At 40.7% G+C, this 71,282-nt stretch overlaps 4 protein-coding genes across 7 annotated transcripts in view; 3 read left to right on the top strand and 1 right to left on the bottom strand.

Moving 5' to 3' along the window:
* The window catches only part of ankmy2a (ankyrin repeat and MYND domain containing 2a), a 6,052-nt gene extending 3,146 nt beyond the window's left edge, over positions 1–2,906 (top strand). Inside the window, exons 6-10 of the mRNA XM_030749907.1 lie at positions 162–376; positions 751–886; positions 1,092–1,220; positions 1,408–1,537; positions 2,004–2,906. Coding sequence (XP_030605767.1) covers positions 162–376; positions 751–886; positions 1,092–1,220; positions 1,408–1,537; positions 2,004–2,137 — 744 coding nt within the window. The 3' untranslated portion in view covers positions 2,138–2,906. The remainder of the gene's footprint in view (positions 1–161; positions 377–750; positions 887–1,091; positions 1,221–1,407; positions 1,538–2,003) is intronic.
* An 823-nt stretch (positions 2,907–3,729) lies between these two features.
* lrrc72 (leucine rich repeat containing 72) lies at positions 3,730–5,656 on the bottom strand. Of its 4 annotated transcripts, none has more exons than XM_030750807.1 (7): positions 5,532–5,656; positions 5,361–5,434; positions 5,193–5,232; positions 5,037–5,118; positions 4,316–4,429; positions 4,097–4,112; positions 3,730–4,018 (listed from the first exon to the last, which is right to left on the bottom strand). In XM_030750807.1, the coding sequence occupies exons 1-7, from the start codon at positions 5,544–5,546 to the stop codon at positions 3,826–3,828; spliced, it is 534 nt and encodes a 177-aa protein (XP_030606667.1). In that variant the 5' UTR covers positions 5,547–5,656; the 3' UTR covers positions 3,730–3,825. The 4 variants fall into 4 exon arrangements, with proteins under 4 accessions (XP_030606667.1, XP_030606665.1, XP_030606668.1 ...); XM_030750805.1 differs by having other exon boundaries at positions 3,739–4,018; positions 5,193–5,262; positions 5,532–5,622; XM_030750806.1 differs by having other exon boundaries at positions 3,740–4,018; positions 4,097–4,186; positions 5,193–5,262; positions 5,532–5,605.
* Positions 5,657–13,452: 7,796 nt separating this feature from the next.
* sostdc1a (sclerostin domain containing 1a) lies at positions 13,453–16,067 on the top strand. The gene is made up of 2 exons (XM_030750473.1): positions 13,453–13,718; positions 15,074–16,067. The coding sequence occupies exons 1-2, from the start codon at positions 13,514–13,516 to the stop codon at positions 15,517–15,519; spliced, it is 651 nt and encodes a 216-aa protein (XP_030606333.1). The 5' UTR covers positions 13,453–13,513; the 3' UTR covers positions 15,520–16,067.
* A 921-nt stretch (positions 16,068–16,988) lies between these two features.
* crppa (CDP-L-ribitol pyrophosphorylase A) lies at positions 16,989–71,036 on the top strand. Its single transcript, XM_030750328.1, has 10 exons — positions 16,989–17,367; positions 19,944–20,214; positions 25,379–25,528; positions 31,030–31,134; positions 33,883–33,928; positions 37,974–38,071; positions 43,980–44,057; positions 44,164–44,256; positions 51,976–52,101; positions 70,224–71,036. The coding sequence occupies exons 1-10, from the start codon at positions 17,117–17,119 to the stop codon at positions 70,326–70,328; spliced, it is 1,323 nt and encodes a 440-aa protein (XP_030606188.1). The 5' UTR covers positions 16,989–17,116; the 3' UTR covers positions 70,329–71,036.
* Positions 71,037–71,282: the final 246 nt, after the last annotated feature.

Raw genomic sequence — 71,282 nt, 5'->3', positions numbered from 1 at the left:
TCACATACATTTTTGTTTACATTTTTTTAAGAAGTTTATATTTAAAAATTACAAAAACTCTGAAATAGGTTTGCCTTCAGTGTTTCTGCATTTACTTCTAAAGGAAAGGAAAAAATTTGTTCATTGTTGTGCCGGCACCATTTGTTTGTTTTTGCTCTCAGATGGTGATGCTGGTGAAGGAGAATCCTTTACTGGCGGAGGTGGAGGCTCTCGACAAATGTCGCCGTGTGATGGAGCTCATCTGCGAGAAGTGCATCAAGCAGCAGGACATGAACGAGGTGTTGGCCATGAAGATGCACTACATCAGCTGTGTGCTTGGAAAGTGCGCCTCCTTCCTCAAAGACCGTGAGGACAAGCTGGAGGGTCTCCTTAAGAGGTGTGAGCTTGAAAAATGATTTTTGTTATTATTAATTCATCATCAGGATAATCTAAAGGTGTGTGTGTGTGTGTGTGTGTGTGTGTGTGTGTGTGTGTGTGTGTGTGTGTGTGTGTTCTTTAATTCAGCTTTTAAATGCTTCTAAGCAGCTTTTCATTGCAGAGCATGTGTTTTTGTCAGTGCTGTCACTGACAGGGATGGTGACGGGTTGTTGACTATTGTACCCATTTTTTTTTTTTCCCCCAACCAATCCTGAGTGGAGCTCTGTCTGCTTCAACAGAAGTTTAGATTTTAGGATTAAAATTCCGAAACGCAGTGAATTAACTCTGAAATTAGCAGTTATAATTACCTGATCTTTAATCCTTGCTTTATAGTTTGCTGAAGGGTCGGGACACCGACGGTTTCCCCGTGTATCAAGAGAAGTTCATCAGAGAGTGCATCCGCAAGTTCCCGTACTGTGATGCTACTCTGCTGCAGCAGCTGGTCCGGAGCATCGCTCCTGTGGAGATTGTGAGTTTGCAAAACCAACTCACTGGAAATCTAAACAGGCTAAATTTAGCAGTGTGATAAGTGCATTTATTTTATTCTTTAAAAAAATTTACATCGTTTATCTTAAACTCAGAATTTTGATTTAAACAAGTCTCATCCAAAATAAATGTGTTCTTGTAATTAGCTGTTTTGTTTGGTGGCTGATTTGTGCGTCTCCTAATTGCAGGGTAATGACCCCACAGCTCTGTCGGTGCTGACTCAGGCCATCACCGGTCAGGTCGGCTTCATGGACGCAGAGTTCTGCACGACTTGTGGAGAGAAGGGAGCTGAGAAGCGCTGCTCCATCTGTAAAATGGTGAGTGTCAAAGCTACAGCAGTTTCTTTTGGTTTGCTGGAACAGTTAAGCCTGTTATTGTTCCTTTGTTTTAAATTGGGATCAAATTATTTTTATGAGCTTTTCTGAGACTCTTAATCTCACTTTAACTGACTGCTAGGATTTGTCCCCTTTTGATATATAAATAGTGCATATTTTTTCTCACCAGGCGATCTACTGTGACCAAGCTTGCCAAAAAATGCACTGGTTCACCCACAAGAAAATCTGTAAGAAGCTCCAAGAGCAGAGAGAAAAGCAAGAAGCAGAAACGGCCAAACTGAGGATGCAGCAGAGCAAAGGTGCGTTATCCATCAGAGAGACAAAATATGCCATAAAAATAGTGAAACAAACATTCGTCCCACACAAGCTGTGTTTTAATGGTGTTGTACTAAAGTAGCATCATTTTCTAAGACATAAAAATACCAAAGAGCTGATTATGACCTCCTTTGAATTTTCTTCCATACTTTCTATGAACTGAATGTTACTATAAACATAAAGGGATTATCCTTATTAGACATCCCAGCCACACTGACTGTGAACACAGAAGCCCCACCCACCTGCTGTCATATCTTATGGGTGTGAGGGGTAGCCAATCAGAACCAAGTTGGCTGTAATGGACGATGAACTGCAGCAAGGCCCAGTATAAAATAAGAGATTGTTTTGAACTGATAGTGATCCAGAGTTGATCAGGAATAAAACACAGAGGTGGACGTGAGTATCATAGGTTCACTTTAATTTTTTTTGTATCCTGTGTTTGTTTTTCAGAGGAGAGTAAAGCTGTGCAGGAGGCCACAGACTCCATACAGGAGCTCTCAGTGGAGACCGACAGTGAGGCTGCCCCCTCAAACTCTGAAGCAGAAACATCAGATCCTGTGACCATCCAAGCTGCTGACAACTGAGGAACCTCTGACAGATGAAGGCAATGACGTCTTCTCCATGGTCCATCCGTACACCACAGGCAGACTGAAAGCCAGAAAAGGACTCAAAGGACTCATATTTATTAACAGCCTGAGACTGTCACCATAACAGCATCCGAGGAATGTTTGTGCCGCAGTCTTTGTGTCCTTTTTCTAAGTTAACTTTTCCGATGGAATTGTTACATGTGAATGTGAACATTACATAGGCTGAAGTGTTTGTGTTAGGCATCACTGGGAGGGATTGATAATGGTTCACATCCATGATGGAAAGCAATTCTGCCTTAAACTGTAGCAAACTGTGTGGGAAGGAAGTAGCCAATCAGAGCCGTTGTTTGTTTGCAGTTTGATTTATTATCAGGATGTTTGTTTTTTTTTGTACTGATAACCTCATGAGAGTAGATGACATCGTTGCACTGTGTTGACCAAAAATGTATATTTTAAAATATGAATGACAATAACTGAGTTATTTTTAGTGAATCATGAAATATTATGTATAATTCTCAGGATTTTCCAAAATCTGATTACATTGAAAAGGTTTTCTCCAGCATCCGTTGTTGATCGAGAACATCATGTCAGGAAAACAAGCGTCAGTTTGTGTTGAAAGCTCTCACCCCTGTGGTTTTGATGTTCTTTCATTTGCTGTACAGCTTGAAGTGAAAACCTCGTGTCCAGGAAGGCTGTTTGTTCTGAGAGACGGTGACTTCCAATCTGTCTGACAGCTTGATCTCAAATAAATTAAAGACCAACTCCACTGAAACATGGTGTCGATTTTTAGATTTGAACTTTAATTAATCCTTAAACCTTAATTAATCCTTCCCATAGTCTAATGAAGAAATGTGGAAATCACTTTGGGGCGTGGATCATGGGGTAGAGGGTTCTGCTAATCAGATTCTGGTTCCTCCTGTATCCATGCCAAAGTGTACTTGGGCAAGACACTGAACCCCAAATTCCTCCTAATGCATCCATCTGTATGAGAGGGCTTGATGGGTCAAAGACAGGATCATAAATTATAATAATGAAGGGCCGTAAATGGAAGAATGAGCTTAAAGTGCAGAATGCTTTGAGTGCCGGGCAGGAGTTGGAAAGTGTATTACTTGTTTTTGCCAGATGAAAGTAAAATTATGGCATTTATTGAGTATTCTGAGCGATTCAAAGCCGGCTGACCAATCCCTAATCTGTGGTTTGTTAGCTTTGACTTTGCAGCTAATTAGGACCAAGCATTTAAAAACATCATGCATTTACTGCATCACCAACGACATACATGGAAATCTTTCATGACAGTGTGACTCACACTGTTTGTGCTGCTGTAACTTTATTATATGGCTTCCTTCGGTGGTATTTAACATCTGGAAGAGATTGCGTGTAAGCATGCAATCTAAAGCATGCAAATATCGTCACCAAAGAATCTGTAGCTTGGAGCATGTCGGGAAAATAACTGGTTAAAATGTGGTGCGTCCAGTTTATTTTAAATCAAATCTAACCGTATCCTGTTTGTTGTGCGTAAACTTGCTCCGTAGTGCACACTTCAGATACAAAGTTACCAGTTTGCATCTATCGTCTAGTTTTGCATTTCACTCAGTTTATTCATTTGCTCTTCATCTCGGAGGTCATTTGTGGCTCATCTTACAGGCTGTTCTTATCAATATTTGCAGCAAATTTCTGCCCCATTTTCAACTCACCAAAGAAATACTGAGAGAGTGGGAAAATCTTTGTATTGTGTAACTGCAAGTGTTCAATGCTGATTCCTGAGACACCATCATTGTGGGAATGACTGGCGTCTTCCGAAAGCCACAGACTGGAGGACGCGATGACGATCCTGTCTGTAAATCTGGAAGGTCTTCCTCCTCTCTGCTGGCTTCACTTCTGACAACACAACAGAGACTGTGCCAGTGTTTGTGATCACAAACTGCGGGTCTGATATGTCCCTCTGAATGTCCTCACCTTTTCTGTCTAAGGTCTGGAGTGAAGGCAAGCAATGGATCACATGGTTGCGATAACCGAGTTCATGAGAGATGGGATTGAGGAAAAAAGCTGCATTTTAAAATACACAACACCGTCACACCTCCAAATCTGCAAGTGGATCTTTTTCACATGAATACAGACTTTCTCAGGGCCCGGTTAGTGCTCTGTGATGGGTGTGGTTGGTGGTTCGGCACTCACTAGCATTTTGGAGCTGCTGCATCCTCCTGAGTTCATACATCGTGTCCTCCAACCCTCTGATGCAGTTGTTGTGGAGAAACAGGATTTGCAGACAGGTCAAATGACTTAGAGCACCTGTGAAAGGAGAGAGGGTTTAAAAAATAAAAGTCCTCACTGCATGTGTCTTCTTTTCTAAAGGTTTTTCCTCAGGCCCCATAATTCATTTTCATCTACCTGCACAAATTATATCTGGATGCTACAAAATTACTTTTAATAATTAAAAAGAACTTTATAGTTTATATATTAATTGCACCACATTTCAGAGTTAAACACTGTTTTTACCACATTACATTTATCTGACATGTGGACTAAAGTCAAATGAACTAACCTAAAACTAAAAGACAATAAATTGTTACAGTAAATGATTAAACTAGTCGTTCCCAAACTTATTTGTACAAAAACACATAACTGTGTTATAGAAAAGGTAAAACATATTATTTCAAAATAAAAGCACAAATGTGTTCATCACAGAAGGACTTTGAAGTCTTTTTACTTGTAATTATGTATTTTTATATTGCTAATGATGTTCTTTCTTAAAAGAAACACTGGAGTACTGAAGTAAATTCTGAAAAGCGTATTATTAAAAAAAAAGACCAAATTTGCATTTTGAGCACTTTGTGCCACAGGACAGTAAAATTCACAGTGTTCTTCACATTTAGAGGAGAAAGAGGGGTTCATTAACCTGAGACAGACTTGATGTTGTTATTGTGAAGGTAAAGTTCAGTCAAGCAGCAGTTGAGAGAATGGCAGCTGAGCTCTCTGATCTGTGAGAATCAGGAAGAAATGAGTCATGTAATCCATCCTGCATGTCAAAGAAAAACACTTTAAAGTGGATTACCTTGTTGTTGTTCAGCCTCAGCTTCCTCAGCAAGCGAAATCTTGATAAGTCAGGAACACTGGTGAGTTTTCTAATTAACACAATACAAACTGTCTAATTACTCTGGAAACATCTGCTGTATAAGCTAAAGACAAACATATATTTTAGAATAGCAAAAGGTTTTCTTACTTTGTGGCAAGCCTGAGTTCACAAACATCACAGTCCCTTCTTATTCCTCTCTTCTGGACAGAGTCTTCAATGACCTGTGTTGTGTTTAGCAAGAGAAAAAAAATAGTTAAAAGTTATGTTCCTGTGTGTGTGAAACAGCTGTCAGTGGTGTTTGACATGAAGCGGTTTCACCTTAGTCGCCTCCATTGTCTGTTATTTTTCCAGACCAAGTCACACTTGTTGCCGGGAAACTCCTGTTGTGCTTGAAATCACAACAAACTCACAAAAGCTGTTCTCTTCTATTTTCCTTTTTTTTTTAAAAAAAAAGCATTATTTTTCTGTTTCTCATATGCAGGTTGTGGTATTTTTAGTCACTTTTTGTTCATTTTTGTGCAGGTTACAGAGTTTATATTTGTATCATCTGCAGGAGAGGCAGAGAGCCAGCAGAGGGCAGTGCTTCACCAGACCTGAGTGGCTAATTTAGCAGCGTTTAATTCTGTGTGCGCTGAAGTTTGTCTAATTTTTCTAACAGCCTGTTTCAGTTCAGCCAGTTTGTCACAATTAGCTTCACAATAGAGAGAAAAGGAGAATCCTTGTTCAATATAACTTATTTTTGCAAGAACTTGTGGTTTATGAAGCCACTGGAACATACATGGGACAGCAGCTTCAGCAGCAGCTGAAGAGTCCAAATGTGGAAACTCATGTTAAAAGTACTTTTTTCATTTACCTCCTCTGGAATGTGCTTATTTGCATTTATTAATATGTTGATGATCCCTGATTGATACCATGTACACGTCTTGCATAAATTACATGTATCAGGGATGGCTGTTTCATCCCAGGTACTCGTGCTGATACTCTGGTCTTCAGTGTCTGTCACTAACAAGCGTCTTTCATGCTCTCAGACAGTGAAGTTGTTGGACACGCAACAGCGCTCTACATGTCAGTTGTGAAACTGACCATGGTAAAATTTTCCAAGCTGCTTGTCATCTCTCTTTATGGCATGCCGGTTAAAATTTAAGCGTTTACATGACATTGTTCTCTGTTGGATTGGATTGAATTATTCTTTTTTCTGTCAAATGTCCAAACCAGTGACTTGGCCAGTGTCATAGGACTGATAAGAATAGTGAAAGTCAAATTGTTGTATCCTATTATGTCAGTATTAAAAAAAGGATGTTTACATGCAAGAGCTTATTGTCTAGTGTCCACTGTGGAGCATGTTAAATCTGAAATGAAGTATCTACTTTTTCATTTGTATTTTCAAATTGAGGGAAATTGTTTTGCTTGAATAAATTTAAAATAAGGTTACATCGTTAATAATAATTTTAATTTTCAACAATAAATAAACATTTAAATATTGTTCACAGTATATCAGGGTACAACTAAATTAAATGTCAAATAAGAATTCCCTTTTCATTTTGAGATGGTGCATTTCACCTTAATTTTTAGCACCCTCCTTTACATGGATGACATCAAGCTGTATGCTAAGAGTGGACGAGATATAGATTCACTCGATCCACACCACCAGGATCTACAGCAATGACATCAGAACGTCAGTTGGACCGGAGAAGTGTAGTCAGATGGTAACAAAGAGAGGGAAGGTAGTCAGAGCTGAGGGGATTGCACTACCAGAAGGCAACATTGCAGACACTGAGGACAGCTACAAGTACTGTGGCATCCAACGGGCAAGTGGGAACCATGAAGAGGCCGCTAGGAAAGCTGCAACCACCAAGTACCTGCAGAGAGTAAGACAAGTCCTGAGGAGTCAGCTGAATGGGAAGAACAAGATCCGGGCTATCAAACACCTATGCCCTTCCAGTTGTCAGATACCCTGCTGGGGTAATAAGCTGGCCAAAGGAGGAGACAGAAGCCACTGACATCAAGACAAGAAAGCTCCTTACCATGCTGGACAAAGCTGGGCTGAAAGACAGCACAGAGGCACTAATCATGGCAGCACAAGAGCAAGCTCTGAGCACAAGATCGATAGAGGCTGGGGTCTACCACACCAGGCAAGACCCCAGGTGTAGGCTGTGCAAAGATGCCCCTGAGACAATCCAGCACATAACAGCAGGGTTCAACATGCTAGCAGGCAGGGCATACATGGAACACCATAACCAAGTAGCTGGGGTTTCAATCACATTTCATGATCTCCTTTAACAAATGGAACAAACTGAGGAATGTTGGTCATGTGATGTGCAAAGCTTTTGCATAAAAAATGAGTGAGAAGCCTAATACCACCCCACCCCACCCATGTTTGTCTTCGTTTGTCTTGTCTACATCCAGCAGCTGATTAACTTAGTTTACCACAAATGCCAGAAATGGGAAAATAGTTTGCCCAGCCCTGTTAAATAGTAACAAGTTGGCTAAAGCTCACAAATAACAGCACAACACTTTTTATCTTTTCTTTTCAGTACAAAATTCAGTGGGTAAAAAGCAAATTTGCCATGCCAGATGTCTTATGTGCTAAACTGTTTATTGGCTTCTACTGTGACGTCATGAAATATTGTTCCAAGCATCTTGGAGCATCTGTCAGTGTTCCTCTATAGATTTAGGCTGTCTCATTCTCTAATGTTGCTTCGTGTGATCTCTGATTACGATGTTGAAATCAGGTCTCTGTGGGGACTTTGTCCATATGAATGAAATGGCTGTCATTTCTCTTTCTCTTGATGCTGCAGAGTGAATGTAGGGCGATCTGATGCCTCCTTGTCTGAAGAAACATCTGAAATGCCTTAAAACTTTTGCACAGCACTGTGCATACAGTACTGTATCTGTAACATGATTAAAAATAAGCAAGCCTATTACAATACTAACAATACTAGTGTAAACACCAGACAAGAGGGTGCAGGATAAACTCGGGGACTAACAGTAGTGACTGAGACACAACCCATCATGCTTTGTTCGTCTTCTGCTGGGAACTTTTCCAAACTGTGTTGCCACATTGACCCTTCTTTCTTGGCTTCGTTCCAGGTGTTGTGCATACCTTTTGTCCCCCTCCGGTCGCCCTCGCCACACCTCCCATTACTGCATACGGGCGCTTCCTGGTCATGAGCACACTCCTGCTTTGCTGCTTGTCAATACGTTGTTAACCCGGCCACCTTTCATTTCACATGAGGGTTGGGGGGGCTGTGGGTGGGGGGGGGGGGGGGGGGGGGCAAGTTCCTGATGCTGAGTTAGAGTGTGGACAGAGAGGGAGTCGCTCTCACCTTTTTTCTTTTATATAATGAGGACACAAAAGCCGGGGCCTATCATATTTACCCTTCAGCATTCACACACTCCCATAAGAAGCTCAGAGGGGCGTCAAAGTGTAAATAGTGTTCTGACCACGTTGTCCTTTATTTTCTCTCTGAGGTAGAGTGAATGAGCCCCCGGTTTTCCTGTTTGAGGAAAAACAAAAGAGACAGGAAACAATAACAGAAGCTGAGTGTCAAGCTTAATGACAGACAGCAGGCGCTAGCTGAAGGGATCGAAGGTATTCAGGTGGTTTGCCACTTCTGAACACGACTTCCAATATAATATCAACTGCAAAGTCATATTAATGTGTGCAGAGAATCATATGCAATCAGTTCTGGGAGAAACCCTCATACTCAAAAGCACTCAGTGAAGTTGAAGTCTGAGCAGGCCGGTCAAGGTTTTCCCACCAAACTAAGAAAAACTATTTTTTATGAGCCCAGTTTCATTTTTCTTAATACTGCCTTTTTTCTTTCTTGTCTCCCTTCTTTGAATCCTTTTTATTGTTTCTTTCTTTCCGTCATTATTTTGTCTGTTTATCTTTCTTGTTCCATTTTTCTTTATTTTACACGCTTGTCTTGTTGTTTGTTCCTGCTACTCTTCTTTATCTTTGTTCTTTCTCCTTGATATTATTTTTTTTCATTTGTTTCCTTCAGTTTTTATCGGTCTTCTCAGCCTTTCCCTCTTCATTAAAACACCACATTGTTAAAATTTAACAATGTGGTGTGTCTGAGTATTTCTTCTCTCTCACTCATGAAGAAACCTGCTACCAGCTTATTCCTCCCAGGTTTCGGCGTGTTTGTTTATCGAACAGGAATGACACTCAACAACGGAATAAGGAGTCCATTTATTACATTTAATGAAGCCATTTCAAACAGTTTTACAGATTAATCTGGGTCAGGACTGCATGCCATGCCAGTGGGTATGACACGAAGTGCCGGCACAGTCTTTTTCAGCTTACAGTTTCATATAGTCACAGCTTATCAGTCTTGGTTACATCATTATACAAAACAAAATGTGGAAAACAGAGAATTTCAACAGCTGGGCGACCTCGAAGTCTCCATTTCTATCGTTGTGTAGTCTCCATCAGTGTGGTCCGTTGCCCAGTGAGAACACAAAGTTCCTGATGACACTAAACATTATAAGCTTCTGTATTTTTAATCAGCTATGTTTATCTTCCAGTCTAAGACAAATTTCTCAGGGAAATAAATATACATAAGGTAAGGGGACACATATACCATGAACTTCATGAAAATGAATTTCCTTCACTCAGCAGAAGAATGAAATCCTCGGGCTGTCTGTCGGGAAAAGAGATGCCGGCCCTAAAAAAGTTTTTGCGTTATAATAAAAGCAAACAGGTAAGAGATCTTACATATCAGCTTTCATTCACATGAACAACAATTAGTGTCTGTGCATGACACCTCTTTTCATATCTGTAAGACAAGCCCGGATTGCATGTTCCCCACAAAAAATAATTATCTCTCTTGTTTTGTACAGCGAACACACAAAGACTCCAGTTAGTCTGGGCACTCGAATCATTAGACGTGTAACTGACAGGAACTGAGAGGTCGGCAGAGGGAGGATACAGCAAATTACCCCCACACGGCATCAGCTTTCATCGCTGGATTCAAGGCAAGTCCCGACGTGGAGGATTTCTAATGTGACAAACTGAGCAGCAGGTACAACAAGAGTTGCAGACATTTGTGATCGCTGTTGTAAATGTCACTGCTGAAGATGAGCAGTTTAATCTGCACCTGTAATTATCACATTTAGTGTTACTGTTGTTCTTTTTTTTTATTATTATTTCTGTGATTGGTTTGAAAAACAGAAAGACATGACGTAAGTCAGAGAGTTTAGATTTTTATTAGCTTTTATTTCTGAGAACATGCTACAAAATTGTTCATAGCTCAGTTATTTTTAAGTGTCTATTATTATAACTGACTGGTTATTGCTTATTTCCAACTCCATATTTTCTTGCACCTAATTGGACTTAATTAACTTAATGTTCTTGGACTGTGTGAAACAGGCCATTTTAGCTGATCTCTCTTTAAGCCCACCCTCCCTTTAAGCCTACATTGGCTGCCCCTCACAAACAGAAGGCTTGAACAGCTGGTGGGTGGGGCTTCTGTGTGCCTGAAGTGACCATATTAGTTACATCCACTCTCTTCGACATGATAGAGTAGAAAAAGCTATGCAAAACTGAGCATTTAGAGCAGTCTGAATCCTGAGCTTTTGGCTCAGAGGGATTCATTGCACATACTCTAACCTCATTATTTGAAGCATTAGCCATGTTTATTAATGTGAGTATCTGCCACCGTAACAGCACATGCATAACAGAAAATAAGGAAACACTTTAAGGACGCTTCCTTATTCTGGACAGAGCCCTTATTTTTTAATGCTGTGCAGTCTGGATTTGTCTTAAGTTTTAAAATCCACTGTAATTTAGAAAATCATACTCACACTTCTTTTTTGCTGCTTTGCAACCATAGGAATGTGAGTTGGTTGGATAACCATCCTTTCTGACTCTGATAATGAAGAAAACTTAGAAAATGGCCTTCATATATTATTCATTATGACTTAAAACCAGTGACTGAGCTCATAAAGTCATCAGTAGTCTTCCCGTACTGTACATCTCGCTGTACAGTAACTGGAAGTCTTTTTGTGACTAGAGGAGCCGCCCCCTGCTGACCATTAGAGATACTGCAGGTTTACCTTTATAAAAAAAGGTGGCTTCTGTCACCTTTTATATGTCTACGGTCAAAACACAGAATCACCAGCTTTCGCCTAAAGTGAAATCCTGAAAGCCTTAGCAGACGTCATTTTCAGTGGGAAATCCACCACTTTTGGCAGAGCTTGGGAAAGCTAATGTCAGCTGCCAGGATCACAGTAATGGCACCTTACTGGGAGAACAACTCCGAGGTCAGATATGCCACTGCTTTCAGAAGCCTCTGAACAGCTCTTTTTTTTTTACTGAGGTGGGCTGCTTTCAGTGAGAGGAAGAGGGCAAAGCACACTGAGCTAGAGTGGGGTGGCAAGCAAGGTGCAAGTCCACTGAAACAGGATGCAGAGGGTTCACAGGCTGTCCACAGAAACCAGCAGGGAAGGGGCCTTCAAACTGGCCACTGAGGCGGCAGATGGTTTAAGGAAGCTGTGGGGAGCTGTGGATCTTCCTAAACTCAACATGATTTGAACCAACTAACGACCCCAGACCTCCACTTACAGTATGAGCTGTTTAATTTAATGCTTTCTTTCTCCTTCTTCTTCAACTGACATAAAAATCCAAAGAGCTCAAGGTATAAGGCTTTAACCCAACAGCTTCGGGCACTTTGTCCACTCAGTGAACACAAGCAAGTATTACCAGCACATTATTTATATGTGTTTTACAGTTTATGTAATAATGCCGAAACTAACGCAGGTTTTGACCTCTCTGTTATGACCTGTGCAGGTCTGTTGTGATGATATTTCTTGCAAGGACATTTTTGCTGAGAAATTATTATCCAGTAAATTATATTTAATATTGTACAGAAACTATATCTGTAATCTTGTGTGGATATTTAGCAAATATGTGACTTTGTTCAATGATAAAATATTATTTAGAGCAAAATGTTTTCCTCTCCTTTGTGCTGAAAATGACCCCGTGGGCTCTTAGATTTAAAGCAATGAAATGGTGCCATACAGGAAAAGGACACAATCATACAAACCACACAACAAACAACACTGTGCTTTGCTTTTTATGATATCAACAGCAGGAGTCACTAAAAGCCAACCTGATTATTACAGGAACCCGGGAACAGCCAGTGTTGAAGAACAAAACCTCACCGCAGATATTACTTCAAATCACTGGCACCACATTAGAGCCGACACACGGAGTCTCCTCAGCAAAGCAATAAGGAATCTGATTTAAGAGAGTTTTGGAAGACAGAACCATTCCCGATTTCTAATAGAGAGGATTACTCAGCTGCCTTTTCTCAAGAACGGAAAAAAGGTTTTATTTTTTCTTTTAGTAAAGCTTATTTAAAATGTATAACTAAACTATTGCATTAAGTCAACCTGAATTCAGAGAAAAAGCTTAAATTGACTTCCAATCTAATCAGGATTTCTTGGCTGTTGAGAGCACCCTACTGTAGCAGATTAAATTAAAATATAACCTCTATGACGTTTTATTTTGGTATGCTTCTCCAGGCAGTATATGCAAACTTCTAATCTTATTTCCATTCAGATGCTTCTGGTATGAAAAAGGAGATGATGATGAATTATTCTAAAATACATCGTGATTACATTTCTTTAAAGGGAATGTAGCAAATATAGTTTTACCCTCACTGTGTTTTTAGTGGCTTTTTTTCTGATATAGCCACGTCAGGAATTAGTTTTCATCTTGATGAAAAGATCGGGGGTGGAAACACCACAGAAACATTTTATTCCCGTTTATTAGTGTTTTGTTAATTTAGCCCAAACTGCATCAGAATGCTTTAAGTGAACCAACAAAATCTGCTAATGTCCCAATTACTCTCACACACATAATCCACCCTGCTCGTTATCCTCACCGCATCTGATGATTATACTTTTAACAGTTTTATTTACTTTTTATTTTACCTCTTATATTTTTTATTTTATTGCATCCTAGTTACTGTTTGTCTTCTGTACAATACAGTTGCCGCTGCTACACCGAATTTCCCCATCGTGGGACTAATAAAAGGATTTCTTATCTTATCTTCTTATCTTAACTTTCCAAAATAAAAGCACTAGGCGGGGTTATTTTACCAACGTAAACTCTTGGCGACCAATCAGAACCTCTCAATGAAACGCACCTGAGAAGCTGCCAAAGCCAGAGGCGGGCGGGCTGTATAAAACCACTGCTCTCACATGTTATCACCCAACATCAGCTCGCTTGTAAGAGGTGACTATCTCTTGTTTCAAACGGTACACTCTCTCCGTGCCCAAACTCAGCCATGCACCTCAGTGCGCACGAGTCTTGCCATTCCCTCTTCTTGTTCTGCATCCTCCTGAGGAGTTGCCAAGCCTTCAAGAACGATGCAACGGAGCTCTTGTTCTCACATGTGAGCGCCTCGGTACCGGAGGTCCAAAGTAACGTCTCCCTGAATCGCCCTCGGACCGGCGGAAGAGGAGCGGGCAGCGCGGCGCACGACAGAAGCGGTGAGTGAGGGGACGCATCCTGCTTCAGAGGACCAGAGGATGCTCTGCTTCTACTTATTGAGTTTGCAATGACGTTTTAATATGTTTTAAGCTTATTTTAGGAAAATGTTCTGCTTTGTGGAAGAATGTGTTGGTTTTTTTTTTTTATTGCTTTCTCTATTTTTCTGTTTTTAGAGGTTTTTGCATGATATTTCATATCCCAACAATCCAAATATTTGACTTTCGCCAACTGTGCACTATTTTTGCAGTTTCTGCATCTTAAGGGGCGTGAAAAGCCTCCCCCACGGGCCACTATTTCCAATTTCCACTCTGCCCTTTTAATTTACCTCCTCATTCTTTTTTATGGAAAAGTGTTTGCAGCTAAATCTAAAAATTATCTGTCTATAACACTGAGGTTTAAGAACCTAATGCCTTCACATCCCAAAGAGCCAAATGTAGGGTCTTTTAATCAGGCACTTTATCCCATCATCACGCTGTTCCCCTTTACACATTCCTGAAAGGGATTACTTTACAACAAATCATCATCACTAGTTTGCAGACAGCAGGCGTGACTGCAAGCTTATCGTAGTGTCTAGACGGGACAGACATGGAGCAAATTTAGGGGTTTATAAAAAGGAAAAATGTCATGATGCAGTGCCTTTGAGCACCCCACCACCACCACAGTGATCTATGGCAGTGCTTAGTGTAACACATACCTGCCTGGCTGTGGTCCAGACAGGGATGGGAAGTTCTGTCAGGCTGAGCAGCCGACTGGATGGAGGTGTTCTCCCATACCACTGAGGCTCAGCTCTCCAAGGAGAGGATTACTGAACAGGCGAACGGGGGTGGGGTGGCAAAAGGGAGGGAGAGGTTCAACTGGAGCCTCTCTCCTTGCTTCATTCATCAAACACTGTCACTGAGAGGGGAGGGCATTGTGTACGGAGCCGTTTCAATGGACTCAAGCTTGGGTTACAGTGACAGAGGGGAGAGCAGAGGGACACTGTTTGTAGCCTGCAGGGAGAATAATGCTGCTGTACAGAAGCAATCCTCCTATCAAAGACCTGCTTCCCAGATTTAAAAAAAGAGTTTTTTGTTTTTTTCCCCCTGTTTCACAGTGCTGTAATTAGAAGTAGAAATGTCAGGGTGCTCCGCTTGTATCATGTGTCTTGCCAGAGGCTGCAAAAGGTCTCATGACCTATAGAATGGGAGTAATCTTCGTGCTTTTCCTTTTCATACATAAAAGTCAGTTTCAAAGCAGTTTGTGGAGAAATCTGCAAAGTAACCGATAATGAAATCAATTTGTTGGAGCCCTGTTTCTTTCTAGTTGCCTACATTGTTTTCTTCCTATTCTCACACCTCCTTGTATCTGCCCACAGAGCGAAGTCAGATCGGATGCCGAGAACTGAGGTCCACTAAGTACATCTCTGATGGCCACTGCACCAGCATCAACCCCATCAAGGAGCTAGTGTGTGCAGGCGAGTGTCTCCCAGCTCAGATGCTTGAAAACTGGATTGGTGGAACCCACGGCAGAAGGTTCTGGAGTCGCCGGAGCAGCAACCAGGACTGGCGGTGCGTCAATGACAAGGCCCGCACCCAGCGCATCCAGCTGCAGTGCCAAGATGGCAGCACAAGAACTTACAAGATTACAGTGGTCACCTCCTGCAAGTGCAAGAGGTACTCGAGGCAGCACAATGAATCCGGAAACAAGTTTGATGAGTCGGGTCCGACGGCACCACGGCTCCTGCACAAACACAAGTCCAAGACCAAGAGAAGGTTGGGGAAGAACCGGCAGAGCGAAAACTGGCACGAGACTGAACCCTGAAATACACTGGACATGCAGACTGACTCTAAACTTGGAGGAGTTTTGTCTCAGTGATGTTAGGACACGACATCCAGAGACTGCAGTTGTGGATTATATGTGTGTGATTGGGACTTGATTTATGTGAAGCTGGTTCCTCACCATCATGAAGAACTCCAAGCAGCACACAGAGGACTTTTCTTGATATCTTATTCCATGTGGCTAAAGCTAATATGACAGGACTTGTCTGCATAATGTTCTGCAGCTACAAGCCACAGACACATTGTCCTAACTCTAGCCCTGTGCATGTGTTCATATAGTCATTTTATATGCAGATGAAGATCTGTATCTAATGAGGCGCCAACACCAGTAAACACTACCCAACATCTCAAAAGAATTTTGTGTAAATACATGTACATATATTAAATTTGTACTTTTGAAGTGTGTCCATTTGTATAAAATTTTACCATGTAAGATTTATGATGTAATATATTTTCTTTGGCAGCGTACTTGATAAATGTAGCTTAAGTGCAGTCGGCATGTGGGTGAACTCTCCTGAAAAGCTTTGTCATCAATCAGTCATGTAATAACACTGTATGAAATAAATATCACTTTTTATCATATGTGTCGTTTCTAGTGGAAATTTTCAGTTTAATGTGTTTCATCATCAAGAGGCCTGTCATTAAAACTTAAATCAGCTTAAAATGCTCCTATAAATGTATATTTCCAGAGAAAGTTGTGGAGAAATTCCCTTTTTCCTGAAAGAGTTTGAAGAAATATGCAGTCTTCAACTGTTAAAATCTATTCTATTCTAAACAATGACACTCTGCACCATGAAGGCAGCACTGGCACAGCATAATTTTTGCTTTAAACACATTTCCACCTCCACCTGCAGTGTAAGGGTTCCTGAAACCTCGCGAGAATTAGGACGTCGAGTCCTGATGAATTACCCCGACAAGCGGCAGCTGGCGATTATTTTTCAAAGTTTTGGGGACTTTAGTAAAACCGGAAATTAAATGATAAATTATAGGTTTAATGTAAATTATAAGTAAACAAAAATAGACGAAACATAAGAAGATTCTGCTTTTCTGGATTTAATTAAAGAAGGTGTTAACATTTATCATTTAAGAGACTAATTTTGATAATTTTCAAGAAAAACAATCTACCTGAACAAACGAATGAATAAAATTTTTCTTTTATGTACATTACAGATGGAAGTATAAATTCTCATTTTTTACATCCTACCTTTTCCTTATTTTCATGGACTATAAAGGAAAAAATGTTTTTTTTTTATTACTTTTATCACAAACTTCACAAACTAAAGTTCACAAACCGTTGCACTTAACCCTCTGGTGTAAATTGTAGCTAAGTGAATGATTATTCTTCAATCAAAATGAATACTCCACAGGTTACTACGGCCTTTTCATTTGCAGCGCTTTTATTTTTATTTTGAAGCGTTCACCGGAAGTGTGCGCAGTTAATAATCTTTCCGCTTCACAGCGGTGTTCCCCCGTTTTCCATCCAGGTTCCCGCTATCTTCCCCGCCCTACCCTTTAGGAGGGAATGAATAGCTTCGGGAAATACCTGTGCTGACACCCCTCACACCCCTATCCATGAACTGATGGAGGTCAGTAATATCAACACGCAGGGTGATAACTGCGAAGCGCACAGGCCCGCTCATCCCGGGATTTTCACAATGCGCGAGGCCGGGAAAAGCGACCACTGCTCGGCGGAACGCTGCGTGGATTTTCCTGTATCGGTGGTTCTTCCTGCCGGAGGCACCGGAGAGAGAATGGGACTACAGACACCAAAACAGTTCTGCTCGTTTCTGGGCAGACCGCTCATAAGCTACACTATTCAGGCTTTCGAGAGGTAGGAAACGACTACAGTAGGAGAGGGGACGAGTCTCAATCCCAGTTAGTTGGGCGGAGAGACTGCGGCAGAAGGAAGGATGCCACAACCACTTCCACCATGGGCGGATTAGTTGCTCAAGTAGCCCCGGGGAACATTTAGTTGTTGGGCCCCACTAACTCATATTAGACATTGATTTTTTCATCAGTCACACAGAAATAATAATTAAAATTAATACATGAAATGGGGGGGGGGGGGGGGGAATCCCAGCTTTCCAATTTGAAAGAAAATTAATTTTTTTGGCTTTTTATCTGACAAAACTCTGGCAGTTTGTAGCTCGGGGTTCGGTTATTATGATGGGCATATTTTCTTATGTTGTGACATTTTATGCACAAAATTGTTTCGAGAGCTCCAGTAGATTTTTCTTTGTATGCAGACTGATTAACTGATCTGTGCTGCTACTCAGATATTCACTGAATTTAGTAAGATATAAGCAGATGTAACCCTTGAAATCACCTAACATGAGCACCACAGCCTCTCTGCAACAGTCTAGTGTAGTGCATTGCTTTAAACTTCACCACGATACTGCAAACTAGTTCAGCCTGCACCAAACTGTACCCATCTGCCTACTATTTTCATGCAACTTTTGAATAATACAAAATAAGCATATTTAAATTTGTTTTGCAGTTCACACAAACATAATTCAGCAACTCTTCATCTATAGATCCAACATCTGATTTAAAAAAAAAAACTGAAGTAAATAAGTCATGTAAGCTTTAAATTTCCAGTTTATCAAATTGCACTTTCTGAACAGTCCTTAAAGAACCTTTGAAAATAAGTTCTCATCTTCCTCTCCTCTCCTGTCTTGTCATTCTTGGATGTTTCTCCCCTTTTCAGTGTTGCATATTAGCATTTTTTCCCCTCTCTCAGGGGAAGCAGCCTTTAGCAAGCAGACTCATTTTATGAAACACTGCACAGAAACGGTTTGTGTGTTTGCTGATATCCGGATCATTCCGACCCACTTCAACGATTTGCACAGTTGGTACCCCCTACACTTATGAAAATAGAAAAACAAGGAAAAGTTACTGCATCAGAGAGGTTGAATTAATAACTTGTTTTCTGTTATGCTCCTTCAGCTTTTCTGGAGTGGTAATTCTGCCTTTCTTGTGCAGCCTACAACAGTCCGTCAACTCTCATGCAATCTCATGTACATTTGTTTCCTTTCACAAGTTTTGTCCAGTTTGGCGCCTCATTCTGATATACCAGGGAACATTTCTTTTGGCAGTTGAAGTGACTTATTAACTTTTGTAGGAATAAAGTCTGCTCAATTGCTTTTTACTAAATTTTGAATGCAGGGTTTCTATTTCTTCCACCTTAGGGTATTCACAGTACTGGAGTATTGCTCTGTAGCAGGCAAACATATTTTCTACAGATTTCTGGCTCCATGACTGAAGTGATGAAAAGATGGGGCCACTTTGTGTTGTGATCATTGCTTGACCTCCATTACAACAATACAAAGACAGCTGGTGTTTGAAATCTGATAGGTCTCCTTTTCAGCTTGTTGTCAGTTTATGTGCCTGTCAGGAAGTTAATGCAAGAGTAAGAAGCAGGAAAGACTGTGTGGTCTGCTGTCAGTAGGGAAAGGTCAGAGGTCAACAGTGTGCAAAAGTGGGTCATGTAGACCAAAAAATCCTAAACTATTTGTTTATATTTTGCATGTTGGCATCCGTTACATTTTTTAATTAATTAATTTTAATTATTTCCCAACACTGCATTCTTGCATTCCTAACAGTCCTTTAATAGTTTAATAGTTTAGTAGTTTAATAGTTTATCGATAATTTGTCAATAAAATATTGCAACAGTTTGGGAAATATGCACATTGCTTCTTGGTCCAAGTCAGATTATAAGATCGATGCTAACGTCTCTCATACAGCACATTTGAAGCTTATCAGCTTGGCTTCGCATTAAGATCCAAAGCTGTTTTATTTTTCAAGCTGAAAAATTAAATTACAGTTAAAAAGAAAAGTGCTGATTGGCAGAATTTTTGCACAAGTGGACAGAGACATGCTACAAGGGCCCCCCTGCTTCACTTCTTATGCTGAGCCCCAGTAAATCCTTCACTGGTGCAGATGGACTTCAGAGGTTTAGATGCATGAGAACACAAAGGCAGGATTTTAGGATGTCTTTTTGTATGATCAAAAAATGCATCTGAATGTTGACAGCTCATGACAGTGTGAGGTGTCCTGGGTTTACCTTTATATTTAAGTCACATGTGTACATTTAATGTAAGCTTCTTGCAAGAGACAGAAGTATATTTTGAAGTAAATGTCCATATTTTACTACATAATAAACTAAAGCTAAAACAAAACAAAAACATGCATATTTTAGCTTGTTAATTGTCATATGAATATATTTAGGTTAAGTGGTTAGAAAATGTCATCCGGTGTTTTGGGAACTTTTCAAATCTTTCCTGACTTTTTCCGGATTACACAACCAAAAAAAAACTAAATATTTGAATACTTGCAGTCCCAATTCTCCATCTGAAGGCTCAGCTTACAAAGCAGACATTTCTGAGCTGATGTTTCTTTTCCTTGCAGTGTGTCATGGATCCAAAGCATTGTGGTTGCTGTTGCCAAAGAAAACATGGACCTGATGATGGACATCACCCAGCGGTTTAAGCACAGAAAGGTTCTTGTGGTGCCAGGCGGCTCGACGCGTCACAGGTCGATATGCAACGGAGTCCTGGCTCTGGGCGAGGAGAGGTCGGCAGCGGGCAAACCAAAGGTTGTCATCATACACGATGCCGTTCGGCCTTTTGTGGAGGAGGACTTTCTGTGTAAGATAGCAATGGCTGCCAAGGAACAAGGGGTCAGTACGATCAGAATTATTAATATTAAAAAGATTAATCATGTATTGCAACTTAACCTGAAGTCCACCCAATACTTGCTGCTTTTTGTGTGTGTGTTGATTTGAACAGTTTTTTCCTCTCTTAGTTTGTCTAATTTGGGAAAGTCTGAATTTAAGGACCAAACACCTCTGAAGTAATCTATTACATGGACGTGCAATAATCCTCTTTTTTTACATTTCTTTTTGCTCCTGCCTCACAATGTTCTTGCTTCTTAATGGATAAGTGAAAGATAAATGATGTGGTGTGGGCAGCAAAGCAAGAAAAATAAGCCTAAACCTGAAGGTGACATTTCTAGGAGTGAGAGAGAATGATTAGCTCAGGCCTCCTCAAGTTATATGGAGAGCCCTACACAGGTGCACCCCAGTCAGCTTAACGACTCTGTCCACCATTAGACCTCTGCAGGAGACAAACCTGGAGGAAAGGGAGGGGCCTTGATTCTCTCTCTAAAAAAAATTATATTTAGGGAAACAAGCCAGGGAGCACACAGCTCTGCAGAAAACAAGACAAAGGAAGACTGTGACAATACACAGATGAGAGGTAACGATGGAAAAGGAAACGAGTGGGGAACTAAACACAGCTGAAAACATTCTAGACAATCTAGACAACAAACAGGGGGAACTTAAACTACACAAGATACAGGAGAACAAACTGCTAGCAAAATAAAACAGGAAATAAGACACCTAAACAGGGAAACCAGATGAATTTGACACATAGCGGACAGAGGAAGGCAGGGGAACAGTGAAATCCAAGAAACAGCACAGAGACAAGACTAGAGGAACAGAATGGAAGTACAGTCGTCCCTCGCTATATCGCGGTTCACTTATTGCAGCTTCACTGTATCTCGTTTTTTTTTTTTTTTTTTTTTTTTTTTTTTTTTTAATATCTAATTCTGTATCACAGAGTTTTCACTATATTACTTGATTTTGTGGTTATTTCATCAGCAGATGAATCCTGTACTGTAATTCAATTTTATTTATATAGCACCAAATCACAAACAAACAGTCGCCTCAAGGCGCTTTGTATTGCAGATAAAGACCCTACAATAATACAGAGAAAACCCAACAGTCAAAACGACCCCCTATGAGCAGCACTTGGTGACAGTGGGAAGGAAAAACTCAGTTTTGGTTCAGGGTCACCTGATCCAGCCCTAACTATAAGCTTGATCATAAAGGAAAGTTTTAAGCCTAATCTTAAAAATAGAGAGGGTGTCTGTCTCCTGAATCCAAGCTGGAAGCTGGTTCCACAGAAGAGGGGCCTGAAAGCTGAAGGCTCTGCCTCCCATTCTACTCTTAAGTATCCTAGGAACCACAAGTAAGCCAGCAGTCTGAGAGCAAAGTGCTCTGTTGGGGTGATATGGGACTATAAGGTCTTTGAGATAAGATGGGGCCTGATTATTCAAGACCTTGTATGTGAGGAGAAGGATTTTAAATTCTATTCTAGATTTAACAGGGAGCCAATGAAGAGAAGCCAATATGGGAGAAATCTGCTCTCTCTTTCTAGTCCCTGTCAGTACTCTAGCTGCAGCATTTTGGATCAGCTGAAGACTTTTCAGGGAGCTTTTAGGACAGCCTGATAATAATGAATTACAATAGTCCAGCCTAGAAGTAATAAATGCATGAATGAGCTTTTCAGCATCACTCTGAGAAAGGATGTTTCTAATTTTAGAAATATTGCGCAAATGCAAAAAAGCGGTCCTACATATTTGTTTAATATGTGCATTGAAGGACATATCCTGGTCAAAAATGACTCCAAGATTTCTCACAGTGTTACTGGAGGCCAAAGTAATTCCATCCAGAGTAAGTATCTGGTTAGACACCATGTTTCTAAGATTTGTGGGGCCGAGTACAAGAATTTCAGTTTGATCTGAATTTAGAAGCAGGAAATTAGAGGTCATCCAGGCCTTAATGTCTTTAAGACATTCCTGCAGTTTAATTAATTGATGTGTGTCATCTGGCTTCATTGATAGGTAAAGCTGAGTATCATCTGCATAACAATGAAAATTGATGCAGTGCTTTCTAATAATACTGCCTAAGAGAAGCATGTATAATGTAAATAGAATTGGTCCTAGCACAGAACCCTGTAACAGAAGCCTCCACCAATAGAGAGTTTCAATTAAGGATTGTGGGTAAAGTAGTTCTTTTTTGCAGGCTCACAAATAAAATGCGTTTTTGTTTAAATATGGTTGAAATCACAGGAGAACATACATTGTTTCACAGTGTTGTAGCTCATAGTAATTCTGCTTTGGAAGGGTTGGACATTATGGCTCTTAATCAAAATCTCTGGGATTTTTGCCCCTGGAACCTCACTGCTGAGCTCTATAGCAGCTTAGAAAAGCTTTTGTATCTTGTATTATTATTAATATGCTATTTACCCATTCCTTCATACTGCTAAGCTTTGTGGAGTTGTTACTTATTGTTTAAAGATGCTGGTCTGGTGAAAGCTGCAATAGTTAATGGTTTTAGGTAAAGAGTAAACTGGAAATGCATCAGGAAAAGAGGGCTTTTAAAAAAAATGAATTATCCAGATTTGAACAAGCAATCACACCTGTGACAAAACAGTTTATTAATCACCCTTCTTCATTCATATTAATTTCATGCCTCTTATAGTACATGCCCTATAAAGAGAGAAAAACGCAGCCGATTTCAGAGTTTCTGAATATTTTTGTTAAAACTCAAAAAAAAAAAAAAAGAAGAAGAAAAGAAGATTTCTTACTGCAAGTATTCACTTTGCAGGTGCATAGTTGTCACATCATGAAAAAACCTGGTCGCTCACGAAGGCAGGAAGCGTCTGTTTTCATCCGAGGAGCTGTTGAGAGAAAGATTGTAATCCTCCTACAAATGGAGGAAACAACCGCAAAAGCCGGTCATTCCTCATGCTTGGAAAGCGTAGCGTACCTAAATTAAATTGCAACTACAGTTCATACTTCATTTCTCGTGCTTTTAGCTGAAAACCAGAGAAGGCCAATTAAAGCACAGAGCCTAAACACATCAGACGTCCTCCATAAGTGCAGCTGGGGTCAAATCTTGCACCTGGTGGGAAAACGGGTTACTACAACCTGTTTTTATTTTTCTGCGAGGAGCGTAAGAACGTTTATACACACTAAAATACAACAAGCTCAAGTTTTCCAATCAGATGCAAACCAAAGAACAACTAACAGCCTTTTTGATTGCTCCTTTCACTTACCCCTTTGTGACAAAATGAATCCATCGTCCAATAAATTGTTAATGAGACCGACAGCTCTGTTGCTCCTGATGGTGGAGTTTATGTCACTGGTAACACGGAGAAAACATTCCTGCCATGGCCTCTGTGATGAAGAAACCCACATATTAGCTTCATCATTCATGGTTGAGGATCACAAACCGAGAGAGGTCACACTCCCTGACTCAGGGCCAATATTTATGGGGTGTTTCTGTATGCGTGTTATGTGATGCACTTTCACAGCGGGCGGTCTGGTCTTCATTATCCCGCCTTTATCCACGCTCATGACAGAAAGCCTGTCTCCGCTAAAAAGCAACAGATTGATTTTGATTCTAACAGCATGTTTAACATGCAGGAACACATGTTTGCATTCTTTCGTTTGTCCCCCCCCCCCCCGCACGCTCGCCGACCGCGTACTCCTGGAGCCTGTCTTCGGTTTGCCGCAGAGAGATGAAAATATTATTTCAGAAATTTTTATTGTTTTAAATTTCCAAGGGAGGAAGTGCCTTGTGTGTAGTGCGTGTTCTGGCTGTTGTAGTTAAGATGGATTTATTGTTACTGTGAAATCCCGGCTGCCAGCTCGGACGATCGAGGAAATGTCCTGTCCTTGAAATTTCCACTTTTGGCCAAAAAATAATCAGATTTATCTGATGAGAAATATCTTAAGTGAAGGCCAGTTTACTGCTTGCATAGTGTTAATTCATGATCCATGCACATGTTGTATAATATTGTTTTAAAGGTTGTTGAATTGAAAGCCAAAAATGATGTTTATTTTACATCTTTTGTCACACTTTAAAAGGGCAAAAGTTATAATAAAGTGGTGATGATAAGGGGGGAAATTACATTATGTAGTTGTAGTGCTGTCAGCAGTTTCTCCTGCTCACTGTACCCTGCTTTGCTTTGACATAAAATAACTATATGTGACAAACTGAATATGATTTTGCTCTATAAGGTTTTCTCTCTCTGTACTGGAGAGCTACGTAGTCGTGCAGCATTCGGTCAAACTGATTTGAGGCACCGTCAGCTCATTTCTCGCTGCCTTGTGGGAATATTTTTCAGTTCCCTCGTGATTTTCTAATGACTATAAACACATTCCAACTCTGATCATCACTTCATAAATATGTAAAATACATGTGAATGAAAGCATTCACCAGAGTTGGCTTAAATGTTTGGATTTAGTTGTGCCCGACTTAGGTGAGGATTTTTCTGTCTAGACGTTTTAACTCCTCTGTGTATTTTTGAATCAATATGTAGATGGATATGTATCAGTTTGCTCCTCAGCGTGTTTTCTTGTGAAAGGTGTATTTTTACTCTAGCCTCCATTCAAAAATTATTAAAATGTTTTTAGCAGAATGTATGCAGAAATATGGTATGCAGGTATGCAGTTTTAAAAAAAATGTATATATATTTTTAAACTGCTTTAAAAGATCAGGGCCAGGAAATGCAGTACATACACAAAGACATGCACATGATGGATTTCCTTTTCGGTTTAGCTTGTTATATGGACAGCATGCACAGTCTCTAATTGTGGGATGCAAGCAGGCGCGACAATGATCAGATTCATGTTTCATGTAAATGTATAAACCGAGTCCAGCACTAAAGGGAAGAAATAGTTGGGAGTTTTTTGCTGTCATATTTTGCCTGACGAACTGTCAAACTTTGCTCAGGTCTTGAGGACATGAAGTTGTATGCCTTCGCTTGTTAATCACACTGTGAGCTAATTGTATTATTACATCCCAAAGCTCAAAATAACAGCGCTTTTAATGCCATAAAATTATTTCTTGTTCCTTTTGAAAGATACTTTGAGGCTGACTTCATTGTTTACAGAGCTTGTCTTGTTCTCTTCTTTCTCTTTGAAATTCAGTCTTTGTGAGTTATTGAGAACAAATATGGTAACCTAAATTCTTTGTTTTTTTTTCCGAGCAGGCAGCGGGAGCCATCCGACCTCTGGTTTCCACAGTGATCGCCACCACATCCGAGGGCTACCTAGATCATTCTCTGGAGCGAGCCAAGTACAGAGCCAGCGAGATGCCTCAGGGATTTACATATGATGTCATCTCTCAGGCCTATCAGAGGGTAGGATCTGCATCCGGATGCACCTTTAACAAACACATGGGCATCTCTCTGTTCATGTCGTTTTGGGTCTTTCTGGTTTGACAGCAGTTACATGCATCATTTAAAAATAAAACAGTCTGTAGCTCTGTGCCTTTTTCACCATATTTGGCTCTTCTCTGTGAAGGCTGGCTCCTGCCCCCACTTTAAAGGTGGCTGAAGGTACGCATGTTGGTTTAAAGTTTATGATATTTAAGCACATTTGTTGGATGAAATCATGAATGGAAACAAAATTAAATAAGAATGACAAAAATAAAAAGTTAGTGAAAACTGAAGCTTATTTATTAAATGTATTCGGGTTTTTTTTGCAGTTGGAATAATTTTGCTTTAGATGAATTTTAAACATCAGTACCACAGTTTAAAAAACTATCAGAGAAACTAGAGTCGTCACATCTTTACAGCTCCAGCTTTACTCTGACCTTTCCTCAACCCTCATTGATCCCCACTGGGGTTGAATAGATTTTTCCTCACCAGTCACCAGCTTCTTAGTTCATCTGCTGCCTAAAAGAAGCCGTTTACCTTCCTTCCTCCACCTTTTAAGAAACTTTATTCTGATTTGCAGCTCCTTGTAAACAAAGTATGGTGAGCCTTCTGTGATCACAGTTTGGTGCCTGAAATGTCTACATTAAGGATTTCTGCTCTCACTGGGGCTTATAGAACAGTCTGGATATACATCTGCACATACAAAAACGTCTTCTCTTAGGACTGCAGGATTTATCTGCAGCACATGCAATTAAAAGTGTGATTTAACAGCTACATTTGTAAAAACCACACACAGGCATGTGAACTTTCTCTAAAATGACAGATTGAGTTTTATGCACTAAAACTTACATGGCTTGGATGACAAAGGGCTTTATGATTCCCATACATCATAACCTATCTTTGTAGTCCTTCATTGTTCCACTGATGTGCCAGAACCTGCAGGGTTTCACTCTGAAGGGCTTGTGGCATGGGTGCTATCACTTTCTCTTAGCCGCGTCTGCATCTGGGAAAGAAACGACACTTTAATGTACTCTGCCACACTGCAGGAGATTAGTCTGTGGAACAAAAGTGAACAAAGGCTCAGTTGGAAAAATGGTAAAGTAGGACTGAAATTACATGGAACATTTAGGTGGATTCAGATTAATAGTCTCAGCAGTATAGGGCGTTTTAATATGTGTACCTGAAAAATGGAAAGAATTATACGCTGACGTAAGCTGTAAATGCGTTAATTCTTCTCTGAAAGCGGAGGTTTATTGCTAAAATGCACCAGGCCAACAAAATGTGAAACCCGAGTTGATGAAGTTGACCTTATTTATTTTTCAGACGCTTCGAATTTGCTATTTCAACTTTTACTTCATTAGATGGTTCTTCCGATGGCCACCTTTTTTTTTTTTTTTCTTCTTCTTCAAGGACACGGCGAACTTTGAGCTAAGACGTTAAGTATGCCTTAAATTGGAGCGCCATTTGTCTGCAGTTATTTTTACTCCTGGCACATATGGATCTTCAGATTGCTCTGAGAGCCCTGTTGGCTTTGGCTTACTCAGAAAATGAGCTCACTTTTCTGCAGCATTTTCAAGGCACACTGGAGAAGGAGGAGGTCGATTAAGAGTGCGTCCTCCTCGCCTCCTTTTCAAGCTTTCAAAAGAAGGGAAAGTGTAAGGTATCTGTCAGGTTAGGACTCTAGGACATGCACATGAAAAATCTCTTAGAGCAGCTCATTTGTAGCTTGACATCCATTGAAAGTAGAAGAACTCAGGGCTGAAAAGACAAAAGGGAGGACACTTAATCCAGTCCCCAGTGAGGGCCTTTGTACCAGGAGAAAATGCTAAAGGTTAAATTACCTCAAAACCAAGAGCATATTTCTGCTTTAATTTCTCTCTTCAGTTCTATGGTCCCTGATATAAAAGACTCCCTTCTCTTTTATAGTTTGATAAAATATTACCTAGGTATAATCTCAGGTAGCCTGAATTTGTATTTGTAGTGGAGAAGAGTTCATCGCCTCAGTCCAAACTTCTATGCGATCTTCACAAACTGAGCTGTGCCAGGAAAGCACAAATAAAATATTTGTTGTTAAAATTAACTCTACAGACTAATCTTAATGAGTTTAGGGAGAAAAACTGACACACGGTAATGAGGACATAAATACTGGAACATTAGTCTAAGTGCTCTAATCAGCATAGTTTCCAGCAACAGACAGCAACAGTAAGCTCATATAAACCCACTGCACTCTACCTGCTCAGACCCAAACAGCAAGCGCACAGTTACTGTGAAGACTTTAGCAGCTAAAATGGGGAGGTGTTTTTCTTGGAGTTGATTGTGTTATTTAATGCTGCTTAATGTTGCTTCATATCTGCTGGATGCAATTCTTTGCTAAAACCTTAGTCTTTTTTTCTTTTTTGCTTAATGAAAGCTAAAGTAAAACTAAGTGAAACAGTATTTTGTATTTAATAAAGCTAATTAAAATTAAATATATGTGAAGACATGCCATTTTAGTCTTGGTTAATTTGGTCAGATTTTGCCAACAAAACCATCCTGGGGAAACTTTAGTGCCCGTCTTTATCGAGGCTGGCATCTTAACATGAGTCATGAGTCAGTTGTTTTTTAATGTAATCCCTGTTTTCAACCATTTAAACCATTTATGCCCCTGACAAACACATTATATGGATTAAAGTGGGCCACACCTCTTAATCTCTGAATTCAGGTGTTTTCAGTCCCGTTGCCACAGGTGGATAAAATCAAGCACCTAGCCATGCAGTCTGCCTTTTACAAACATGTTTGAAAGAATGGGTCATTCTGAGGAGCTCACTGAATTTGTGCGGTGCTGTAATAGGATGCCAGTATTGCGACAAATGTCTTCCCTCCTAGATATTCCTAGATACTTATGACCACAGCAACTCAGCCACAAAGTGGCAGACCACGTAAAGTTAGAGTGTGGGGTCAGTGAGTGCTGAAGCGCACAGTCTATTAAGGTCTCCAACACTCTGCCGACTCAGTGACTGCGGAGCTCCAGACCTCCTCCTGGTAGTAACATCAGCACAAAATTGAGCACCGGGAACTTTATGGCATGGGTTTCCATTGCCAAGCAGCTCTTGTAAGTGTAATGTATAGATTGCCCAGTACTTTTGTCCATGTTGCTTAACCTAAACTAAAACTCACACTGAAACATAAAACAAAAACTTTCAAAACTATAAAAACTAAACTGAAACTGGCAAAATCATCCTGGAAACAAACGAATTTTAATTGAAAGAAAAAAGGTAAAAATTAAAAAATCCAAAGCTTACAGATACATTGTATCAATTTAAGATCCATCAGTTTTTTCAAACTCATTGTACTGTAATGCAAAATAAGATGTCAAAATATGAATGAGGTATATAATTACATCATTCTTTTAATAATTTATGCTACACTTTTTACTGCATCAAAGGAGCAGATGACCAGACCGAAACATCAGATAATCAGTTTTTTAACAGCTGAGCATGTTTAATGTGACAGAAACCTGCAAATAATTCAGACCCCGCTAACTTTTTAACCTGGGAAAAAATAGCCAAAAAAAAGCTCCTATAAAACCACCGTACATCTTCAACACCAAATAAAATGCATCACATCTTGCGGGCTGATGTGGGAAAACGTCTTATGAACCTGATGAATCCAGTGTTGCACATTTTAAATCTTATTTCAGAAAGATAAGAGTGCTACAATTCCAACAGTGCATCAGCCAAAGAAAACAGCGTCCTGTGAAGAATGTGGTGACGGCAGCTTCGTGTTATGAAACCTTTTCTGTGTAAACATCGTCACAGTATGGAGAGCGAACTGAAGGAGTTGTGGTGTATCAGCAGAAAGTTCGACCTGTAATGCACGAAGCCAACTTATCTGAGGAGCGCTTGGATGAAGGAAGCACCTTATTGAGCACGTCATACCAGCAGGACATGATAGATTTGATGGGACCTGAATTTATTTTGAAATAAAAATGGAAGGTCATTCTTCAATACAGTTGCACTAAGTTAAATCTTTCCAGCCATACCCCATGCAAATGCCAGTGCAGCAGGTATCTGTAATACTGTTTTATGTTTAGCGTAGAAATGATAGAGGTCATCATTTAGTTAGCTAGTCTAAGAATTTGGTGCACACTGAGCTTTCTGAACAACTGCATGCCAAATATCAATGAAATTTGGGTTGGATACACACTTTCTCCAGGGGGTTGTTCATTATGATTTTGGTAATTGCTGTCATCAAGTTTAAGTTCCCTGCAGACCATGAACAAGCATCTCAAGATGTAATGACCACATTTCCACGAATATTGGGAACAACAGTAGAAGCCAAAAATCAAAATTTTTGGCTGATGTGAAATTTATTGAGTTAATTATTTGTTCACATTCCTCAGAGGATGAACCCTTTCCAGTTTGGATGTGTTTTTGATGTCCCAGGACCAGATATTTCTCTCTGGCTGTTTTGATTTAATCTCCAAACAATACAAAAAAGTGATTGATTAAGCCCCTCATTAGTTGTTCTTTGAGCTTTCTGGTATTGTTTTAGGCAACATTTCCTCTGCAGTGGGTGGTGAGGATTGAATTAACGAAAAAAGTAACACAAAACGGGTTTTGTGAGGTTAGTCGACGTGGGGAAAAAAGTTTGTTAGCCGCTGTCTGAGCTCCTCTGGTTATGTACAGGAGGGTTGCCATAAGATTTAAAAGATGGACGTAGCCACACTGACTTCAACAAAGGATTTCTGAACTGGATAAGTTTGTGTGTTAACAATGCCATGGCTTTTTTTTTTGTGTGTTTTTCCGAGCTACGAGTAACCATATTTAGTTAGTTATCAGCTAGCAATCTGTTAATTAGTGCAAAACTTGCGCCCATACTACTTGTATGGTCTTTATTTCAAAGCAGGCATTAGTATATATCAGATAATTCAATTAAAAAGGCTTCCTGTGTCGGTACGACTGTTAATCACAGTGGCCACACTCCTAAATCTAATCCTTAACAAAATTCTGATTGGTGAGTTATAAAAAAATTACTTACTGGACTATTGTTTATGAAGTGTAGTGAAGTAGTAAAAGTATCCACACCTGCCTGTAAACCTCCTTCTCTTAACATGGGAATCTATGGGGACTGACTCATTTTTAGTGTCCAGCTGGAGGAACTGTATTTTTTGACGCTTCTGCACTGGCTTCATTTTTCAGTCCTGAGGTAGCTGCTTGGCCTTTACTGGCTCTGAGATTTGGAACTTTTAAAATGAGTAATAGTTTTGTTACTTAACTCAGATTGTGGTAAAAAGAGGGTTACTGTATGTTTAAAAAAAAAAGAACATTTTCAATTTGAATTTGTTAGGAAGAACATACTTTATGTGTAGGTGAGCACACACTTAGTAAGCCAACACTGCAGTGAAACAACACAGTGAACCTTCATTCGACTGAGTCAGAGAGAAATACATTGGTGTCAACAACTGTCCGCAGCATCTGCTCTCTGTTGTGTCCCCTCTGCAGTGCAGTGAGTCAGACTTTGAGTTTGGCACAGAGTGTCTCCATCTGGCTCTGCAGTACTGTGGCACCAATGCCAAGCTCATTGAGGGTCCGCCAACACTGTGGAAGGTGAGCTCACCAGGGGCATGCTTTGGGTTGGGGATTGCGGATTTTGTGACGTTTTGGCTAGCACAGCTGCACGCCACTGATTGATCAAATGAGTAGAGATAAATCATGAATCCAAAGTGTGTGGGTGCTGGCAAAAGAGGAAACGCCAATAAATTGATTGTGACGTCCAGGATTAGCGTGTAGAAATGAGTTTAACTACTGTATTAACATTTTGTTCTGAGTTTTCTGTATAATCCATTCCAAATGTTAGCCAGATATGAAGACAGTTTTATGTGCAGAAGGCTCTAATGCATTACAACAGGCTGGTTGGCTGAATTTAATTAGTGGTACTCAAAGCAGCACAGCTTATCTTTTCAGAAACAATGCCCCGCTGAGTCTGGATTACTCAGAATGATGGATCCCTGACCAAAGTCAGGATCCTTTGTCAAATGTTTCTTGTAACAGCTCATAGCATCTCTATGAAAAAGGATTTTTTTTAATTACCATCTTTGACCAGGTGGTTTGAAGATGGGAACCTAAAAGAACTAAATTATGAACCTTATATGAAACTGTCAGATAATACACTGCTCAAAAAAATAAAAATAAAGGAACACTCTTTGGTGTTTGCCCCAAAGAGAGGAGAAAAGTTAACATTGGAGTTAATGGCAGATTTGGAGGGTACTCCTGACACTTGCAGGCTCCTAGTTTAAATTCTGTACATGTCTGAGTTTTGGAAAGGTCATTTTCTTAAAGAGCACAACCATAGCTACAGTTTGAATATAGTATAAACTGTGTGGGTAGACCACAAGTTTCTGTGTAGAGTTTGCATGTTCTTCCTGTGTCTGTGTGGGTTTCCCTGGGTACTCTGGTTTTTCTCCCACAGTCCAAAGACATGCAGTTGTGAATGGCTGTCTGTCTTTCTATGTTAGCCCTGCAACAGGCTGGCGACCTGTACAGGGTGTACCCTGGCTCTTGCCCTATGGCAGCTGGGCTAGGCTCCTGCGCCCCTGCAACCCTGTGAAGGATAAGCAGAAGAAAATGGATGTATGGATGGATGGATAGATAGAAATCAAATGCTAGTCAATTTTGCCCAAATTTCAGAATGGTACCCAGTAGTTTGTAGCCCCCACATGTTTGTATGCATGCCTGAAAACATCGGGGCATGCTCCTAATGAGACAATGGTTGGTGTCCTGAGGGTTCTCCTCCCAGATCTGGACCAGGGCATCACTGAGTTCCTGGACAGTCTGAGGTTCAGTCAGTCAGGCAGTGTTGCATGGACCAAAACATAATGCCCTGGAGGTGTTTGTTTAGGTCAGCCGAATGTGGGGGCCAGTCAGTGGTATCAGTTCCTTCATCTTCCAGGAACTGCCTGCATACTCTCACCAGATGAGGCTGTGCATTGTTGTTCACCAGGAGGAACCCAGGGGTCCGACAGTGGGTCCAAGGATTTCATCCTGATACCTAATGACAGTCAGGGTGCCGTTGCCTAGCCTGTAGAGGTCTGTGTGTCTCCATGGATATCCCTTCCCAGACCAACACTGACCCACCACCAAACTGGTCATGCTAAATGATGTTACAGGCAGCATAATGTTCTCCATGGCTTCTCCAGACCTTTTCACGTCAGTCACATACAGGGTTCCAGCTAGCGTTTGATCACCCAGCGCTGCACCTGGCTGAGGTTGTGTTGCAACGGGCTGAGAATTTCAGCTGTTAGCTACTGGAGCGGATCACTATCATCACAGTTTGCTAGCGGGGGCGGCCATTAGCTCTAAGTATAGTATAGTGTGAAGTTCTATATTGATGTGCCATCCAGGAGGAGGTGGAGGTATCGCCCCATGCTGCGTGTAGTAACACTGATCCTAGAAAAATGCAAATCTCATAAGAAAACAACAGAAAAGATGAGGATGGAAAAACTGATTAACAACCCCCTCTGATACTTAACTGAGCAGATCAGTATCTCAGAAGTTTAGTTAAATTGATGCTGTACTCTGATTAAAAAGTTGGGGCGCCTGTGTGGCTTGGTGGTGAAACCGGCAACCACATACATACGCCGCGTTGCGGGCTCGAGTCCCGGCCCGTCGCCAATTTGCCCGGGTGTCTTCCCCCATTTCCTGTCTCTCTCCACTACCGATTAAAAAGCCACTGTGGCCAAAAATGCAACAACAACAAAAAAAAAAAATGCAAAAAAAAAAAAGTGTTCCTTAAAATTTTTTGAGCAGTATACATCACAAAATAAAAATTGGAGGAAAGTCCAAATCTGAGGTCCAGATCATTGATTGAAGCTAAACGCGATGCTGTTTACATAAAGACAAATGGCTGTTGGTCTACTTGCTGTTCGAGCAGCTTTAATACTGTCACTGTCAGTCTGACTGTTCAGTGATAATTATTGCAAAACTACTTTAGTATAGCCTGAAATACATCAAAAGCTTTTTAATTAATTTCCGGACTTTCTTCTAGTGGAACCAAAACATTCACATCTGTGTTTTACAGTGAAATAACTCAACAGCTATTGTTTTGTATTTGATGAACATATTATTTTTACCCTGAGAATGATTCTAATAATTTGGGGAACTCTTTAAATGGCAACATAATCAGCTCAATTGTCAGTGTAGTTCACAGACACAATTCCAGTAAGATTTTGGATGCATTTCTGAGACAATCTCTGCACATAAAACTGAAACTATCTGCATTGATCCACATAAATAAAATGTTCCCATCTCCCTTTTGGGTAAACTGACTGCATAAGCTCAAGTTATTTTGTCCTCCAGGTGACCTACAAACGGGATTTGGCTGCTGCAGAGTCCATTATCAAAGGTGAGTTTCCTTTGTGAATATGCTTTCATAGAACTTCCTGTACGCATAGTACAAAGTACAATAATTTTTCATCCTCTTACTTATATAAAGTATGTATTTTGACAGGTATACATAAATGAGCAGTGTAGGAGTGTCTACACTCTTTTTGTGTGGTCTGGAGTTAGAAGTGAATAGCTGACATTGAACTAAAATAGGCTATTACTGTTTTCAACAGGAGAAATTCTTTGTAGCATTGTTTAGCCTGGGATGAACACTGCGGGTTTACGCAGACAGTAAATACTATAGAAAGCAAGTCAGGACAAGGGAGAATATCACAATCAGGGAAATAAACACAGCCCTATATTTCACTCCGCCAGCACCTGGACCAACAAGTACCTGTTTGATGATGACATAAGTGATTATTCCCAGAGCCTCTGAAGTGAATGAATTCATTGTTTGACTTTTAGAAAGGACAGAGAAGAATGTCAGAATGAGAAACAGTCGACTGTTTCAGCTTGTGTGTGTTTGCATTTCTGTGTGATCACATGTACATGCATATAGCTGCCACTGTGTGTGTGTGTGTGTGTGTGTGTATACCCTGGTTAGAAGTATGTTTGTTTGAGCATTTATGACTGCTCAACTATCAACTTTTCTTTGGCAGCAGTGTGCACTAGGATGAATATGAAGAAAAGAAAAATCTTCTGAAATAACTGATTCCATAAATGGATTATCAGAATTTTGAAAACTAGGGAACAACCTTTGTCAACAACAGGAGAATGTGTTGTTAGCATTGTGAGTATGCTAGAAATTACTCCAGCCTGTCACATTTTGTTTAATGCAGGGATTATCCCTGTGCTAATTAATATTCAGTTTACCCAGTGTGGCAACCCCCTAGGAATAAGGGAGCACCTCATATTACTACCAATTAGAGGACATGGGTTGGTTGGTGTAACAGAGGAGGATGCTGTGGATAGGGTGAACTGGAGGCAATGACGACCCCTAAAGAGAGCAGCTGAAAGAAAATGAGGATATTACTGCTGAGCAGACCTATCACAGTGGTCTGTATATCAGGCTGTGGTGTTGGCTACATGCTGTAGCTATGCAGAAGTTTTAATGATATTATTTCAGTGTGTGTCTGCTGGAGATATTGTTGTGTCAGTGTGCAATGTCAGAATTTGTGTGTTACCAAATTATAACTATATATTATCTATATATTAGCGCTAGCCTCTCCTGATAAACTTTTAAAGTAGAACAGGTTTGCAAGTTTACCTTTCATTTTCATGCTGCAGTTACATGACTGACAGATCACCTTTGCTAAGAACATTACTAAATATGTGTATAACTAATACACTGCTCAAAAAAAATAAAGGGAACACTCAAATAACACATCCTAGATCTGAATGAATGAAATATTCTCATTGAATACTTTGCTCTGTTCAAAGTTGAATGTGCTGACAACAAAATCACACAAAAATCATCAATGGAAATCAAATGTATTAACCAATGGAGGCCTGGATTTGGAGTCACACACAAAATTAAAGTGGAAAAACACACTACAGGCTGATCCAACTTTAATGTAATGTCCTTAAAACAAGTCAAAATGAGGCTCAGTATTGTGTGTGGCCTCCACGTGCCTGTATGACCTCCCTACAACGCCTGGGCATGCTCCTGATGAGGTGGCGGAAGGTCTCCTGAGGGATCACCTCCCAGACCTGGACTACTGCATCCACCAACTCCTGGACAGTCTGTGGTGCAACGTGACGTTGGTGGATGGAGCGAGACATGATGTCCCAGATGTGCTCAATCGGATTCAGGTCTGGGGAACGGGCGGGCCAGTCCATAGCTTCAATGCCTTCATCTTGCAGGAACTGCTGACACACTCCAGCCACATGAGGTCTAGCATTGTCCTGCATTAGGAGGAACCCAGGGCCAACCGCACCAGCATATGGTCTCACAAGAGGTCTGAGGATCTCATCTCGGTACCTAATGGCAGTCATGCTACCTCTTGCGAGCACATGGAGTGCTGTGCGGCCCTCCAAAGAAGTGCCACCCCACACCATTACTGACCCATGTGCTCAGTGTGAACCTGCTTTCATCTGTGAAGAGCACAGGGCGCCTGTGGCAAATTTGCCAATCCTGGTGTTCTCTGGCATATGCCAAGCGTCCTCCACGGTGCTGGGCTGTGAGCACAACCCCCATCTGTGGACGTTAGGCCCTCATACCATCCTCATGGAGTCGGTTTCTAACCGTTTGTGCAGACACATGCACATTTGTGGCCTGCTGGAGGTCATTTTGCAGGGCTCTGGCAGTGCTCCTCCTGTTCCTCCTTGCACAAAGGAGGAGGTAGTGGTCCTGCTGCTGGGTTGTTGCCCTCCTACGGCCTCCTCCACGTCTCCTGGTGTACTGGCCTGTCTCCTGGTAGCGCCTCCAGCCTCTGGACACTACGCTGACAGACACAGCAAACCTTCTTGCCACAGCTCACATTGATGTGCCATCCTGGATGAGCTGCACTACCTGAGCCACTTGTGTGGGTCGTAGAGTCTGTCTCATGCTACCATGAGTGGGAAAGCACCACCAAATTTCAAAAGTGACCAAAACATCAGCCAGAAAGCATAGGTACTGAGAAGTGGTCTGTGATCCCCACCTGCAGAACCACTCCTTTATTGAGTGTGTCTTGCTAATTGCCAATAATTTCCACCTGTTGTCTTTTCCATTTGCACAACAGCATGTGAAATTGATTGTCAATCAGTGTTGCTTCCTAAGTGGACAGTTTGATTTCACAGAAGTTTGATTTACTTGGAGTTATACTGTGTTGTTTAAGTGTTCCCTTCATTTTTTTGAGCAGTGTATATGAAGTGTAGAAATATTTATTCTTTGACAATTAAATAACAGTTCGAAACATTACTAGCAGTCTTCTCATCCAAATCTCACAAAGAAGGAGATGAGGTCAAAATATTAGTTTGAGGAATGAACTTTGAGTCATTTTCAGATTCTTTTATTATTTAGCAGCTATTGCAGCGTGTGTGGTTCCTACCATAATTTAGTGCCGTTTGATTTAGACCACCGACTGGCTTCCAGGTTGAGAATAAGTTGCTGCCCCAAGTGTCTCAGGCGCTTGTTCATGAGTGAGGGAAGGAGGGAGCCAGAGATGAAAGACTGGTGCAACGTCTGTAGAAGTGAGGATCCTATACTGGTTTGGTACTACTGGTTTGTTGTAGTGAAGACTGGTCTGAGTGTGAAAGCGAAGCTGTGGATTTACTGGTAAGTCTACATTCCCATCCTCAGTTATGGCCACAAGCTGTGGGTGTGGACCGAAAGGATAAAGTTAAGGATTCAAGTGAGCTTCCTTTGAATTGGACTCTTATTTAGTGAGAGGATGAGGATCTCTGTCATTTAGGAGTGACAAATCGCCTTTATATTGGTTTAGATGAATGGGACAATCGCAGAATCACTTTAGTGCATTGTGAACCAAAATGGCCGCACCCAATTGCTGATTGCGGTGATAGCAAACTGGTAAAGCTCTCAGCCTGGTGCAAGAAGGCCTCAGCCCAACACAGTGTGGGATATCCCCTCTTTGCCAACCTCCTCCCTCTGTATGAATCTCTGTTATGTCTCAGAGCTGGTGGAGGTTGTGGGAAGAGGGATGTCTGGGCATCTCTCTGCCTGCTGCTTATGTCTCAATGCTGCTTATCCAGGTCTGGGTCATCAGACCTGGATAAGCAGCAGAAAACGGATGGATCGATGGTGGCTGTGGGTCTGGGTATCTTTAAGCTATATTTTGCCACACCAAACAAACAGACAAAAAATCTCACTTTATAAAGTTAACAGAGTTTACTCTATAGAGAAAAATGGTGTGTACTTGACTAAACATCACCTATAATTGTACCACAGTAGTCTTGTTAAGTAATCTCTGTTGTCTTTATTCATCTATATTCACATCTCAATCCTGACTTGCTTGTCTTGTTTGGTTGTGGTATATTCATGTGAAATGTTATGTTAACTTTTCCATTGTACCTCCATTGTACTTATTTATTTATTTTTAATTCACACACCCTTTCTCTTTCAGAGACTTTATCACGGTCAGCCTGCGTTATCACAGGTGGATTGGCAGAAGCTGTGAACCTGGCAGATGCCCTTCAGAAGGCTGTTGGAGCTCTGGATATGGTATGTATGTGGCAGTAACAGCTAATTCAAGTGTTGTTTGTGATGACAACAAAACTAAAAGGCCTCACCAGTTTACCATTACATTTTCCTCTGTCTCCCCCATCTCCGTCTCATATCATATACCTCAAATCTCCCCACAAACTCAATGTGAGCTCCACTTGGGTGGCCTCATGGTAAGACTTGCCATCTGTGGTCACACCTCTAATGGAGCCTGTCTAGGACATCCACACTCTGCAACTTTCCTCCCTCTCATTTTCTCCCTCCATCCCCAGCTTCCTCTTCTGACTCTGCACGAAGAAGAGCAGATGGCAGTCAAACTTTGTGTACCATGGGACTTTGCTTAATTAATTGAGTTTCTAATGATGAGTCTTTACCTCCTCTTCCTCCTTATCATCATCTTCCTACTACCTTTGCTCAGTCAGGCTTGACAATTTTCCAATGTTCATGTCCTTCCCTTTAACTCAGTGTCACTTTGTGGGCACATCAAGTTCCCACGTTGCCTTCAGCCCATGTTGTAAACATCCTCTATTTAATTTGTAAAATTGTTCCTGATTGACAATGGGCACAGTGTCCATATGCAAAACAGAAAAGCACGACAGTCTGGGACATTAAATCTGACAGCATAGACCACATAGAGGCTCCACATGTAAATTACTCTCCTCTTACCTCAACAACTGTTGGGTTTCCTTTGAGGAAGCCACGTAACCAGTAACTCAAACAACCTGTAGTTTGAAAAGAAGGCAAAAGAATAAATGTGACCAAATTACTTTTTGTCAACATAAGCTGTACAGAACTGTTTTTACTGTCCAGTAAGAGGGCCACTTTAATAGCTGTCAAACAATTGTAATAAATTCTCCCTACATTCAACTGTTTTAAACTTCACACAGCCAAGAGCTTTTACGCTAATAGACATCAAATGAATTAGTTGAATTTTTTGAAGCTGAGTCCAGCCAGTTGCTTCTTGTTGCCTGCTGTGACATTCAGAGATGAAAAGGGCGGAAGGATACATGACAGTATTAATGTAGTTTAATGTACATTAAGTTTAATGTAAAATGGAGTTCAGTAGCTTGAGCTAACCATTAAAAAAACAGAGTATTTAAAATTGTAATATCTGTTCCCTGTTTAATCTTGCCCACGAACAGCAACCTGTTAGAAATTATTGGATTGTACCAATGCATTGTCTCCATATAAGTATGAGTCAACATTGCCCTTAATGGCTGTTATCAATCTATCGGCAAATAAGATTTTTACCACAGCTTTTGATGTGTCGCACCAGCTTCGTGGTCCTTCTGTTGAGGATGTGGTTTCACAAATTTTGTGTGATTAAGACTATAAAAAAATACAACAAAAAAAAAAAAGAAAACAAATATAATGAAACCCCACTTGGTCCCTAATAAATTATTACAAATATAACTGCCTTAATTCTTCTGGCATAGACTCAAGCTGATGAAAACATTCATGACAGATTTTGGTCCATTTTGACATGATGGCATCACACAGTTTCTGCAGATTTGTCAGCTGCACATCCATGATGTGAATCTCCTGTTCTACCACATCCCAAAGGTGCTCTACTGGATTGAGATCTGGTGAATGTGGAGACAGTTTGAGTGCAGTGAACTCACTGTCATGTTCTAGAAACCAGTTTGGGGCTTTTTGAGCTTTGTGCATTATCCTGCTAGATGCAACAATCAGCAGATGGTTACAGTTTGGTCATAATGGTATGGGCATGGTCAGCAACAATGTTGAGTTAGCTAGCTCGTGCTCAGGTGGTTCCAAGAGGCCCAAATTGTGTCAAGAAAATATTCCCCACGCCATTATGCTACCACCAGCCCGAGCAGTTGTAAGGCAGGATAAATCCATGCTTTAATGGTGTTTACACCAAACAATTCCATATTGTTGGATTTCTTAAACAGAAAATTACTTTTTGTTTTCTCTATCTAGTATACAGTATGTATGCAGGCTTTGAAAAAAAGTTCAGAAAGCAGAGTTAAATCATCACCTCTCTAACACAGATTCTGTTTGTATTGATAACATTATTTCCATAGTGTTTATTATGTGCTTAAACTTCACACCTATCACCAATTAGGCATCTATACAGTAGAGCACAGAATCCCATATGTGACATCATGTATAGTAATGTGCCTCCTGTGTCTTCTTGATGTGATATAGATATTCTCTGGGCGTAACTGCAGACAATGGAGTGCAGTGGCATAGTGTCCTGCATTTCATGAGTCCATGTTCCTCAGTGATCCAAACGTTCATCCTCCTCTAAACTCACTCCAAGTCCCTCATCAGCCGGTGTCAAAACAGGCGGATCTTCCTGTCTGGTGTTGGACTGGGCCACAGAGATGGATTTGGGGTTGTGTTGTCCTCCTTGGATCGGTTGATTGGCGCTATTCCCGTCTGTGCTTAGGTGGCCAGTGAAGCTGTTTTTTTCCGGCACACGTGTTCGGAACCAGATACATCCTTTTCAGGGAGTATGTGAGGGAGGAAGAATAATGGGGGAGATGAAAGGCAAGTGGAAGAAGCGGAAGATGAAGAATTAGCTTTGTCCCGGTGCCATTGCATGAATCTAATACAGGGATAAGCATGTGTGCAGGTGGAGGATTTGGCAGCATGTGTGTGCAAGAGACAAGGACACTGCGAGTAAAAATATGATTAGGGATGCTTTCAGCAGGATATTATCTAAGAGATAAATTGGATCCCGTTTAAAGGGCCAGTTCACCTCAAAATCACTTTTCCTCTGGCCTGTAGTGCCAGTGCCAGTTATCCATCCAGGTGTGTTCAGGTGTTAGTTGCCCAGTTTTGGTGGTACTGGCTGTAGAGATGTCTACCTCCTCTTAAATATAACAGAACTCAATGATACTTGCCTTGTGGTCAGCCTTGTAGTGAGCAGTCTCATGTGGAAACTACCTGCCAACCAAATGAAGAATGTAGAGTGCATCATTTTCATGCCTTTGTTCAATCTACTTTACTGTAAAGGCATTCTATTCTATTCTGAATATAAAACAAATGCAAAATAATTTTGTATCCAGTGCCAAACAAGTTTTAGCAGCTTCAAGTGACCACATCTAAATGTACCATTTCTTATTCCTTTTAAGGAATTGCTGCAAAGTGTTAAGGCTGAGACAAAAACCTCCTCAAAGTAAATTACTCCACAAGTACTTTGAACAGTCTTGCAGTCATTCACTATCCTACTGTTCCTACTTTCTTGTTCCAAAAAAAACCATATTTTTCAGTATTTGATTGGAGTAATTTTGAAACAATGACTGACACAAGTAGATGTTTTATGGGAACAAAAAACACCAATTTTTTTCCCCAAATCAAATCATCTCCTCTTCATTCTCCCCCTTATCGTTTAATCTTGACACGTTATTTTTATATGCAGTACACATAAAAGAGAATCCTCAGATTCATATCAGCTTTGTGAGGTTTTTTGTTTTTTTTTTGATAATTACTCTCAACTCAAGAGTATTTTTCATTGAGACAGAAAACAAGTAGTTTGATTGGGCAGACACTGCACCAGCAAATGTGCTTTTTTTGGCCGTCAGCCACAGATGGTTTTAAATAATGGGTTCCAAGCTTTGCTTGCAATTTGTTAGCAAATTGTTTTTTTTTTTGTTTTTTTTTAAAAGAGTACATGATTGATCTTTGAATATATTTTAAGGCTGAAGTGTCTGGTAGCTTTGATAAATGTGCTATACACATACTGTCAGCAGTATTTGTAGCTTGCAGCTGTTATAATTTCTCATCTTCCAAACACAACCTTAAAATATGAAATAAAGTACCTGTGTCAGATATAATTATCTTTCATGTTGGAATCTGGACTTTAAGCATATAAACTTTGTTTAATTTATAAGACAAGAATACGTGATACCAGTCACATTGGACAGATGGGACAAATAAGGATCGTAAATGCTAAAAGTATATAAGTATCTTAAAGTCAGCAAAAATAATGAGATAATAATGTTACAGAGTAAAAACTGAACAGTTGTCACCATGAGTTTGTGTACACAGTAGGTTCTGTATCTTACAGCAAAACCACTGCTGGTGTTAAAAGAAGATAAAAGTTTTATTCATAGACTATAAAAGTTGGAGGTAGCTACCGTGACATCACCCATTGGTTTCTGAAGTCCCGTTTTAAACTGAGTGTTTCCGTTGTCACCGTCTCGGTTTTTTGAATCCCATCTGGATCTGACTGTTAAAGCCTCACGCTCATTGGCCAAGAACTTGTCAATCAGGAGTTGCGAACCAATGAGCTTACCCTCAATAATCTTGCTTTCTGAAATTGAGAATGCCCAAAATTTACCAAATGTTTTATTCAGTATGGCCTGAAATAAGTAACTGAGCCCATAAACTCATCAGTGAGGGGTTTACGGAGGTCAGGGCCACAGGACATTTTTCTGTAGACTTCTATATGAGCAGAAGTGTTTTTGTAACCACAGCTATGCCCTGTGGTAGCTTTTAAAAAGAATGCAAATTTAAGGCACTTATGCCTTACAGTTTAAAAAAAAAAAGAAAAGAGAAAAAGAATAATGATAATGAAGACAGAAAAGTAAGGAGAAAGAGCGAAGGGCCACAGGTCAGACTCAAACCTGGGCCGCTGATTTTCAGCCACCTGCTCACGCTATGAGCTAATCAGGCACCTGGAATGTTACTTTTAAGGTGGCCAGAAGTGAACAACTATTGTTCACTAATGTTGCTTTGTGTGGAAGTGCCTATAACCACAATTTTGCCAACTAGTTTGCCATGACAGCTTTTTCATGTATCAGTTTTTTGTAGCACTTTATTTGTGCTTCAGTCATCATGAATTTGGTATTAAAACCAGAATGACTTCTTAACACTGAAATTGCACATCAGCAGGTATGCTGCTGGTGTGTTGAGCTCTGAATTGTGTCTCCTCTGTTCTCAGAGTGAGAGCGTTTAGGCCGTGAGCCTCTGTGGCTTCTTGGCTCTCCAGGCCTAAACTTAAATAAACAGTTCTACTCTACGATTTCATGGCCAACCTGGTTTAGATCACATCAGATTTCTTCAAAACCCCGCAAATCTACATGTCAGACTGAAATGATTTTCCTCCTGAAGCTGTGGGCAGTTATCGTTCAAGATCAATTAACTGTCCAACATGTGGTTCCCATAACCATTTCACATTTTCATTTACTTTCTGTTATTTTAATGAGTAGGACGACTACGTTTCAATGCCAAACACAGATTCTGGATGTTTATTTCCTACATGTATGACGCTGTAGTACCAGGCTGTAATTTTAAGGGAAAACAACAAAGATGAATGCAAAATGGACATGGTGGACTATCCGGCTGCCTCATTTTATTTATATGCCAAGACCAAAAATTAAAAGGAAAGCTCAGAACCTAAATGTCTCATTTCTCTGAGCAAAAAAGCTTTTACAGTTCTTGGCTGTATGTCGGCTTTCAACTCAATTTGCAGCATAATGAAATTTAACTTGGCTTACATATGATTGCTGTTCCTGTCTTTTGCATATGACAGAATTTTGCTGCCAGTTCAGGAGTATAAGGGGCCCAGAAATTGCTTCTTTTTTTACTCTGTCTCATTTGTTCTAATAAGTTTCTGACTACAGTTGATGGAAATAAGCCACTCAGTTATGTGATCTTGAAGCACAAACCTTTTTTTTTTTTTTTTAATCCCTTTTTTTTCTGTAATCATAGAATGATTCATGGCAGGAAAGCAGGTGGGTGTACTCTCACAACAGATGACTGAAAAATTGGCTGAAACAAAAACCAGAAGGCTCTTGACCTTTGAACATTGGAGTCAATCAGTCACACTAACTGAAATGCATTAGGACCCTGGCACTGGAGCACTTGCTTTAAATCTTATCAGTCAAGCACGATACATCAGCTGTATATTTAACATGAGGGTATCTCTCATTCACAGGAGTTGGACATCATCCCAGATCTAATGGGAGACAACTCCAGGTGTCTGTTAAAGGAGTGGAACTTCATCCAGGTTTCTGTAAGTTCCTATTTTATTTTCTACATCTTCTCTGTGAAATTAAAATATGTCACTGTAAGTAGTCACAAATCTCTCTCTTTTTTTTTTTTTTTTCTTTGGTCTTCAGGTCAGCCATTCGTGCTTCTCTGAAGTTGAGGCTATGCTTACGGCTTTAGAGGCAGAAAATCGAGCTCTTCTCCACCCAGTGGTCGTCATTTGGGTGAGTTGAGATGTAGATCCCACAGTTGTGCATCTCAGTTACAGTGCTACTCCATGTTAATCTTCTCAGTGTAGCACTTTGCTTGGTTCTGGCACTGAAGGAAAAGTTATGGGGTATCAAAACTGGGATGTAAAAAAAAATCCACGGAGGAAATAATGCCTCTATAAAATGTAATGAAAATTCATCCAAATGTCGTTGAGAAATTTGATTAAAAACACAAAAGTGAATGCTATGGTGGTGTTAAAGGAAAAATGTCAGTAAGATTCATCCACTGGAGACCACAAGTGCCCACGCCAAACTTCATGGCATTAACGTATTTCAGTCAGAACCAAAGTGGTGCACTCACTGACAGATGCAGCCATGCTTACTGTGATTTCACATACAGACCTAACCCTACACCCCCAGAACTCTAACTGTTTCCATTACTTTCTGGAACCTCGTGTATTCTTGTTGTCATCAGAGAGACAGATTTGTAAACCAGTAAAGGAGAAAGAATGCATTGCTGGCAGTTACAGGGACAGCACAGCAGCTCTTGCGTGCCGTTATAGGGAGAAAACACGTAATTTTTTTTGAAGCGTTGTCAACTGTTGAACTTCTCCAAACTTTGTACCCACAAGACGAGCATCAAAATGCTGCTCAGGAATGAAGTTAGCAGAACCTTGAAAAGCTGCTCTTGATTCTGTGATGTGTAAAGAATAACAACTCAGAGTTTATATCAAATGTCACAAAGCATTACTCAGTTTAACGCCTGCTGTGTTTAGCGTAAGGTTTGTTGACCTTTCAGTGATGCTGAAATCTTCGCACAGCAGGTTTCATCATAACAGAATTGATTTGTATCTGTCATATATTTGCTGATCTTATTGGTATTCATTTCTGTCCTCCTCTTCAAAGGCGTGTTGATAAGAACTCAAGTTAAGTTGTGTGTTTGTATGTAGAATAGAATAGAATGCTTTTATTGTCATTATACAGGATGTACAATGAGATGGGAGATTGTGTGTTCATTAAACCATTTTTTTTAATAGCTTCTTCAGTTTGATCAGTTGTCAATCTTACCTTGAAAGGATCTACAGGAAGTAACCATAAGAAGGATGCACACTGCCTTAGTTATTACAGTGAACATACAAAGTAAATGGTCATAACTTGAAAAATATACTAGTTGTTTATGAAGTTATTTGTATTTTATCAATGTGCGGCATTGCTTACACAGTCAGGACTCCCTTCTCCCATCTCTACTGCCCTGCTGTTGTAAGCCAGAGAGGCATGAACAGGGTGTGATGACAGCTGGTACACCCCATGATTCACTAGCTTTTAGAACTACCTTTAGCAGCAATAATTTGAAGTAATCCTTTTCTGTATGACTTTTATTAGTCTCTCACATCATCGTGGAGGAATTTTGACCCACTCTACTTTTCCATTGTGTCGATTCATGGAGGTTTGTGGGCATTTATTTATCCACAGCTCTCTTGTGGTCCCACCACTACATTTCATTCGGGTTGAGCTCTGGACTTGGACTGGACCATTGCAACACATTGATTCATTTCTTTTTCAGCCATTCTGTTCTAGTTTGCTGGTGTGCTTTGGATCATTGTACTGTTGGATGGCCAAACTTCAGTTGTTGGATAGATGATCTCACTAAAATGCTTTGGTATACAGAGGAGTTCATGGTTGATTCAATGACTGCAAGGTGCCCATAGCTGCAAAACAAGTCCACATCATCATCACTGCGTGCTTGTGCTCAGATGTGGTGCTGTGAATTATGGCCAAACATCTCTAATTTGGTCTTGTCTTTCCAAAGGACATCATTCCAGAAGTGTTGTGGTCTGTTCAGATGCGACTTTCCAAGCCTAAGCTCTGCTACCATGGTCTCTTCAGAGAGAAAAGACTTTGTCCTGGCAACCCTTCCAAACAAGTCATACTTGTTTGTATTTGTTTTTGTTTTTTTTTTAATTGTGCTGTCATGAACTTTAGCAATTAACATGCTAGCCTAGCTTTATAGAGTCGGAGATGTAGCTCTTGGGTTTTTTTTGGGGGAGTTTCTCTGAGCATTGTATGGTCTGACCTTGGCGTGAATTTGCTAGAACGTCCCCTCCTGGAAAGATTTTGGCGTTGTTAACACATATTTGAAGGCTCCAGACTAACTAACTGCCAAAACGTCTGCTTTTATAGAGGTGGTCACACTTGCTGATGATCAGTTAATCAAGTACATTTGATAAGCAGCAACTGCCTGGTACTTACCCTCTTAATTCCTAAAAAAGGTGCACTTTGTTTTTCACAGGACTGCATAGGGTCCTGTGAAAACCTACTGGTGATTCGAAATTGGCTGTAGTTATGAATGTGAATGTCAGCATGAATGGTTGTGTGTCTTTCTGTGTTTGGTCTGTGACAGGCTGACATGTTTAGGGTGTACCCTGCCTCTCGCCCAGTGACATCTGGGGTAACTTCCAGCCCCCTCTGTGATGCCGAATTGGAGTAATGCATTAAAGGATGGTTAGATTAAAGGCTATATTATATAAATATCATAACCATTGAATTACCACATTTAATAAAAGTACATGGATGCTACTCTGCAAGAAAAAAGGGTGCCAGTTCCATTTAAGTTTAATTTATATATCACCAATTCATGACAAGTCACCTCACGATTAAAACCCTAAAATAAAGAGAAACAATTAGCAAGCACTTGGTGGTAAGGAAGGACTTCCTTTTAACAGGAAGAGACCTTTGGCAGAACCAGGCTCAGGGAGGGGCACCCACGTGCCGTGGCCTGTTAGGGGGGTGAAGGGAAAGTGAAGAAAAAAAGAAGAGCACAGAGAGACGAGGACAAAAAAAACAAAGTATTGGAAACAGAAGACAAAAGTTGACGGCCTGGAGTATTGGTGATTGGTGGAGTAATGCTCTGTGCATCATTGGAAGCCCTGCAGCAGCTTGAACCTATTGCAACATAGCTTTGTGTTGGCTGGCTTACTTTTATCATCAGGATTTAACCCAAAGTGGTTCCAAATGGGCTTGAAGCATTTTTATTTTAATAGTTACTTTTTCTAAATTACCCACAGTCGCCATTTTTCACAGCTCGATGAGCTCAGCTGCCCGTCCCACCATTACAGACTGCCCCTGCTCTACAGTGCATCACCTCAGTACAGCCTTTATTAAGACTTTTTTTTTGGTTGTTGTTTTTACATACAGTTTATTCAGTAGCTTAAAACTGTATGTAAATTTTTAGACTCTGCACATTTTTTTCTTAAGCGATTAATAACATTTGAGGACTAAAGGAGAATTATTTGAAAAGTATCTGTTAGGGAAGTTTTTCATACATAAAACTCATAAATTCTCAACATTTCCTCAAAAGTCATATAGTAAATAAACTACTGTAGGTCTGTCTCAGTATCATTTCCCACACTGTGAATGAACTTTTCTTTTTTCAGATTTATGAAGCTAGACACCTGGAGCTGCACAGATTCAGTTTCACTGAGGAGCATGTACTGCGTAGCAATAGAAACCTTTTTCCTTTTTTCTGCTTGTAAAAATCTAACCTGTAGTCCACCTCGTGTCCCTTGTGGAGCTCTGTAGCTGTTTGGAAACTCTACACCTCCCCTGAGAGCACCTCTGCTCGACCTCGCTTACCGCTCGCTTTGCTTAAAACTTTGTCCGATACCACCAAAGCAACACTGACCCGAGAACACGCTGAGAAGAAAACCAGAACAAAGTGATTTAATCTGCTCTGGGAAACATTTAAAGGTTTGTTTACCTTTTTTTTAATTTGGAAAATGTAACTGTTCATCTAAAACACAGAGCCAGCACCAAAACAATGCCAGTTAATGAGAACAAATAAACCCACACAGGCTGGTTTTTGTGACAAAACAAGCCAGATGTCATGCAGCGTTGCTCCACTGAAACCCCCGCTCTTACTTGTGTTAGATTTCAATAAAGATGGAAGCACATAGATTCAGATGTGTAAACAGTCAGGTTGAAGCTGGGGATTTTATGGGATTGACTCCCTTCCACATCAGAACAAAACCAGGTTCCTACAAATCTCCCACCGGTACATATTGCTAATTCATCCTAATCGAATTCTGTCCAGTAATTTACGCTGATCAGCCCCAACAATAAAAACACTGACAGGTGAAGTGAATAATGTTGATCTTGTTACAATGCGATACTCTGCTGAGAAACCTTGGGTCCTGAGATTTATGTGGATGTTACTTTAACATGTACCACCCAGCTAAAGGTTGTTGCACACCAAACAGCAAACGCCGGGGCTGAAAAAATGGACTTGGCTTCTATGGATAGCTTTCTACTTTGTAACAGTTCTACTGAGGAGTGTTTTCTTTGCTTCTCTTTTGTTTTACCTGGCGTTTGTCCGGATCCAGGCAGCTGTAGCTGATCAGTTTCTTACATCTCACCTCTGCTAGTTTGAGTCACTGAACTTGCACCTCTCCACCATATTTGTGCTGCTTGTGCCTCTTAGGTAATTTTAAATGAGACACCTAGCTTATTACCTAGCTCCTCCACATCGAAAGGAGCCAGTTGAGGTGGCTCGGGCATCTGATTAGGATGCCTCCTGGCCGCCTCCTGGGTGAGGTGTTCCGGGCATGTCCCACCGGGAAGAGGCCCCGTGGTAGACCCAGGACACGCTGGAGAGATTATGTATCTCGGCTGGCCTGGGAACGCCTTGGGGTCCCTCCGGATGAGCTGGAGGAGGTGGCTGGGGAGAGGGAAGCCTGGGCTTCTCTGCTTAGGCTTCTGCCCCCGCGACCCGGCCCCGGATAAGCGGAAGAAAATGGATGGATGGATGGATGGCTTATTGTGTGGTATAGCCTGTCCAAGACGTCTGTGCTTTGTAGGGAAAATTCTAGTATTTTATTAGTATGTTGCTTTCTGTGTCTGTGCATTTTACCCGTACAGCCAATGAATGCAACTTGTTAACCATGTTTGCTAGCATTAGCGAATAAGTTAGCACGCCACCCTCTTCTCCAAATATTTTTATTTTTTTTAAATGACAGTCCTCAAAATGCTAACATTAAAGATGCAAATGGCTGAATCCATAACTAGTGCGTGATGTCACCATTTTATAAGGTCTCTGTTGTAGACCAGCACGCCCCGCTGCAGCAGCGGCACCGCCTAATGAGAACAACCTGCAAAACACAACCAACAGCCCGAAGTTGCTGACTGGCCTCCAAACTCCACAGTTTATGGTTCAGTGGATCAGAGCTGTCTTGGTCGCTGTGTGTTTCTGTTGTATTTCACTTTTTTTTTCTCTTTTGTAGTTTTCTTCTATGCTGCTGTTTTAATTAGTTTGGTCCCTTTCTTATTGCATTAAGATGACCCATCACAATGTGTTGAAATGATTAGAGGATTAAGCAGTCAGTCAAAATAGACTTAATACTTACCTATGTAACATGCTGTGAGGCGCTGCGCTACAGTTGGACTGTGAACTATGAAATCCTGCTCTCATGATATTTTTGGATTTTTTTTTTTTTTTTGTTAACCAGATCACTGAAAGGATTGATTCATTGTTTTTAGTTTAAAAAAAGTACCTTTATAGATTTGCAGGACAAAACTAAGAAGAACTGAATTGTATTCTATAAAAGTAAACCAGTCCCCTCATTTTTTTCCCCTCTCTGCCTAACCCAATTTCATGGTAAGATTCAAATGTGCATAAACTCAGTCTGGAAAGTTGAGAGTATGACAAAACATGAGGCAGACCCCTCAGTGATTTGGTCCTGCAGTGGAGTGTCTGTCTTCTAATTTATTTATTTATTTTGCCAGGGATTATTATTAAATTGTGTGTGCACCCCCTTATTTATCCCAGGCTTGATTTCACAATAGTGATCACCGGGGGATAATAAAGTTTAGCCTCGAGGGGAGAGAAACAGACACTTTTTTTTTTTTTTTTTTTAACCGTATTTTTCGGACTATACGTCGCTCCGGAGTATAGGTCGCACCAGCCAAAAAATGCATAATAAAGAAGAAAAAAACATATATAGGTCGCACTGGACTATAAGTCGCACTTTTTTGGGGGGGGGGGGGGGTTGATAGAATCCGAGACCCAGAGCACAAATTCCATCTTGAACGGCAATTTAAAATAATAATGGATTAAAGAACAGGACGAACACGGTTACGCCTACGTTATGCTAACGTAGCACATTCAGCTACATGACGCACAACGAACACGTGTTCGGTATGTTAACGTAACATTAAGTTATTCAGATAACCATAGCATAAAGAACATGCTAACAAGTTAACCAAACCATCAATCCATTGAATTCTTCATCCTCGGTGTCACTTCTAAACAACTCCGCACACTCCGTAGACGAAGCGCCGCTTCCTCTTCTGTGTCACGTTAGTCAGACTCGTCGTCAGCTGCAGTTCCAATTATTCCAGCCTTTCTGAATCCCAACAGGATGGTTTGTCACTGAAGCCCATGTTTTCTTGATCCATCCAATGACTTCCAGGAAAGTTGGGTGGCGCATTCTCCCAGTTGCCGTTAAGCTGTGCTCTCCATCCATCATCCACTGCGCCCACAGGTTACGCAAGACTGCCTTAAAGCTGCAGTTCACGGAGATGTCAAGTGGCTGGAGTATTTTGGTTCATGTGTTATAAATGTCACATATACGTCGCTCCGGAGTATAGGTCGCACCCCCAGCCAAACTATGAAAAAAAGTGCGACTTATACTCCGGAAAATACGGTAGTCTAAGGTGTTCTGGCCTTGAGCGAGACACTTTATAGAAAATCTTTATATTTGATTTTATCACCTTTCATTTCATGTTATAAGAAATCACCAATTTATGCTTAACATCTGTCTGGTTTATTTATTATTATTATTATTTTATTATTATTGTCGTTATTGCATAATCATCACTCAAACAGCTTATATTTGATTGCCTGTCAGGTTACAACATTGAACATTTCAAGTATATTTTCAGTCAGCTTAATAACCCCTCTCAATCATCATGGAAGGTACCCAATAACAATAGTGCTTGTGTTCAAATTTTGTTATCATTTCAGTCTCTGGTAAAACTAATCTAATCAGGACAAATATTTCTTTGGCCTCATTCTTTGCAGTCTAGCTCACTGCTGAACATAACTGGCCATCTTGGTGTGTTACACCTGCTAATGTGCTAAATAATCAGTTTTCAAGTTGAACTTCAGCCGATGACAGCCAGCATGTGACTGATATTCAAGCAAAGTGTAATAATTGTACATTTAAAGCAGATGCCTTGACATTTTTGAAACCATTCTCCTGTCTTATTGCGTCTCACTGCCACAGTTTTTAAGGGTATGTGACAGAATAATTGGGATGAATAACTCTCCATTTAAATGGCTGTCAGCAGTACGGTTATGGAAATCGACTAAAGCTTTAGCTTCTCGTAGAGATGACACGGTAACCTGAGCCATTGTATCTGGATTATGCTGCCCTAATTGGGAAAAATAAACCTCAGGGGCCCTTAAGATTTACAGCTCAATTAGAGAGTCATTATATCCCCAGACAGGGCTGTGTATCAACCAACCTCTGTTTACTGTCAGCAGACGCTTATGCTTCCCTGAACTTCCCCAAACATAGCCCTAAATAAATAAGCCCATTGAGTTGCAACATGTTTAAACTACTGCTTGAACAATGTCCTGTAATTGCTCCAAAACGGGGTATAATTGCCATTCTGGTAAAAGATCCTCTTTATTGGCAAGTGTTTTCTAATTGGGTGGTGTGACCTTTGTTTTGATAGGTGCATTTGAGCAGTATGGATGAGCTCTCCATCAGCAGGAGGGTGCACACGGCAATCATGGACCTGGCCTCAACAGCTAAGCACCGAAATATTCTCATCTATGGCATCCAACTTAATCAGGCAAAGGTAAGGATGCTCTCTGTTCTCCATCTTCTCCATTCTTCCCTTTTTATTTCTCGTTGAAAGGATCTCAAAGTTCTTGAGAAATGCACATTTAAGAGAGGCCAACTTAAACAGAGTTGGAAACTTCTTTTTAACTGTGTTATTCCAATGCCTTGTCAGGCTTTTTAGTTCAGGCAAGGTTGCTGTCTTATATCACCCATCTGTATGTATTAGCGTGCACACACAACCTTGTTTGCATGGGAAGAAATAGAGGACAAGCTATAAACTTTAAACCTCCTGTTATATGGGTTGTGTTATTTGAACTGAATGCCAGAGGGATGAAAAGGATGCAGAGATGGTTTAGGTCTAAAGAACTTTGCAGTTCAACTGAAGTTCATGTAGGCCAAGCCACAACAGTTGAGCTGTGTGTGTCAAGCTGTGTGGGGATCCAGTGCGAGGCCCACCAAATGTGTACTGGAGTCATTAGGATGGATGTGATGTTAGGGTTGACCTGAAATCCATATCTGATTGCTTAGCTATTAAAGGATTATATAAGTTGAAATTCTTCTTCTCCCACAGTGAGAAATGTCAGGATTAATGCTACCAAAGCCATCAGACCAAATCACTGTTTTTGGGCCAGATGCGTAAGGCAAACCTAAGACAATATAAATGAATATTCATGGCTTTGTTGGCCTCAAATATGACATCCATTGTGATTTATGTTCATGACTGACTGCGGCAGTGTGACAAATGAGGTTTCTTGGCAGCTACATCTCTTCACAAATAAGTGGTAAAAGCCTCTGTGCCTCAGGCAAGGCGATGTTGGAGCAGGTCGGGTTTGATGACTCTTGCAAGGGGGGAAAAAAGTGAAGGAGGCTTCGCTTGTGGTCAGCAAGGTGGCGTGGTCGCATCAGGTCTCAACCCCACACTAATCTAATGAATACGAGATGTTTTGCTTTCTTAATATCGAGGCATGCAAAATATCACTGCCCCACATGTGACTTTGATTCCGCTATCGGATGTTGGACGTCGTGGTTTTCCTGAGAGTTATGGAGACTAATTCTCTTAATTAGTCATCCTGTTCAACTCCTTAGAGAGAACAGAGCAAAGGGGAAGGGAGTTGACGGAGATAATGCATGTTTCGCCATGATAAAATTCTTATCATTATGAGATAGTGGAACAACAGAACCGGGCCTGCTATAAATCACTGTTAGCTTTTTGTTATAATGAAGATAATTCTTCCCAGATGTCCTCATTCATACTTGTGGAGATGCCTGCCAACACATCCTCTGTCAATCATAGACTGTATATGAATGTTGCTCTTATACTGAAGTTTGTTTTATTTCTTTGGCTTGAATAGAAAATATCTGAAAGCAGACACACATAGTAAAAGATGCGTCAGCTCTGTGTGGATGATTAGTCTTTAAATTAATTAAGATGTTTTAAACTGACCCATAAAAATAACAAGAACCTGGGGTGGCATGCATTCACACGAGTGATGATATAACAATTATTAATATCTTTGCCATGAAATTCAGATTTTTAGCATCCAGAGAATTATGATGTCTACACTTTGGTCACATGAAGACCAGCATGTTGTGTTTTCCCCATGACAACACGGTCTGGATTACATTTTCTGTTCCTTGCAAAGAAGGGTCAAGTTTTCCTGTTTGGATGTCTCAGAATGTCTTTGTAAGGAAAGCCAGCGCAGACTGCAAACAGTTAGTAATACCTCTGTCCACAGTTTTATACATATGTCTTATTAAACATTTTTAGTGTGCATTTTTTGCTTTTTATGGCTAAGTGTATGTGCACTAGTTCTCTCCAGTTTATAGAAAACAGCGCAATGGTCTAAATTTGAATATCTCACCAAGATGATGCATGGTCCTGGTTTCTGTGATGAGGACCTGAATGACTTCTGTCTTCCTTTATTTCTTTAGAGAATAAATAACAACAACATTGGTATTTGCTTCAGCTACTGACCACATTGGTATTTTGCACATCCGTATCAATATTGGCCCAATATTTAACTTGGCTTATTTAAGAGGTTCATTCCTGTCCAGGATTATGAAATGTCTGAGGTCATGTTGTATAAGTCAGACCCACAGTCTGTCACAATTTGACCTACGACTCCTGTTATTGTGTGTAACAGTGCTGATGAAGGATTATACTCCCATATTATCAGCGCTGAGGTGTTTCTGGGGAAGATAAACAGCTGCTCTAAGGGACAGCAAATCAATCAAGAAAAATTAATGTGTGAAGATAAACTTTATAATTTGTATAGTAATAAAAAATAAACTAAAACAAGATTCTGCTGATGCTATTGTGCTGATCTGTTGGTAAGGTGTTGGGTGTGAGTTAGTTTACTTAATTTTAATTTTACCTGTTTGTTGTCTTGCTCAGAGAAGATCAGTACAAAGTCTGTTCACTCAGCCACAGGCCTGTTAGCTTAGCTTACCGATTAAAATATACCTAAACCCAGATTTACTTGATTTAATTAAGCCAGGCTAAAGCTCCAGTCAGTGTTAAACACTTCCTTTAAGGTTAACAATTTGGTCAGTGTAAGTGCATCACATTGTACTGCATGACTTACACTCTTTCCTTCATTTGCACTTAACTTTATATCATAGTTATATGTATTTGCTTTAATGCCTTTAAAAAGTAACTTTACATTTTCTATCTTAAATTAAACAATTTAAAATACTGATGCTGGTATTGAACGTGAAAAACAGTTGTGAAAATCACAGAGAATCATTATAGTGAAGCTGAACTGGATAAACATTACGAGAATGTGTTTGGTTTTAATTTGTCATCACTGGAGGTTAACGTTCTGGATGCTACTGCAAAGTAATGCGATGCTGAATACTACTCAGCAGGATGCAGTTCTTTTATATGCTAGAAGTATGAATATTAGAGCTGCGTGCCGGCAAAGATAGTCATGTAAACACTTTACCATCAATAGTAAAAACATTTGTGGCATCATGAGAGTGGCTATTTTCCAGTTTTTTACACAGGTCATTGTTAATCCTCTATAAATTTTGAGTGCTTTTTGTTCCTCCCTACATGATTTCATCCTTTACTCTGACATGACTGGTTCTTGTTAGCTGCTACACAAGTGAAAAGAACAACTGGGGAGTACGTTTAAGTGTCCCTCACCTCTTATTATGCATCACTCTGAGGAATTATTGGACGCACCCACCACTTTGGAAAAGAAAAGCTATTTGACTAATTAAATTTTAACTTTCTGACAGTTAAAATACATGAGCACATGGAATTGCGCTCGTCCCGGCGAGGTTGGAAAAACGATCCACCTCATCGACCTTCGGTGATGTCTTTTTGGATAAAAAGTGGGTTTTTCTCAAATGAGGCCTGATTGTGGTTTGACTTTATAACACCCTGCCGCTGAAGCACAGTGCATTCAGCAGCGCGTTGCCGTGCATGTTACTTCACTTTGTCAACAGGAGAGAGTGAAATGGAGTCTTGGGCAATGAGCGGCACTCTCTCTGAAAGGATCAAAGCGCTTCTCTAGAGCTCTTTTCCGTTTGTGTTGTTGCCTCGTTGAAGATGCCCACAAGCCAAACATCAGGTGCAACAATGTGTGAAAACCTCAGGCCGATCTGAAGACGTTGGCCGAGAATGTTCAGACACTGGATCCTCATAAACTGACAAGATGTTGTGAAAACGGTGACGGTATGTGCTATCAGTGTCTGCTGTGTTGATAGGAAGTGTCATTGGATCCTTTCTCGCACAGGGTCCTGGTGACTTGTCATCTGCTGAAAAGGGAGTTGTCTCAGTGATATATGGGTGTTGTAATCCCTGCAGTGAGAGCCCTGATGTTTACCCAACCCCATATTTCCTCCTCCTCAAAGAGCCCGAACCGGGAACCCTAAACCTGAGAAGAGATTAGCCGGCTGGGAAGAAAAGAGAGGGAGAGAAAGGAGAAGAGGGAGGGGAGGGAAGAGGAAAAGAAGAGGACTCTATAGGCCTATTCTCCTTTACCTGTTCAGATCTAGGTCTGAAAGGCAGACAGGTGAAACCGTACACGACCAAGCGAAGATCTTGCTGAGACACCCGTGGAGTTATAGTCCAGCAGAAGTCAGGGGATAATTAGGGAAGGCCGTTGTCTCTGTGGTTTCAGCACACTCCTGACTTTTTCTCAGCCTAAATACAGTAGTTATCCTATGCTTAATAAAAGAATGGTCTTCAGTGGAGATGCAATGCATTCAATAAAAGGAAATTAGTTCAGTGAGGTCAAAAAAGTTGTTGGACAGCTAATCTTCTCTGCTAATCACTTGAGGGACTTTAAATCTGAGGGGCTGCAGTGGCTGCTATCAAGCCTAAAGGTTTGGGAACTATTACTTCTTAAGATCACTATGATCAGTATAGACAAGACTAAAAGGAGTACATTCATACTTGTCCAAAGAATGAATAAATAGTCATTTTAGCTAGAAATGTGAGCGATAACTAATTAAACTTTGCTGCCTTCACCCAGAGATGGTGCTTATTTTTTGAAGATATTGAAGATCATGTTATTTTCTAAAATTCCTGCTATCTGGTAATACTGGAATAGTGCCCAAGACTAATGGACTTGCTGAAAGTTAAGAGATCAATAAAGTCATAAAAACTCTTGTGCCAAATGTTACTGCAACCAGTTCAGTTCTTACTGGCACATTTTACTTTACACTACAAATATCAACTCAAAGAAGTGAAGCTCTCTCTGTGACGGCCTGCTGTTTGGGTCAAGTTAAAAATCAGGGAAGGTCGTTGCCTCAGCACACAACCAACCTTTCTGTTTACTGAGTGTCTGGTGTTAATTTTTCTGCTGGAACATTTAATGCACTTAAGAGAATCTGTTGTCTTTCAAGTTGGTATAAAGGAGTGTGTGTGTCTCCTTTATAAAATATGAATGAAGGCCAAAATTGAATGCAGTAGTCTCTGCTGACAGTTCAGTTCCATTGAAAGTTGGAGATAAATTCTGAGTCAGTGATAAACACTAAATAACATCAGAGTTAATCAGAACATTGCAGAAAACAACACAGATAAGAAATGACGTGGCATTTCACAAAGCTGTTTATTGTTACCAAAATGTCTCTGAGGCGCATTTGGCAGGTCAGTGGGTGGATTCAAAGAGTAAAAGTTCAATATCCACCCTGCCCCTTCACATAAGTTTTCCCCTGTTGTTGCCTAAGTACTTGTCTTTCTTCTGACAATCCATGTCTTTTTTCTTTAAGATCCCTCTGGAAAAGTGGATGAGAACATTTGGCTCCCTCAGTTGAATCCTGACATCTCCATGCAGACAGAAGCCTGGGATCACTAGTAATATATTTGTAGAGTTAGGGTCGAGCCATGCGCTGCCTTGACATGTGCAGAATATCAAGCTTGATCTTCCACGCTGAGCGCTCCAGATGTGTGTTGGTATGTGTGAAACTTGACCGCTGGAGTTTGGCTCAAGGAATTAGACACACCAAAGCGTTGTTTACTCAGCTTTGATTTCTTAGATTAAAAAGACCAGCAGCGTTGTGTTTGGGTTGATGTGACTTGAATCTGAGAGAGTCTCGCAGACAATTGGAAAATGATATTCCGAGAGAGCGATGTGTTTCAAACAGACAGTTTGCTCTTACGGAAGATCAACGTAAGCCGGTTCTTCACAGCGAGTTTGTAAACATTCAGTCACGCAGGGGAAGAGCAGAACATACACGTGTATTTGTTTTGCCACTTGGTTTTGAGCCGTTTCTGACCACCCACGGTAGTCCTGGCTTCATTTTACTTCCATGTGGCAGCTCCACTGAAATTATGCTATCACGGGCCTCATCAAAGATTGTTTTTGCACCACTCACCTTCTCGCTTTGCTCGTGCTTTTATTTGCAGAGACCTCGGTACACGTGCTTGCGTGGTTGGTATGGTTGAAAATATCTGTGGAACAGCACGCAGTAAGTTTAGACCACAAAAAGTACTGCCGACAGCCCCAAAAGGCTGGTAACGTTTTAGCCAAGTCTCCATCAGTCCCTGTGGCAAATTAGAAACAAGGCTTGTAATCCATATTGCTTTCCTAAGAAAAATAAAAAAATTATATATATCCGCATACACTTGGCTGACAACCAAGCCAATGTTTTTGCTCGTTATAAGGATTTAAGTCTATGGAGCACATGAAGTTCAGCCTCTGATTCCACTTTTCAAAGACACCAGAAGCACTAGAAGCTTTTTGGAGGATACGTGACTAACAGCCACTGTTCATACAGTCCCAGCTATTTCTGTAGCTGCTATATGCGAAACATGTAGTGTTAGTCATGTTATAGCTAAAAAAATACCCCCACTATAGTCATGGTAAAAAAAGGAAGAGCACCGTCTGTTAATTCTAAGGTTTTCCAAATCAGGACATAACAAAAATATTCTAATCCTTAGCAGGGCCTTAAAATTAGGTACTGTAAAGACAACCTTACACCATATTTGTTCAACAAAGACTTGCAGAACATGCAGAAGCAGTGTGTGAAAACGAAGTGTACTCTTACTGTTTCCATAGGATTTAAGAGGATAAGTAGCAGCCAGGTGCTGCTAATCAGATGCACTTGATAAACCAATCATCAGCAAGTGTGAGCAGTTCTATAAAAGCTGAAGCGTTGTCAGTTTGTTGAGCTGGAGCATTCAGATGTGTATTAGCACGATGCCAAGGTGGAAATGCATCAGCAATAGGGCTGCAACGATTAGTCGACATAGTCGACAATAATCGACAATAAAAATAGTCGCCGACGAATTTAATTGTCGACAATAGTCGTTTATTATTACTGGTGATTTTTTTTTTTTTTTAACGTAGTGAGACATCTTCCTGTCCGTCTTTCTCTGGCGAGCTTCACACATGGGCAATTCGGTTGTTAAGTGATGACGTAGAATTCCATTTCCTGGTCCAAGTTGTCATGTGATCAAGTTGCCGCAATGCTGTGTCCCTGGTTGTTTTAACTCGAAAAAACCACACTCAGCTGTGATTTTACCGATGAGAAAGAGAAGCGGAAATAGCTGCAGTTGATGAGGTATGTTACAATCATCTTTAATAGTGACCAGTCATTAGTTATAGTCCAGGGGTCGGCAACCTGTAATCCGGAAAGAGCCATTTGAACCCGGTTTACACGGAAAAGCCGCAAATACTAGCGGAAGCCGGTAGAGGTTGCCGCGAGTGACGCATATGGTAAATGGTAAATGGACTAGTTCTTATATAGCGCTTTTCTACTCAGTATGCGCACTCAAAGCGCTTATACAGCCTGTTTGCATTCACCCATGCACTCCCATTCATACAAGCACTTCCATTTTTACGAAGCTAAGTGCTTTTTTAATTAACTAACACTCACACGCATTCATACTCCGACAGAACGGTCGGAGAGCAACTTGGGGTTAAGTATCTTGCCCAAGGATACATTGGCATGTAGCCTGGAGTAGCCAGGATTTGAACCGCTGACCTTCCGATCAGCAGGTGACCTGCTGATCGGAAGCTGCATATATTGAGAAACTAAAATAAATAAATAAAATGATTTTATTTTAATATTTCAAGATCACACTAATGTTCTAATTTAAAACTACAACAAAAACCGAACTGAGAAAAACAAAATGCACTTCAACTGGATACTTATTTGTACTGCACATTAAGCCTGGATGAGCCGCTGGTTGCTGATCCCTGAGTTATACCGTTGCTGTTTATTTAGAATCATTTGGACCCAGATACGACGTCAGAGTTAAAGACCGGATAGCATTCAGCCGCACGTTTAGTGATGGGGGATACTGGTAAAACTGTGCAAACTTTGTTTTACAGGGACAAAAAAGTACTATATATTTTCTTTTTATGGTTGGAAAAATGGACCGTTAGTTATATCAGCAGCAAACCTGATTAAAGGTTTTGAATGAAGTATGTGTTACTACCACATTTTAAATAACTTTATGCGAAATGTAAAAGCTGATAGCTAAATAAGTGCAATTTCATAATTATGTGATTCATAATCCGATTAGTCGACTAATCGTTTTAATAGTCGATGACTAATCGACTATCAAAATAGTCGTTAGTTGCAGCCCTAATCAGCAAGGATCCTAGAGAAGTAATTTTTGGAGCTCATCAATCTAGGAAGGGCTATAAGGCCATGTCCAAACAATCTGTCTACTCAAGACGTATTTCCTGTAGTTTTGGTGTGTAAATTCTGGTATTATTATTATTATTATTATTATTATTGCACTGCTAAGGTTCAGTATCTGTGTGTGTCTTGGACACATGAAGTCAATAGATTCAATTTGCTAACCAGACTTGGGTACAGTCACTTCTGGTTACAAAAAAACCTGAGATGATGATGATGCTCACAATGTTTGACACGTCAAAATGAAAATTTTACAAACCACAGGTGATGCCTCAAGACCTACACCCATCCTTTATATACAGTCTATGAGGCCAAACAGAGTTTCCACAGCTGAAATGAGTTTTCTCATGAAGCCTTGTGTAAAATGATTTTCTTCAATAGTTTCTTGCAGCAGTTCTTGTTCAAACACTACATCTGTCAAAGCATATGGCCAGCATCCCCCTGCTGTTTAGTCTGCAGCAAACTGGTATTTTGACAGAAGTACAAAAACACAGAGTTATACCTATGTTTGCATGTTTGGCTTACAGTCGACTGCAATTACAATTTCATGCTTGTATTGGGGATGGAAGTGAGGGTACTGAGCCGTGGCCAGGATGCATGCTGCTGAAAACTCAGGCAGTAATAAATGTCTTGTTTTCTAAAATCTGCCTGCACCTGCAGCTGACCTCAGATGCCCTGTGATATGGCGTGTATTTAGCCTCCCTGGGTTTCTGTAAGTGATACAATGTGATTAGTAAATGAGGCTTCTGTGGAAAAAGTGTGTGTGCTTGTGCTTCTCTCTCACCGCATTTGGAATTTGGTATGTCCCAGTTCATAAATCCCACCCGTGCCTTTGTGCTTTCATACCTCCTCAACTAAGGATCTATTGTTCTTGCACACTGTTTTGAGGTATGTCTTTCGGTGTGTTGAATTCAAACAGTCATCTCTCACCAGAGCTTGTCGAAAAAGTTCTCACTGGAGGGCTTCAGTGGAAATACAGACCCCCTCGGTGTCCCATTCTTAGCAGAGTTTGCCTCCTCCTCCGAGGGTACACAGAAACAGAAGTCGTACATGAGACATGACTAACAAACTGCTTTGTTTGCCCGATGGATGCCCCCAGACAGGATATTTTGGAAACCCTCGTTGAAAGAGCTTTACCAGTGTACCGTGAAAGGGTTGTGTGGCAGCAGTTGTTCTCTCAATGGGGTCTGAAAAGCAGTTATCAGTACAAAAGTGTTCTTTTTTTAAACCTGTCAGCTCTTTTGGACTTCTGGAAAGTCTGAGGAAGCTTCACAAAAGTAGGGTGGGATAAAGACTTATTCATTTTCCTACATTATAGTCCCTTTCAGATGAAGTGAGGCAGAGTGGGAACGACAGGAATATCTAAAATACAGACATTCAGGCAGCAACGCTAAATACCTCGGCAAAATTCAATAAAACACATTCCCTAGAGACGCTTCATCTCTAAGAAGTACAAAGTAACGGTTGTGTCGCTGTCATCTCCGTCAGCTTTAGGTCCCAGTCTCTTACCTTGGAGCTGAACGGCCTTTAAATTTATGGCTGAACTTTCAGTGCAAGCCTTATATATATATATATATATATATATATATATATATATATATACACACACTCTGAAAGTTGTTGAGGTCTGAAACTCAGCAGTAAATATTAGCACTGTTTGGATCTAAATATTTGGATGCGTGTCTGTGAAAGTTTTCTTTCTTCTGTCTTCTCTCACTTTAATCCAAGTGCCTGACTGAAGTTTGGCAGTTATTTGTCATCTTTTATTCATTCCATCTCAGTAGATTGATGATAGATCCTCTGTTCCTTCCATCTCTTCTTCAGTCATTATCATATCTGGAAAGTATGTTTACTGATGTGAAGCGCAGTTATTTTTCTTTTTCTTGTCTTTCTTATCGCCTGTCATATTTTGTTTTTGTCTTTTTAAGCATTACCGTCTCCAGAGCTAGAAATGTTTTTCACCAGGCAGAAAAACTGAACGTTGGCTTCAACATGACCGTGCACGTTTACGTATAGATCATAACTATATGCATTTTCTTTCCTTGCTCTCTCCCCTATTCCTTCCATGCATTATTCCCTCCTTCCTTTACAGAACCTTAACATTAAAACGATTAAAATAGTTTGTCATGAATCTGAATTGTGATGCCGGGACTTTTGTTGACGCTCAGTGTTCTGGGTCGTGTTGATCGGACAAAGCGAGCAGTTTAAATTGAACAAGACATGAAGTGTCTCTAAAAGTAGAAATAAAGGTTTTCACTGAGCAACAAAACTGCTCTGTAATATCAATGCCTGGAATAAAAGTACTTTTAATGCTCCACCTAGAACTGAATTAGTACAAGTTCATCATTTTTGTAAAAAGTTTTACTTTCTTTCCCCTTTTCTGCACATTCTTATTAAACTGGTCTGTAACCTTCATGCAAATGCTAAAACAAAGAGAAAAGTACTAGACTTTAACACAATTCTTATTCTACTACTGTTTTAATATTCTGCTGGGAATGTTTGTTTACATCTGCCAAACAAATCCACTACACCAATCCACAGGAAATGTTGTCAAATTATATCCCAAAGAGATCCCAGAATTTCCCAAATTTTGCTTGAGACGTCTTGAATGCTTAAAAAGAGGCAATTTCTTATGTTAAGGAGTAAAAATAAAAACTGGGACTCTTTCTTGTATTGGTGTATTTTTCCGCCCCGGTGCAGGGATTTAGTCATCCTGCCACAGCTCTTGATTACATCAGTGAGTCTCTACAGGACATTAGTGGTGTAAAATTCAAGGCTCTAATCAGACTGACCAGGAATTGAACCTGTTATCCCCCTCTCCTTTCTCAGTTTAGCCCCCAGCTACTGCCTGTCTTCAATGATACACGGAGAGGAGGGAGAGCAGGAGGACCACAATACCCACTCGGGGACGAGCTGTCAGAAGCCCTGAAATACTATCCTGTCTGTGTTAAAAGCACTGGGTGTTTTTTAGCAGTATTATATCACTGGGATTCAGCAAGGCAGGTTGTTTGGGGAGAGTTTTCCTGAGAAATTACTTCTATTAAAGAGTAAAAGTCAGTGTAATGCTCACTGAGGTTCGTGTTAGGTGTTGGTTTTAACTTTTGAGACTCCCAGAGTGGAGAACACTGTCTGGCCACAGTGCTAGTAATGATACTGCCCTCAAGTGGATGCTACAGCCATTTGTTCTGCAGCGCGTTCATGTCACAGGGAAAAATGCAGAGACAGTAAAATATTAGGATGATGAAAAGAGGTGATAAAAACGCTCCTAACGTTCTTGGCCACTTTAGTTATAGTAGCTAGTGTGACTCTTAACAACTCTTTCCAGTTCTCTTAGCTCAGGGCCGGTGCCAAGCTTTTCCATAAGCTGTTTTCATATTAGGGCCCGGGTCCTGGCATTTCATGAAGGGAATACGAGTGGAAGTCCTCGGTCCAGAGGGCCGGGGTTCTCGGTGGGAATGACAGAGATGTGTAAATTGTCACAGCTAAAGGCCATAATTGCCTGAAACCTTTTGGCATCAAAGCCGTCCCTTCTTGTGTGGCAGAAGTGCCGCTGCGTGCGCCCTAAGATGGAAAGGTTGATTGCATCCATGGCATTTAGAAGCAGAGAGTTTGAGGATTGCTTTTTGTGTGGTCCGCTGATGCTCTCCTCCCCCATTCTTCCCTGTTCCCCCCCTTTGTGCCGTGTTTCAAAGACCTGTCGCCTCTCGACTTGTCAAAATCCTTCCCTTAAACGGTAAGCAAAAATAGAAGCTAATGATTGAAGTTCCATTCTATAAACTTGTGGTCGCCGTGTGGAGTAACAGGCCTGTTGCATGTGTTGCATTTGTACACATGGGAATGATTGAGCAGATTTTCCCTTTGGTGGCTGTCCTCTCGTAGGATTACACAGTAGATTGCATTGTTTATGTTTCAAAACAAAGCTGTAGCCCAACTTTGTAATGGGGCTGCTCCCCCCAACAGAAATTCACATTTTTGTTGAACAAAGTTAAATCAGAAAATTAAAAGACAACCGACGCCGACTCTCTCCAGCTGTGACTTGTATCCAGTGGTATTTTCCCCGTGATAGCAGTTCATATAGTGTTTGTTCTCAGTTTTAAAATATAAAATCTGTCAGGAGAAACTACATAAATGCCATCTTGGCCACCAAGAGATTAGACACGTCAGTAATGGATGTAGCAGACAGTGTGGGGGGAAAAAAAAGTGTTTGAAAATGTAAATGTGTCGCTTTCCTATTTAATATGACACACACTAGTGATCGTCCTTCCACTAATGTGAATAAATGATGATGCTTTTGGCTTTAAGTGAGGATTTGTGGCAGTTAATCATTATGAAGTGGAAAGTGAGGTTCCCTCACGACTAATAATAGTAAAGTGAATCTCGTAAAATCCAGGCCTTTTAAAATAAAAAAAAATACCCTCATGCTGACTGCACTTAGAGTTTGGCACATGAGGAATTTCTGTCTTTGGAACATCTGAAGATTAATGCCACATTGTAAACAGGTGAGGAGTGCCTATTAGCTCCAAAAGGACCATCAATCAGACTAATTTGCTTGTGGGTTTCATCTCTCAGGCTCAGTTATGCTTTGGCTTGAAGTTTCATCTCATGTCAGTCCAAATGCCCACTTCAGCTCGGTTTGTCTCAGCTCTGCCGCAGTGAGAAAAATTCTGCCTCGAGCTAACTGGTTTCTTCATCTACATACTGCTGGAAGAGAGGCAGAAACGGTGGAAAACCATCTCCGTCAGTGCTGGAGGACATAGGCTCTGATGATGATGAAGATCTGGAGACACGCAAATCCTCCAGGATCACATTCCGCCTCTTAGTGTGTGTGTGTATATGTGGGTGCGTGCATGGGCTCGTGCACGATAAAGTGTCTATGCGGTCTGTGCGTGTGTTCACTCTTCTGTAGGCATCTGTCCCAACACATGCATTCCCTCTCATGGATGTTTGCGTGCCCATAACAATGAGGCAATGAGCTGCTTTATTCATCCTGGATGGTCCACAGTGGAAAGAGGAGACACGAGCTGTGGCACCCCCGCCAGCGGCAGTTAAGAGAAATACCAGCGCTTGTCTGTCAAAAAAAATCTACTTATTGGAGTAAACCGTGGCTCTTCCATCAGTTTGCAACTCAAGTCATATAGATTTCAGCCCAAATGCAGTTTAATATGCAAATGTTAAACTGCAGTTTGTTGTTGCTAAGTAACTCTACCTCTTTCTTGTGCCTTTCCCTCAACCACGTTTGAAGCCTGAGTGGCAGTTGTGACTACTTAAAGCTGTGCCACGAGTCAGTAAAGAACTGAAGTCATGTTTGTATTCCACTGTGCAAGCAAATACTGGATTTAATAATGATGTTTTATGAAGCATGATTCATATTTCAAAGGCTGCATATCTGCAGTGGGAATAATTCAGCGCTGACTCTTGGGCTTAAAACTTTGATCCTCCTTGGTGATCTCGACTTGTATTTTTTTGTATTTTTGTGTTCAAACTAAAATGTTCTTTTGCTGTTTTCTTTTTCTCCTCCTGCCTGTAAGAAGACAGACCTCTAACAGAGTGATTAGCTGTGGTTTAATAGCTGTAGCTGTCTTCCATATGAAAGGGACACCCGGCGTTCTTGTGACTTTCCCAGGGTTCTCGTCAGTGCACTTGGGTGGTAATCAGCTGATAATCGTGCTCATCGCATTTATCATCTCCACCGTATTTCAGATTATCCAAACACATGTAGCCTTTCAAAAACTTTCCGTGTGAAGATGTAATTGGTTTTAGATAACAATCGAAGGAATGCTTTCATCTGATAAACAGTGAAAACGCACAATCAGATTTACCAAAACTCTTGGTTTTGCTCTGAGCTCCTGACTGATGAACCAGTGCGTATTCCTTAGGATATATGGGCAACTTTGTGCTATCAGCCACATTCTGTTGACTGCTTGCAGATGTACTGCCCAATCTCCTTGTCTCATTGTACCATTGATTAAACCACAGAACGTGGGTACGTGATAAAGAAAAATGGCACTCTTGATCTCATTCCTCTGGAAATCCAAAAAAGCTTACTAAGAAGGGGCGGTACATATTGTGACAGAGTGGCTCTGAAGTCCATTCATCGTATTTTAATTCCTTTTTTTTTTGTTCATTTTTCTATATTACTTTAATCAACGAGGCTGTAATTGGTAAACTTTACTCCAGTGCCTTAGTTCCCCCCTTCAGTCTCTTGGTGTGGAAAAATCAGTGTCATCTGATTCCTCCTCCTGCTGGTTCTGATTATTGAGGAGTGCTCAAGGAGTTCTGGATCCTGGCTTTTCTTGCTCCCATTAACCACGGTCAGGCCCGATTCCATGCTCATCGCTGTCACACCTCGTTGCACTCCCATCCAGTGCCTGCACACACTGGGCCGTCACGAGCTGGCCGGCGGAGTTGGGCTGTAAGGTCGAGAAAGGACAGAGTGAGAGAGAGCTTATTTTCTGCTCCAGATGCATTAAACCGCTGACACCGAGCTGTAGTACAAAATGTATTTAGAGGCCAGGTCCAAATATGTGCTAAATAGGATGTTCCAGATCACAAATCACAGATGATTTGTCATTTTAGCAGGATATATATTTAATATATTTTTATTTTCCTCTCCGTGGGTGTCAGAAAATTAAAAGCTTTGTGAAAAGCCCTCCTAAATGTTTTTATTCCCTTCTAAGAAACCCTGCCCTTTGAGAGTTAGCTGATGAAATCGGCTGCAGACACAGGAGAGAACCTGTCAGTCTGGATGGTGTTATTTTGATGAAATAATGCAAGTCTGATTCAACTCTCTTGTAAAGGATAATTCAACATTATTAATACTTGGATTCTGTATTATAGGTTTGGCATTGTTTTTGTTTGAGAGTATTCGAATAAAACAAAATGACTTTGATACGTTTGATTTGACATCTTACAATCGGAAAAACAAAAGTGGGATGAAAGAAAGACTTCCACACTAAGGCGTGCTGTGTTTCTAAATGACGTTATGTTGAATAGTGAATTCTGCAGCTTTTTGGTGATATATCTGCTGCCTCAAACATTACAAATACATGCTGTGCAAAAAGGGAAACTTAGACAGTTTAGACAGTAACAAAAGGCAGAGAAGGACTTAGCCAATGATTACTTACTATAACCAGGGTTCTCTGGGGTTCCATACCTCCACCAAGGCTGAAAATTCCCTCCACACTATCCATAAACTGAGTATCTGGATTAAGGAGAACATCTGGACCCAGATTAGACTGTGATATTTTCTTGGCAACATCAAGACAATATACTTCGGGTCAGAAACAAGTTACTGCTGCAGGTGGAGGAGATTAAGCATAACGGGGTCTTGTTCATGAAAGAGGGGACAGTGGAGTGGGAGATCAACACATGGATATCTATTTATGAAGAAATGACCCAAAATTAAAAAAAAAAATTCCTGTATCCAGACTCATATCTGGGGAAAAAATTCCATGCAGATCTGTCTAAAAGATTTTGTGTAGTCCTGCTAATAAACAAACTGAACCCCTGCTTTGCACAAGTAATGAACATGAGTGTTATAAATGATAGCTAATGTGAAAATAACAGTTAACCAGATTATACTTTAAAGTGCAAATCATTAAAGCTAATAGTAATGTCCAAAAGTGTTTTTATAAAAAGAAAAACATGAGCAGGTGTGCACTGAATGGCTACAACATTAACAGGTAAATGAAATAACATGGCCCAGATAACATACCTGTGGAGGTATGGAGCTGTACACAGCTGGAGTAACTACAGAGGGATGAAGCTTATCAGTCATACCATGAAGCTACGAGAGAGTTGTTGAAGCTAGGTTAAAAAGAGGTGATGATTATTAAATTATATTGTAGGGTGCCAAGACAGGAACTGTGGTACTGTGTGAGCAAGTCAGGGGTGGTGAAACAGTGATGAGGTGTTGGGCAGGAGTGACAGATTCTCGTGGGTCTGGGTGGGATTACATCAGATATCTGCTCTGAGACCCTTCTTGTTTGCCGTGGTGATGGACAGGTTGATAGACTGATAGATGAGGTCAGGCAGGAGTCTCTGTGCACTCTGATGTTTGCAGACGACCTTGTGAGTTATAGTGAGAGTAGGGAGCAGGTGGAAGAGAACCAGGAGGGGTGAAGATTTGCTCTGGAGGGCAGGGGGGTGGGGGGTGGAGATGAGTATCAGGGTGATTTGTGACAGAAGGATAGCAGCAAAAGTGAAAGGGAAGGTTTACAAGGTGGTGGTGAGGCCTGCTATGATGCATGGTTGATGTATGGTTTAATGACGGTGATAAAAAAGACAGCAGGCAGAGTTTAAGATCCTGAGATTTTTGCTGGGAGCAACCAGGAAGGACAGAATTAGAAAGGAGTGTATCAGAGTTTCAGTTCAGTATGAGCGTTTTGGAGACAAAGAGGCAAGGTTGAGATAGTTTGGACACGTGCGGAGGAGGGATGGTGGATACATCAGGTAAAGGGTGAAGATGGATCTGCTGGGCAGAAGGAAAGAGGAAGACCACAGAGAAGATTAATGTAGAGGGTTGTTGTGACAGAAGAGGATGTTGGGGATAGAGCTCAAACGGAGGCAGATGATCCATTGTGGCGGTCCCTAAAGAGAGCAGCTGAAAGATCTCAGTACAATGCAGTTTTCTGCTGGGAAACATCGGATCCTTTGGGGTCTTGATACGTGCCACCTACCTAAACATTGTTCCAGACCAAGCAGTTCAGAGCTGTTTTGGCGGCACAAGGCAAACCTGCAAAATACAAGGAAGGTGGATTTAATGTGGTATATGCTGTAGGTGCTGTAGCAAACAAAAGTATTTTTTTGGTATTTGAATGAATGGAAAACATTTTGTTCCATTACAAAGACCTTAATCTTTCCCGGGCCTTTCTTTTCCTTTTCTCTGTGATGTTTTATGTTCTGAGCATTCTCTATGCTGCATGTTTTTTGTTTTAAAACATATTTCTCTTTCATGCTTGATGCTACATCAGCTACATCAAAAGCCATAATAAAGTCCACAGTTCATATATGAAAAAATGCAGGTTGAGCATGAAGCATAAATCTGTGTAAGGAAACAAGCCGTGGTTTTTAGAAAGTGAAGCTCCTTGAACTGCAGCTCCTTTGAAAAAATGGAAAACAGGTCACTCTCAGACGTCATAAAGAAACTAAATCAAAGTAGGGAGTCACTCCAGCCTATAAGGAATGAAGTCAGGGGAGTGAAACCATTTAAAGTGCGCTGCACAGGCGGTCTGCATAAAAAAAGAAACAGATACAGACGAGGGGAATCACAAAAGCAAAACAACCACAACAGTGAAGCTCGCCTTAAAGGGCCAAACCAATCAAGTGTATGTCTGAATGTGTGGTTTAGTTCAGATCTGTCCAATATCATGCACCATAAATATCAAAGGAGATCTTATCGGTTCACCGACTTCAGAGGGCTTGAATTTTACCCACATTTCTGGTCTGCTTCTGTTCTCGTCTGATCTTTTGCTGCCTTTTGAAAATTGCTTTCGTCTGTTGATTGAACAAGCAGTGAAACGGCACGTCTAGAAAATCCACCACCAGAATTTGATTATTATATCAAATTAAAGTGGTGAATTCAGAATGCAGTGCAGTTCACACTGTGTGTCAGATTTTTCTCTCATTAGGGGAATTCTTGTGGAAATCGTGCATGTAACTTTACAAATATCAAATTTGTCAGTCATGTCTGCGCAGCACAGACGAGCCCCTGATGTTCTAAAACCTACGAGCAGATCTGTTTCTTACTTCTGTCATTACTGCGAGTGGAACAGCATGGGTGTGCTTTAACATTGTTTCCAGTCTTTTGTGCTGGCTGCTATCGCTGCCTGGGTGCTTCTGGCTGAATTTTTGAGGTAAAGACGCTGGGATGACTCAAACACAGTCGTGTCTCCAGAGAAGAGACATAAAAGTGAACAAATGGATGTTTTGAACTGTTTTATTCACAATAGCAGCATGTTATTGTGTCTTGTTTTAATTATATGCTCTTTAAGAAATGACCTCACTGCCTTTTCTCCTCCTCCTCCTTTCTCTCAGGACACCGAGCACTGGGAGAGGTCAGCGTCGAGGGTCGCTGAGATCGCGTTAGCCTTGATCCGGGACAGGAGCCCTGCTTTGGTGGGACAGCTTCTGCAGGCATGAAGGGACGAGCACCACTGGAAAATCCCCATGCTGTGACTCAAACACTCCTGGAGACAGTTTGAAACAGTTCTGGTCTTTTTTTCTTTTCTAAATCTTTTTACCCTCAAATCAGTTACTGCAAGGTTAAAGCGGCGAGTGAGCCGACCTTCAAGAAGCAGACTTAAAAAGAGAAAATAAAATCTGAGCTGCATCTTTTATTGGTTACGCCTGGTACGATAAACACCCACATTTTTCTGTATGTGTGCATACGTAAATCAAAAGAAACTACTGAGGTTCATTAAGGCAAAGAAGAACCGTGTCATCAGTGGGCTCATTTATTTATTTTTAAGAGTTAAGAGTTTCTCCCAAATAAGCAGCGCTACTCTGTCGCGCTGATGATTAAGATATGTGAGGCTTCGGCTGCAGGCGATTCTTGTTGTCGGATCAAATCAGCGCTGGTTTTTAATCGCTTTAAGAGTGATTTTGCTGTGGTTGTCAGAGACGTGCAATAACAGGCCACATCACTTTGAATTATTACAGTGGAAATGTGAACTGCAGCATATATGCCAAAAAACTGGGTGTCGAGTTTGCTGCCTTTACCGCTGGTTAAAGCTGTTCGTGACTGAAACATGAACACGGAGCTGCTAATATTTTTGTACTTAAGTAAAACAATAAATATGTCTTGCTAACACATGCAGTAAGTCATTCAAGTGTGCTTTGGCGGTGGGACCTCACTAATACTGTTTTCAGAGACACTTGATTGGTAATGAAAGTTCTGGTCGTCTGCCTGCGATCGCATGCCTCAGCGATGCCCTCCAGTGAAGCTGCAGAAGAGGCTCCTGTTTCCATCTGGTGAACTGGTGGAATCCCGTGGTTTTCTTGGAGAGGCTTTAGAATAATTAGCATTCATTAAAATTATATTATTTTACTCCCCTGAAGTTACCACAACAACAAAGTTTAACTATGACTGTTTTA

This window comes from Archocentrus centrarchus, chromosome 16 (assembly GCF_007364275.1).
Source record: "Archocentrus centrarchus isolate MPI-CPG fArcCen1 chromosome 16, fArcCen1, whole genome shotgun sequence".
NCBI lineage: Eukaryota > Metazoa > Chordata > Actinopteri > Cichliformes > Cichlidae > Archocentrus > Archocentrus centrarchus.
Note: the sequence above shows the minus strand (reverse complement) of the source record. Positions and strands in the feature narration are given on the sequence as shown.

Coding starts and splice junctions, on each gene's coding strand:
- lrrc72 (XM_030750805.1), bottom strand. Junction 5,263..5,360: donor GAACTCAGGCTTGCCACAAA/GTAAGAAAACCT, acceptor TGTGTTAATTAG/AAAACTCACCAGTGTTCCTG. Junction 4,430..5,036: donor CAACATCAAGTCTGTCTCAG/GTTAATGAACCC, acceptor CTCCTTTCACAG/GTGCTCTAAGTCATTTGACC.
- sostdc1a (XM_030750473.1), top strand. CDS start 13,514: ATGCACCTCAGTGCGCACGAGTCTTGCCATTCCCTCTTCTTGTTCTGC. Junction 13,719..15,073: donor CGCGGCGCACGACAGAAGCG/GTGAGTGAGGGG, acceptor ATCTGCCCACAG/AGCGAAGTCAGATCGGATGC.
- crppa (XM_030750328.1), top strand. CDS start 17,117: ATGGAGGTCAGTAATATCAACACGCAGGGTGATAACTGCGAAGCGCAC. Junction 33,929..37,973: donor TGCAGAGTCCATTATCAAAG/GTGAGTTTCCTT, acceptor TTTCTCTTTCAG/AGACTTTATCACGGTCAGCC. Junction 52,102..70,223: donor TCCAACTTAATCAGGCAAAG/GTAAGGATGCTC, acceptor CCTTTCTCTCAG/GACACCGAGCACTGGGAGAG.